We start from the raw sequence: 61,303 nt of genomic DNA, 5'->3' as shown, positions 1-61,303 counted from the left end.
GGTGCATCAATTACAGCAAATTAAACAGTAGAATGATAAAGGATTCCTTCCCCTATCTCTTACAGGAGATTGTTTTAGATACTTTACAGGGGACCAGGTTCTTTTAAACTTTAGATTTAGCCCCTGACTATTAGCAAATTCCGATCGCCGAGTAGGATCGCAGAAAACTCCTGCATTTATTACTTACTATAGTCTTGTGGGGCACACCAGAATAGCAAATGTCCCGGCAAATTTTCGGGGAGTCATGCAACTAGTTCTTCAAGGGATTACTTGGAATTGTGGGAGAAAATCGTGTTGAATGGACAACCCAACTGTTCACTTTGACTATTTAATTTGAACTGCTTACTTGTTGTGATGACGTCACAATGCATAAGTAAATGTGACGTCATATTACGGGAAACGATATAGCACATTTAAGATAATTATTATACAGTTATGAAATATTGATGTAGAACAATATGAAGAATTTAAGAAATAGTATTTTACACAGTTAATGAATATTACAGTCTTGAATTCACAACATCCTGGGGGCGCTGAATAGAATTCACAACATCCTGGGGGCGCCGAAAAGTTAATTTCTCAGACGATCGCTTCTTCGTAATTTTAATACTTCATCAGTTTTATTTTCTAATGACACCTCCAGTGGAAATAACTTAGTTATAGGACGATTTATTAGTCCCGTATCAGTCTTTAGAATTGCTGCTCTGGTATATTTGTCTCTTCCGTATATCAACTCTTTGATTAGGCCAAGTTTCCATAATAGTCTGTTTCCTTCATTGTGGACGAGAACAACATCACCGACTTTAATATCCTGTACAGTTCTTCCGGCCGTACGATGAAACTCACGAAGTGATGTCAAATACTCATTTCTCCATCTGTTCCAGAAGTGATCAAGAATATCTCTTTGTCGAATAACTCTTTTGCACACATCGATACGTTTCATGTTGATTGGTTGTAGAGATTCTTCCGGTGGCTTGAAGTAAGGTAATACATCCAGATTCCGTCCGTATAGAAGATGGGAGGGTGTAAGTGGCTGTGGGTCCTCAAGATCTGTGAATTTATACGTAATGGGTCTGTTGTTCAACATGCATTCCACTTCTGTTAATAAGGTATTAAGTTCCGATGATGTGACTTGAGCTTTTCCTAATACCTTTTTGATTGTAGATTTTATCATGCAAATAATGCGTTCCCACCATCCACCATACCAGGGAGCTCTAGATGGAATGAATTTCCAAACTGTACCTAAAGATGAAAACTTATTCTGAACTTTAGTGGAGTGAAGAATATTGTCTATATCTGATGCTGCTGCCTTGAACGTAGATGCATTATCGGAAATAACAATTTCTGGCAATGATCTGCGACCAACAAATCTCCGAAATGCTCTAATGAATGTCTCCTCTGACATATCCTCCACTAACACAATGTGAACGGCTCTTGTAACGGCACACGTAAATAGGCAAATGTATACCTTTCTTGGAGACTTGTTAACTTCCTTTACGAAGAGAGGTCCTGCGAAATCAATTCCTGTCACAGTAAACGGAGATTCTTCTCGAAGTCTGTCTTTAGGTAACGGCGGAGGATCTGGCGCTGGAAAAGATTTTCCAATAATCTTTTTGCAGTTCATGCATTTTCTCAAAATTCCTTTTACACATTGGCGAATATGTGGAATCCAGTATTTCTGCTGTATTTTGACAATCGTGGAATTCACTCCTGCTTGTAGAACACTTTCATGGGAATTTAGGATGATCAACCTCGTCACTAGGTGTTTCTTTGGTAGAAGGACGGGAAATTTCGTTTCCGTGTCAAGCGATGAATTATGAATACGTCCTCTACATTGGAGAAGCCCTTCGTTGTCCAGATACAGTCCTAATTGCTTTGTGATAGCAGTTCTCTTTGAATTTTGGTTTGACAGATTGTTGATTTCCTGCTTGAATACATCGCGTTGTGTTTCTTTTAAAATTATCACATTAGCGTTATAAAGCTCTTTTGCTGTAAGTACGCTTGTTTTCCTCTGTGTCTTTGAAGTTTTACAATTTTCAATAAATCTAAGTACGTAGGCCGTTGCACGGAGTAATCTGCTATATGAAGAAAATCTCGAAGCGTCAACTGTAGTGTTTTCCGTTGTTTTCACTGATTCTGTACAGGTGTCTGTGGTACTTAATTCACAATCCACCTTCAGTACAGCTGATGAACTTGTATCTGTAGATCGGTTCCAAATTAGCCAAGCACTTTCATCGTGTATCCACTTGGGGCCATTCATCCATAATTTGTTACTCAAGAATTTTTCCGCTGTTTCTCCACGTGTGAGACAATCCGCGGGGTTTGACTTTGTAGGACAGTATTTCCAAACACTACCTTCTGTTAAATCCGTGATTTCCTTTACACGCTTTCTGACAAATGGTTTCAAATCCTTTAATGATGTTAACCAAGACAGAACGATCTGACTGTCACACCAAAATGTTACAGTTTAATACTGTTTTCAGATGGTTGGCTATATTTGCGCCGATTACTACACCCATTAATTCAAGACGTGGCAATGTTTGAGATTTTATAGGTGCTACCCTGTTCTTAGCCATAACAAGACAAGATGTGTCCTTGGTGACGAGATAAGCACAAGCTCCATAAGCGCGCTGACTTGCATCAGTAAATACGTGGAGTGCCGGAGTTTCCTTTGAGTCAGTGTGAAGGTATCGCTGAATCTCAATATTTGTACATTCTTGTGGGTCGAGTGCAAGTAATTTCCAATTTTCTTGGAATTCGTGTGGTAAACATTGATCCCAGCTACATTCCAGTTTCCAAATACCCTGCATAAATATCTTCGCTCTTACTGTAACCGGCCTGAGCAGTCCGAGTGGGTCAAATATCTTGGACGACTCCCGTAGAACTTCTCTCTTAGTAATTTCTCCTTTTTCTCCTTCTGGATACGTTTTAAGTTTAAGTTGTGGAAACTTCAGGTAATCTGTCTCGCAATCCCATCGCATTCCAAGAATTTTGATCTCTTTATCAGTGTCAAGGACATTTTCTTCTTTTGCTAACTCACGCAGAGTATGGTTGTTGGAGTTCCAAGATCGTAGATTAAATCCACCATTTTGTAATAAGACTCTAGAATCTTTGTAAAACTTCAACAAAGTAGATTGGTCTGGAAAGCTTGTAAGTACATTATCGACATAAAGTGACTCTAACAGTTCCGTCGATGTTTCACACGGGTTTCTGTCAAAATGTTTAAGTAACGTTGCTCCAAGTATGAAGGGAGAACACGTAGCACCAAAAAGAACTACTTTAAATATGTATACAATGAGCGCACTGGTAGGGTCTTGTGGATTACTTAGCCAGAAAAATCTGGTGACATTGCGGTCGGACTTGTCCAGATTTATTTGTAAGAAAGCCTTTTCAATGTCGGTCGTAACGGCGTACTGTTTTGCTCTGAAGCGCAATAGAATTCCTCTCAAGTTGTTTAGATCTGGTGCGGTGCTGTCGAGACAATCATTTAAACTGGGGCTTTTCCCGTTCATGCGACAACTACAATCATATACGATGCGTATTGGAGTAGTCGACGAATCTTTGGCTACTGGGTGATGAGGAATATAGTGTTTCCTGGTTGAATTGGTATCTTCGCTAATGTCGACTTTCTCGATGGAACCGCGGGGTTCTTGTTCCTGTATTATTTTGCTGTAAATGTCCAACATATCACCATCACTTGCTAATCTTTTGATGACGTTTTTGGTCCGTCGTCTAACGATTACTTCGTTTGTCGGGAATTCTGCGCAGCTGTCTTTCCAGGAAAGTTTAGCTGAATAACGTCCGTTTTCAAATGAAATGGAATGTTGTCCGTAGGTTTCCGCCTTTTTGTGTAATAGACCATCTTTCTCTCCAATATCCTCGATTTCCCAAAATCTCGCGATATTAACTTCCTCGTTTTTGTGAAAGGTAAGCACATTGTGCATTGAAGTCTGGACTTTCGATGTTGAATTAGAAATGCGTGTAGGTCCCGAAATCAAATATCCTAGCTTTGAGCTCACAGCAGTAGGACCATTTCCACGAATGATTTCATCCCCAACAAAACTCCAATAGAAATCTGCCCCTATAAGTAATGAAACACTGAATGACGTGTCACTGTTTTCGGGGTGTGCTAATTTCAAGTTTTTCAAATGTGGCAATGAATTTACTGACACACGATTTGTATGAATTGGAGCGGCAATATTAGGCACAATTAAAACTTCTACGGGAACCTTTTCACCGGAATCTGTTTCAACGTATACTGTAGTTTTGTTCAAATGTCTGACTGACTTTGCGGTTTTATCTCCGAACGCTGCGATATTCAAACTTTCATTTCCTGATACTTTGGCCTGAAGATTGTTTGCTAATTCTTCCGTTATGAAAGACCTCTGGGCTCCCTCATCAAACAAAATATTCGCACATGTAAACGAATTCGCGCTTGGTGAAGATGAAACTGTGGCGACGGCGGTCTTTAATAAAGTAACGGATGTAGAAGCACTGTGAAGTACTGACTCGTCATCTACATTCTGAGATTGGGCGATTTCCTGTATGATACTACTATCAACAGAAATGTCGGTAGATTTCTGAGACTGATGTTCTGTATTTGTTACAATGTCTGAATTGCTGTTTTTTCTACACAACGAAGTATGATTTTTTTTTTTTAGTGACAATTACGACAGGTACCCTTTGATTGACATTTTGAAACCTGATGATGTCCCAAGCAGTTAAAACAAAGTCTATGCTCCTTTACAATTGCAAGTCTCTTGTTATAATCTAGCGGACAATCTCCTGGAAAATGATTTTCCTTGCAATACACACATTTCTTGGGGCTGCGCTGGAATGGCGTAATATTGCGATTGGATTTCTCTTTTGATGATCGAGCACTGGTATGAAAATTTGCAGTTGGCAAAACATTATTCAATGATGAATTGGAGCTTCCTGCCTCTAGAATTGTGATTTCATGCAATATGCAACGGCGTAAGGATTCTAGTGTCCAGTGGTCACTTCCGTTATGACGGGTAATATTAATTTTCACATCTGACGGCAACTTGTCCATTAGAATGGGAATTAACATTGTACCAAATGTTTCTTCTTCTTGTCCAAGTGATTCAAGACCACGAATGTACGACTCAGCAATGTCATAAAATTCCCACAGACTAAACAAGTTGGATTGCGGGGGTGATAAATTCAACAAAGATTTCATGTACGCATTTATAATTCTGTGTTTCTGACCATATCTTTCTCTTAACAATGCGATAGCCTTTTCATAATTACTGTTTGTGAGAGCGAGACCAGCAATAACATTTGATGCACCGTATTCCAACAGCGATTTGAGATAGGAAAATTTCTGAACATCCGTAAGTGTATGATTCAAATGAATAGTCGTCTCAAAAGAATCCCAAAAAGTTTGCCAATCTAGAATGTTTCCATTAAACATTGGGAGTGATAGTTTTGGAAGTTTGTGGTTTTGTGATCCAAATGAGGAGCTGCTTTGTAACGGGGCCGGTAACGGCATGTGGAATTCCGTGGCACTGGGGTTTAATTCAGAAGAAATTGACTGAAATATCCTTAAACTCAACTTGAAGCGGGTCTCTATCTGTGTAAGTTCTTTGTCTAAGAAAGAGTAATACTCACCTGAATTTACAATCTCTGATTCCGCGTCCTCTGCGGAAATAGCCTCGAGAATTTCCTCATCAAGCTTCTCCAAAACTTTCCTCTTCTTGAGTATTCCTTCATACATTTTCTGTATGTTGACGGGGTCCATATCTTCTTTTAGCAATGCATTTATAGAACGCGTAATAGCTGCTTTATTCCCTGCTCGGATTGCCTTTAGTTTCTCCATGGTCACGGCACCAACAATGTGGGAGAGAATCGTGTTGAATGGACAACCCAACTGTTCACTTTGACTATTTAATTTGAACTACTTACTTGTGATGACGTCACAATGCATAAGTAAATGTGACGTCATATTACGGGAAACGATATATCACTTTTAAGATAATTATTATACAGTTATGAAATATTGATGTAGAACAATATGAAGAATTTAAGAAATAGTATTTAACACAGTTAATGAATATTACAGTCTTGAATTCACAACAGGAATAAAGTATTGGTTTATTTAATTGACATTACTGTCCGGACCCAGTTGCACGATGGTTAGTTAACTTTAACAGACAGTTAACTTCCCATTAACTCTTACATTTACATAGTGTTAATTAGACGTTAACTGCCAGTCAAATTTAATTCATCTTCGTGCAACTGGGCCCTTAAAAGATATTTTACTGATGGACTGGCACAACTATGGAATTTATTGCAAAGGCTTCGTGAGTACTCCCTTAAGCTAAAGCCAAAGAAATGTGATCTCGTCCGTATGGAGAGGGGAGTTTTAGGGAAGGACTCACTGTTGCTCCATTCAAAATTGAAGTTGTGAAATCCTGACCTAGATCAAGATCTCAAATTAAGGATTTGACCTTCCTAGCTTACTTAATCTATCACCAGATCACCTGAAAGAATTATCCTGAAGGCAGGCAATTCGTGGTTCGCACTGTTCATAAGAGTCTTATGTGGATCAGGGACATTAAAGGAAAACTTACTCGCCGGCTGAAAGAGTTGGCACAATTTGACATGGAAATTTTGCATAGACCTTGAAAAAAGCAAACTAATGCAAATGCACTAAGTGGACTCACCAATGTGAAACGAAGATGTGATTAGTATATAACCGGTGGCTTCCCATATGCTGTTTGCAGCTACTGCATAAAACCCATAACCAGTTATCACGATTATTCTTTCCTTTATTTAGCAATGGCAGTACATTATTGAACGTTTTGTTTTTATATATTAATAGTACTATCATAACTGGTATAAGCAACATTCTTCTTCATAAAAGGGTTCAGTCGAGCATTCCAACTTATTTCAAGTTCAAGTCTACACCTTGTATATCCTACAGCTATATTTCTGCTATTGCATCCAAATTTTTGAATTATAAACAAACTTTGCAGTGCCCAGATATAGACCATCTTATACGCAATCCAACAACGTGTTCTTGTTCTTCGTCTTCTTTCAACTATAGTCCAGCTGTCTTTACTGGTGATGTTGATATAGTTGAAAATGAGGACCTCAGATCAGTTATTCTAAAAGGTCCTAAATACAGAGAACAGCGATCTTTCAATTGACGGTATAACTTCATCTCTATTATTAACTCTGTCGAAGGTTATGACAGACGATGGGCTAAACATGAAAAAAGAAGAACTTGATACATTGTCAGAATAGGTTAAAAGCATAAGAGGAATATTAAAACCCTGCATTAAACATATGAAAACAAAAGTACGTACCATATATCCTTCTGTATTTAGTAAACCAGAAGTGATAGAAGAATTAGATAGGTTACATCGGGAATATGTGTTGGTTCCAGTTGACAAAGCTAGTAACAACATTGTCTTTGTTTGTAAGGTTCATTATCACAACAGTATTTTAAACGAACTTGACATTAATTCCACTTTTGGTAATCGTACTTATACTCCAACTGCTATTTCAAAAGATGCAATTCTTCCAAAGCATGCTTTAGTTTTAGACACATTTAATATCCCAGCCAATGGGTCGAATGGATATGAGTTATCGTACCTATACTGGATTGCTAAACTACATAAAAGTCCTTAGAAACAAAGATACATTGCAGGATGCAGTAAGTGCTCTACCAGGCCCTTATCTTTGGTCCTTACGAAAACATTAACAGCTGTGAAGGAGAATCTTCAAACTTACTGTGCGACTATATATGCCAGAAGTGGTGTTAATCAAATGTGGATTCTAAAAAATTCTAAAGAAGTCTTAGTAAACTTGAAATCGCAAAACTTTTCCCAAATCAATGACATCAAAACCTTTGACTTTTCAACACTATACACGACCATTACTCACGATGGATTAAAGACTAGACTTCTTGATATCATAGACAGTTGCTTCTTCGACAAAAATGGAAAACGAAAATATTCATATCTAGTGATTAGTCATTCAAAAACTTACTTTGTTAAACACCACTCTGATTCCACGCACAAGTACTCTGAAGTTGAAATAAGAGTGCTTATAAAATCATACAAGAAAATGTGAATCTTATCAGAACTCCAGTAATAATATAAAATTAAGTTTATATTTCTCAACGTCTCTGGAATGACCGTGAAGGTTGTACTTCAGTAATATCGCATGGGGTAAATGAAAGCGGCGGGAACGTTTCTTATAAAAGTGAGGTTAGTATCAATACTAATTACACGATTCTCATTAAGTTGAAAGGTCGACATATAACACGTGACTAAACAAAACTTATAATCATTCATTCATACTATATTCTTCCCATTTAATTCTGCTATCAAATTTAAAAAATACGAGGGAGCACTTGATATGCCTATTGCATATGAAAATGCAATTAATATTTATTGTTGAACAGGACACAATCATTACCCCTAAGTCTACATGCACGTGCCTAGCTAGCATAAAACAAGGCAATTATAATCTGAATTCAAAAGAAAGTTCTTATTAAGGTATTCCATGTATAATGAAAGGATAATGAACAATTTTGAAGGATTTAGATCAACATAAAAGTTTATTGTTAAATAATGATGAAAGTGAAGCAGATGAAATTCACATGACTGGTAAATGATTAGAAGCTGACCTTTTTGCACTTAAGACTTTTTGGAAGAGTTGTCTGTCCTTTGTAAAAATAAAAAAAATCAAATTTTCTAAAAATGTGTGTGGTCAATGATTAATTTTATTTCATATTTTCATAAAAAGAAAGTGTATGTAACTTTCTACTAATACATTATTATGAGAATATAATTTGTTTTTAAAATATTGTAATAAAACATGCTTTTCCCATATACTTCAATGTTAAATTCTAGGTGAAATAAATCAAGCAGTAAACAAAATTTTGAAAATTCCTATGGTGGATTATTTTTATTTGATGAACCATTCAAAATGATATCATGATTACAAATATTCCACCATCCATTTATTAGATATGAAATATGGTCATTATACATTGAATACCTTAATGTATTGGTCTTACAACCCCCGGTTTCCCACGCCCTAACAATCGGTATGAAGGACACCAGACAGCATTTGACCCAATGATAGGTTGTATTGACGAACTAGATCGTTATAACCACCATAGAATTAGGCAAATGCTGATTTCAATGGAGACTTTTGAAACCCCTGTACCATCAAATTCTTTGTCAATAGCTTGTCTCGATTTAAAAACTGACCATAGGCAGAGCAAACGTTTGTGTATTACTGTCATGAGACAGTGCTTTATTAATGTGACCAATAGTAACAATAGTAAAGCTTGTGGTTCCTTCCTCCGCTAAACGGTCCGTATGGATGACTTCCGTGTACACTATTGATATTGTCGTCGTTCTCATCATCTGTATACACGTATTCCTCTCTCACAGACATTCCGATGACAGATGGGCAGAAGTGGCTGTCTTTGTGTTTCAACAGATAAAAAGGTTTCGATGTTGGAAGTTGTATACCTGTATAGAAGGGGCTGTCACTTCTACAATACAGAGTAGGTTGCTCATGAACAAAATGTTTAATCATTTGTTAGGCCGTATACGCCTGCTTCTTATAAAGGTTAATGGGACATAATATTATAGAATTGTACACATCCATCACTATTTTGGCGTATTACCATAGTTCTTTCTGTTGTGATTGATGGGAGCCAGGTATTGGAGCTCCAAAAGATAATATTAATGGAATTTAGATTGACTGGTTGGTTGTATGTTGTTAAACGCCCGCTTGAGAATTTTTCACTCATATGAAGACGTGATAATTACCGGTGAAAGGCTGCACAAGTTTGGTCTACCCTTTAATCGCCTTTTACGAAAACCGGGAGGCACTGACAATTTATTCAAGCCCGGATAAATCATAGAACCATGAAGTGTAGCAAAATATCGATGAATATTTGTATTGGAGCTAAAAAAAAAAAACAAAAACAAAAAAACCAAAGTACGGAAAATCAAGATTCTGAACATAAAAAACTCCTGTCGAAATCATGCTTACAGTCCCTGAAACGTTCTACTTCACGATTTTCCCCTTCGCTCACCGTGCGCTCTCTGTTTACAGTTTTGTGTTCACTGTTCAGAAATCGTTCACCGTGCGTTCATCGTTCATTGTCATTCGGATAATCAAAGTAATATGAACGATCTTCATAGCAAGGAATATGTGCATAAGAGTGAAAATACACTTTCATTATATCGGAAATTTGATTTATAAAGTACAAATTTCAGGATTATCAAATGTGAACATGTGAAAATTCAAGGAAAGCTCCAGATCATTCACCAATATCAAAGAATGTAATAAATGACTTTGATCATTACAAAACATAATTATTCTTTGGTTAAAAAGTGAGGGAATAGTTCATAATAAGAGAAAAACTTAAGAACCTGCAGTTATCAATTCAACCCTTATACATGTACAGGTAGCGAGGAACGAGTCCTGGTATATGTACAAAAGACGAGGTAGTTTCTGTTCATAAATATATGTACTCAACACCCCACCCCCACCCCCAAAATTTCATTTAGGAAAAGTTTGAAGTTTGGGCAAAAGCAGAATTTATTATCATTATTTTGTCTCACTTTATAAGACTTTTAGACAGGTCAGTTTCACCCCTCCTAATTTACAAAGAACTTGATGTTTCCGTATATTTAAGTGCACATTCGTGCCCGAAGGTCACACTGATTTGAAAAATATTTCTGATTATTTTACGCCCATATTTACATGCATGAAAGACATTGTCAATAAATGCATTTACTCATTTTTGTCTCAAATATAAAAAAGGATTTTTTCTCGTACATTTCTGCCCCACATATAATATACGTGTAGTGCAGTACAATAAACAGATTTATCCGCATAAAAAATATACAAATACATTGTATTTTAAAATCTAGATGTACATGTAATTGATGGTCACTCTATTTATTTTGTAAGTACATTAATTCTGGGATTATCTCCTGATGTCGATTTACTCTACATTTAGTTGTAATAATGTGAATTACGTAAATTATACGTGAGAATGGACCTTTTGTTGTATTTAGAAGCGTTCAGTTTTCAACACAAGGTACCTATACCACCCGTGTTTTTTTTGTAATTTTTTTTTGTTTAATACATTTATCTTGACTCCATTCGGGGATGATTTCATTGCTAATATCTCCTAATATTGTTAAATCTCGCGATCGCTGCATTCAGCGAACCTGTCCAGTCCGTAATTTCGTTGTAGACGGATGCTGACATTTACATTGCAATCTAAAGGATTCCTCGTATTGCCGCAAATGTTATGTGGCGTCATTTGTCAAACTTTCACTCGATGTTGACTGATGTCCAACATCAAATAAAAAGGACCGGCCAATATTTTAGTGTGAAAATATTTCAATTATTGAACTTTTATTTTCATAAAGGTATAACGTTCTATTTTTTCTTTTTTGCATAGGTTTTGAAATGTACCTGCAACAGTAATCAATCCTTGTATTCCAGTCAAAACTTCCACTTGGTAATTCTCCTCCTTTACTGTTTTCATTGTTCGAGTCCTCGTCATCCCAAATAACATATCCACTCTGGAAAGCTTGAATTAAAGATCGAATGTTGTGTAGATTTATAACGTATATTCATATCATTATTAGAACATGTGTAGGGGCTCTCTTCAATAATAACAAATGAACATTCCGGACTTGACATCAGACAAGAAATTGATAAGGAAAACAGTTACCTTTATCAGTAAGAAGAAATGTGAATTGCCTCACTATCCCTTGACACTATTTGAATTTACCGAAGAGGTGCGATTTTTTTTAAATAGTAAGGGATATGACATATTCAATTACCTCCATCAGGGCATGTACTCCCATGCTTTAGAATGCAGTAGCTCCCCTTTGGCCAGTTGCCTTCTTCATTAACATCATTTGGATCCTTGGTGCAGTAAGATATATTGATATTCTTTGGATGGGTTCCATCGATGCCTGGACAAGCGAATTATGATTTTTGATTTTATTGATATCTATTAGATACGCTTAGTATATATATTCTCATATAAGCAAGCGGTAAGATATACATTTTAGATGTGGAAAAATATACATATAACCATTCATAAAGGTTCCTGCATAATTCCTAAATGAGTGCATTATATTGAGTTACATCTTAAGTAAGATATAATCAAACTTATCAAACATAGAATGTACTTGTTAATCTCTTTATGCAAGGTGAAGACAACGAACAGTGATCATTCTCATAACTCCTATAAGCAATACAAAATAGATAGTTGGGCAAACACGGACCCCTGGACACACCAGAGGTGGGATCAGGTGCCTAGGAGGAGTAAGCATCCCCTGTTGACCGGTCACACCCGCCGTGAGCCCCATATCCTGATCAGGTAAACGGAGTTATCCGCAGTCAAAATCAGTGTACAAGAACGGCTTAACAATCAGTATGAAACACGTCAGACAGCATTTGACCCAATGCGAGGTTGTATTGACGAACTAGATCGTTATAACGACCATAGCATTTCCGAAATGCTGACTTCGATCGAGACTGTTGAAATCCCTGTTCCATCAACTTGTTTGTCAGTAGCTTACCTCGATTTAAAAACTGACTATACGCAAAACAAGCTCTTGCATATCGAATCAGTTGAGATATATAAACATGCCTTGCAGACGTCTAAATCCTCCGTGTGCACGTGATTAACATTGATAAAGAATGGTGTTTTTCATGATGGAAATATGAAAGTAATGAACAACTATTAATCCATAACTTCTTTAACGAGTACAAATTAAATAGTTCGGCAAACATAGATCTCTGAGCATAACACATGTGGTATTCGGTACCTAAGAAGTGTCGATCGTAAATTGATCAGCATATAAAACCCCCAGTAGCAAAATATAATGTAGCATATATGTATTTACACGAAACGCATGGTTGGGAATACACAACCCCTGTCGACCCCCGCCGTGGGCCTCATATCTTGATCAAGTATAAACGGAGTAATTCGTCGTCAGAACCAGTGTGCCAAGAACGGCCTAACACATCAGACAGCATTTAACCCAATGACATATTGTATTGGCAAACCAGACCGTTAAAACGATCAAAGAATTTGCGAAATCCTGATTTTAAAGAAGACCGTTGAAACTCTCGTAACACGAACTTGTCTGTCAGTAGTTTGCCTCGATTTGAAAACTGATTATACGCACAAGCTCATGTGTATCAAATCGGTTGAGATATATAAACACCATATGTAGGTGATAATGGAATATTGCTACACAAACATAGAACGTTGACAATGCAGAAGCTGCAATCATCCTGTTTGTGAGAGAGTTGAGTTGTTAGATTGGCGTTAATATATGTAGTGTCTTTCATTTCGAGTTCAGCATATGCTAACTAAGTTTAAATCGAAATATTTCAAGTGACGAAACATTAAAAGTTTAATTTTGACATTAATCATACACGATTATTTTCATTTAGTGATTAGACTAATGAAGTAAATGATGAAAACTAAAGGCGGTAGTAATTTATAAAGCACAATCTTTCAACAGAGAGAGACGCACTCATTATCGCTACAAGAGACACGTCCTGCAATATACCTGTGATGTCATGTATATGGAAACATGTCAGTTGTTTTTGTCACGGTATTTACCAAAAATTCTTATATCCAACCAAATATACATGATAACTACAACTGAAAGTATCTAAGGTCGTATTCAGAGACTATGTTACTGTTTACCAAAGAAGTGATGTTGGTAATTGTCAGCGTTGTATGTTACACTGTTTCGGTTAACATAATCTTCATTGTCCTGGTTTCTCCATCCTTCCAGCCACCCTGAGGGACATCCGCTCTTTGGCTTGACCAATGTATACGTTCCCTTTGGCCACTTCACTGAATAAATATATATAATCAAAGATTTGTCGTTCATATATTTCAAATCATTTCAGAGAAAAAGTGATAATTTGATATCACATGATTATATAGTCTAACATATTTAAAACATACTAAAATCCCTTGCACATGATTAAAACAGACATACGGGAGGTTTATTTTTAATGTACAATGCTGTATATACTGTGATAGGGATATCGAAGTGTAAAATCGTGTCTCATTTCTCATAAGATACCGTGTCCTTCTCTTCATGTTACCTCTGACAGTCCCAGTCATTATATAAAAATGGGAACAGTTTTTAAATCACTGCTTACATCATTTCTCTACATAATACAGTAGATCAAACACGGAGACCTAAAACATAAGAGATGGGATAAGGTGCATAGGAGGAGTAAGCATCCTCTCTTGACCTGTTAAACCATCCGGGAACCATATATCTTGCTCAGGTAAATGACGTTATTGTCAGATTAAAAATACAAAGAGCAGCCCAACAATCCAAGCGTAGTACGAAACACAGAGACAGCATTTAACCTAACGACAGGTTGTATGCAAATAAAATCAGTATATTGACAATAAACTTAGCGGGACAATTATCTGATGAACTTTAACGCAATTACATGAGCTGGCACAAACGCTTCTTTAACATTGCCGAAAAGCCAAACAGTACGTTAAGAGGTCATTTAAATAATTCATATCTTCAATAGCATATTGTCAAAGAGAAACGAGTAAAATGTGACGATAACGAACGTGATAAATGTCATAACTATTATAGAGAATACAAAATTAATAATAATATAATAAATACATTTCTAACGATTTCATAATGCATCATTTGATAAGTTGTCATTATTTGATTTTGATAATAACACCATACCTGCTGAAATGACAGAAACAAAGCAGAGTACGAAAACTGCATTTCTAACCATGAAACCGTCCATCTTCTGATAATGACCAACCTTGAAAATCCTAGAATTTTAAGTTTGTATTTCTTTAAGTCAACAAAATCATTATTTATGCATGAAAATATATAATACGTAAATGCTGATAACATTTTACATATAAAGCTGTTGTATACAATTACATAGCTGTAACAATAGTGTTTTTGTTACATTTTAGAGAAAATAAGGGACAAAATTTATTTTTACAAGAATTTCAAATTCACCGTATCTTTACTGTTTTGAACATTTTATCTTCTTTTACCATTTTACTTTTTGACGATGAAAATAAGAATAGTGATCAATATCTTAACTTTTATAAAGAATAAAAAAGTAGAGTAGGGCAAACACACAATACTGAACATACCAAATATAATGATTCAGGTTAGAAAAAATATAAATATTACTTAGCTTTCAAGCTTACATTCTTCTCATTTACCACTATGAAAATTAATGATGCTTCGTCTACCGACAGCGGAAAATTAATACCATAACATCATTTTCCCCACCTGCACATTAATACCATCGAATTGCATGTATGTAAACAGCCCCAGTGCAGAAAATGTAACTGAACTTCAACAGTAGTTTTATAAAACTTATTGAAGAACTTTCACGTGAAATTCGTGTGAATAGTTTAGTGTGAAATTCACGTGAATCACTTTTCACATTATTTCCTTGTGCAAATTTTTATGTGAATTTTACCTAAAATGTGAATTTCACGTGAATTGTTGTTCACGTGAAATTCATGTGAATATTTTAACGTAGATATTTTAAAGTGAATTTCATATGAAAAGTGATTTACATGTACGTGAAATTCATATGGATATATTCTGCAATCAAATATTGAATTATATAACACATGCCATCATTTGTACATAAAGATGGAGTTTTTCATATCTACCTGGTGAATAAGAGTACTTAAAATGATTTAAAAACAAATTGGCATTAAACCATCATTTAGATATGAAATAATTTTATTTACGTCATGATTTATAACTAGCGTATTTCCATTTTGGTTTATCCATCTGGTGAATATACCATCATCTTTGAAACCAACAAAAAAGCAGCGCAACAGACTGCATATTTATAAGTTACAAATAAAATACTAAATAAACTGAAAACCTACGGCAAAAATCAGTGATAATACGAACGAACATAAGGCTGCTTTCAAAGTGTTCAAATTGTTTTAAAAGCTTACCGTGTTCCAGGTGAATTAAAAATCATCTGTCATGTCATCTTTTATACATATATTTCTTATAATAATCAATATGCAAATCGTCTACGGATCAATATGCAAATTAATCACTGTGGAGTGCCATGCGCACACTATATGTTTTGGTACTGTGGGTTACACAATTCCAATCTAGAACCTCAGAGAACCAATAATAATTCATGAAAGACAAGACCTTTCCAAGGGGCGTATTTAGGAGTATGATCGTACTCTCAAGCATCCGCATCCATAGGCAAAATAAAGAAATTGGAAATATAATACAAGAATTGAAATAAAAACTAAAGATGAATTTTCCAATCAGTTAGATGAATTCAATACATATTATGTTTCGAGAAAAGAACGGCAGTTGTCAATTCTCTTCTGATTGTCAGTGTTCTCAGAAGCTAAAAAAATGAATGCATTTTATTCAGGTTTTCAATTTAATTATGATTGTTTACTGGTATGAAAATGTATGCAGAATAACTGACCAGAATATGAATTCCATGTTCCCTGGATGCCACTAAACTCGATATCAAGATGCCACGAATCCACGAAAACATACGTTGGATTCATAACAAAATAATTATTGTTTAATTAGTAAATTCCCCTCCGCTATATGAAGGGTTCCTTCTGCCCATTACATAGAATAACCTATAAAAGCAATTTAAAGATCATCAAAATCCTTAAGTCCCCACATTCCAGCATAATGTGCCCCTTTGTTAACAAGCTCTGGGTCCGCCACTGTAGTCATGATTTTCATCACTGTTGAATCAACAGATAGAATTTAAAACATTTCTAATGAATGTTTTAAATTTGCAGTTTTACTTGTTTACACAGAAAAAATGGAAATTGAATTGGTAGGTAACGAGAACAACACTACTACCCTCTAACCCAAAGATGATAAAAATTGATTGCCTATATACAGCTATTGCTCCTTGTCTTCCCAGAGTGTGATGAGGAAAACCTACAAAAATAGCTGGTTTATCTTTGTTGTGTAACTTTGCTCTATACATTTAAAGGCAGTGCATTATTATCATTGAAGTTGTTGGATTAATTTTGTACCACTTAATGATGTTTTCCTTCCACGTTGTTATCACGGTTGGTTTTCTACCTCACAATTGACTCTGTCAACATCTAGATAATCTTATTTCAATGTTGATGAAATTTTAATGGTGGTAATAAATGAAACGTGTTCGTGCTTAATTGCAAGGTGTCAAACTTTTCATATACTATTCTGTTATAAAGTCAGTATTAGTGCATGGTGATTGGTCATATCTCTTTTAAGAACAACTTTGTAAAAACGCTTGAAATTGCTAGGGGAAATGCTGCAAAAGGAATTCTCGTGAATCTGATACATTTTTAAAACCCTGTTTTTAGAATGATTTGAAGAATAATATTCTGCATTTTAGAGTGTAATTGGATGTTTTGATACTTGATACAATTATAATTGGATTACCTGATTAGGATACAGGGCTCACGGTGGGTTTGGCCGATCGGCAGGGGATGCTTACATCTCTGATGTGTCCAGTGGTCCATGTTTGCCCAACTATCTACTTTGTATTGCTTATAGGAGTTATGAGATTGATCGCTGTTCCTTATTTTCATATTTCATTGATGCTTTTAGACTTTTGAATTGGCATAATATGATCTTACACTTACCTTATACAGTTGTTTTAAAATGCAAGGTGAAGATAACGAACAGTGATCAATCTCATAACTCCTACAAGCAATACAAAATAGATAGTTGGGCAAACACGGACCCCTGGACACATCAGAGATGGGATCAGGTGCCTAGGAGGAGTAAGCATCCCCTGTTGACCGGTCACACCCGCCGTGAGCCCCATATCCTGATAGGTAAACGGAGTTATCCGCAGTCAAAATCAGTGTACCAAGAACGGCTTAACAATCGGTATGAAACACGTCAGACAGCATTTGACCCAATGCGAGGTTGTATTGACGGACTAGATCGTTATGACGACCATAGAATTTCCGAAATACTGACTTCAATCAAGACTGTTGAAATCCCTGTACCATCAACTTGTTTGTCAGTAGCTTACCTCGATTTAAAAACTGACTATACCCAGAACAAGCTCTTGCATATCGAATCAGTTGAGATATATAAACACCACATGCAGGTGATAATGGAATATTGCTACATAAATGTGGGAAGTTGACGATGGAGAAGCTGAAATCATCCCGTTTGTCATACAGTTGAATTGTTAGTTTGCCGTTAATGTCTACTTTCAATAAAATATCTAAGTATGAAGCAGAAGTGGACGTCTCTGAGGTGTCCTTTATTTCCAGCTCACAGGGATATATCAAATTGACATATGAATGAAAGCTATCATTGTTAATAGACAAAAGGTCATCAATATATCTAAAAGTCGAATTGAAGGTCACAGCGAGAGATTTTTTCTTCTCACGTAGAAGTTTTTGAATAAATTCTGCTTCATATGAATATAAAAACAGGTTAGCTAACAATGTAAATAGTTAAATATTGTCGGCATGTTCACCACAAAGAAAATAATAGGTCTATCATGAATGTTTAATATTTTAATGTGCAAATACTGCACAAAAAATATGGAAAATATTGTTCTGGTAACATTTTTTCAAGTTCATTGTTTTACAATGTGTAACTACTGCATATTGTATTGAATTTAGATATATATTCTAGTAACTGCCTGTACTGTGGGATTTACGGTCCTTTGAAAATGATTAGAATTAGATACAAATTTATGACTATGCTATTTCATTCTTTTTGTTCCATTCCATAATGTACCAATTCATCATAAAAATAAGTTTTGTAAATTTCTTAAGTATAATCTTAAGGTATTCAATATATAATGACCATATTTTATATCTAATAAATGGATGGTGGAATTTTTGTAATCATGGTATCATTTTGAAGGGTTTATCAAATAAAAATAATCCACCATAGGAATTTTCAAAATTCTGTTTACTGCTTGATTTATTTCACCTTAAATTTAACATTGAAGTATATGGGAAAAGCATATTTTATTACAATATTTTAAAAAGAAATTATATTTTCATACAGGTCTCTTGGTAGAAAGTTACATACACTTTCTCTTAATGAAAATATAAAATAAAATTAACCATTGACCACACACATTTTTAGAAAATTAGATTTTTCTTATTTTTACAAAGGGCAGACAACTCTTCCAAAAAATCTTAAGTGCAAAAAGGTCATTCACCATTCATGTGAATTTCATCTGCTTCACTTTCATCATTATTTAACAATAAACATTTATGTTGATCTAAATCATTCAAAATTGTTCATTATCCTTTCATTACACATGGAATACCTTAAAATGGATATATGTACCTCAATACAACATACGATATGGTGTCTGGTTCACAATCTGTTTTACTAGTCCTGGGTCCTATATCTTGATCAAGTAAACGGCTGATTCAACAGGGGGAAAAATTTATCCAGCAATCTAGTCTGATTTTATGGAAGCACTTGAAATGCAATAAAAATGCAGTGTGTTGTACAGAGATTGTAAAACAAGATTTTACTTTTACATATGGGATTAACTACATCTGGTGGGTTTATTCTCGACAGTCATTGTATGTCAATTTATCATCTACATAAAATGTCAAAATTCAATTTAAGATATGTAATAAAACAAGATGTTGAATCGTCCTCTTCGCATGTGTTATCTGAACATGAAAGGGTGGCGATTTGATGACGAAATTAGTGTGTGTTTTAGGGGAATATTCTGTTAGAGATAAATACCGTGAAACTGGAACTATACGAACTCTAGTATTTGACAGAATGTGTGTTTGGTACTTTACACTTAAAATATGAAAAGAAAATAAATAACTTCAGATTTTACAAGCCTTTTGTCTTGTGTTTAATGTTTTATGCTTATATTATACGAAAGGAAAATAAATAATGTCAACTATTATAAACCTTGACAATACTATTTCTGTCCACCAAAATGTCTAAATATAAATCGTATTGTAATAAAGGTTGATGAATTATTCACATTTTTAAAAATCCCTCCAAATATCCCTTAAAATGTTGCAATATTCCAATATCTTTGCACATCTTTCCCCCCAAAAAAGAAATGGGATAAATTCAGTCGGAGAAAAGAGACACGGTGAGACCGACACTGCATAGGTTTACAGATTTTTCGAAATTAAGAAGGTATGTATAACAAAAAATGATCAATTCTACAAATCGTATAAAGAATACAAACTCCAGAACATGGCTTAGATGGAGATTTCTGAACATCTCACCCACACGGCAACTCGCTCCAAAACCAAGACGTCTCGTCCTCTTGTTAAAAACTACTCTCCCAGCTTATTTCATATTCTTATTTGACGGCTTTAAGTTGAATGTAATAGCAAAAATACAATGTTGTCCGAGGAAAATTCAAACATTGCTGGTAACCTTTATGATTTATTAATTAGTAACCGTATAAGGTTTACATTAAGACAGCTCGCTAGGACACCAATACCTAATGTATACATGGATGATCGGTTCCGCAGCTGATCTAAGTCAGCAAATCTGTTGACCAGTATATTTCCAGTTTTTTAGGCTATGATTCCACAATCTTTGAAGACAAGGCGGAAGGAACATCTCGACAAGGTAAAGAACACCTATAGCTAGAAGTATCAATTCTCGCTTTCAGTTTGGGGTTGTAGGGGTACCACCTGGTGCCTCCTGGGTGTCGAGACAAATTTGGAGTTAATATTTCTATTATATGAGGAAAGGGAGGAACAATTACTTCACTGGTTGTAGTAGGCTATCTTTTTCCGTTTTCAGTTTTGCACTGTAATGATACCACCCGGTGACGTCTTGGAGTCGATTCATATTTAGAATTTCTATTTCTACAACTAGTATACAAAGAGAAGAAATGAGAAAGTATATACTGGTTGGAGAAGGAAGTCCTAATGAATACTCAATGTCATGCAGACATATAATAAGAATCAGCACTTTGGCTTTAGAAACTTATAGAGTTATAAATGGCCTTGCTCTGTCATGTTTTAATGATTTAGTTAAGATCAAAGAGAATAAATATAATATTCGTTACACTAATATTTTACAGACTACATCAGTCTCAACATCAGAGTATGGTAAGGAATCTCACAGGTACTGGTATCCTGTAGCAGTACTATGAAATAGCTTCCCAAAACATTTTTGGGACGAAATTAATCTTAATCATTTTAAACCTTCACTATCCCATTGGAATGGAAATGGCTGTAATTTCAGTTCCTGTAGATAAATACTTTCATATCCACACTTCTACATCAGATCCTGATATGTATTTATTACTTCTTGCTTTATGCCTTAACAGTGTGTGTATATGATGTCTGCTATTGATGTTAAGTGTTGTAATGAAAGGTGAAGATAACGAACAGTGATCAATCTTATAATTCCTATAAGCAATACAAAATATATAGTTGGACAAACACGGATCCCTGTACACACCAGAGGTGCGATCAGGTACCTAGGAGGAGTAATCATCCCTTGTCGACTAGTCACATCTGCCGTGAGTCCTATATCCTGATCAGTTAACGGAGTTACCGTAATCAGAATTAGTGTGTCAAGAACGGCATAACAATCGTTATAAAACACGACAGACAGCATTTGACCCAATGATAGGTTGTATTGATGAAATAGATCATCATAACCACCGTGGAATTTGTAAAATGCTGACTTCAATTGAGACTGTTGAAACCTCTGTACCATCTACTTGCTTGTCAGTAGTTTGCCTCAATTTAGAAACTGACTATACGCAGAACAAGTTCTTGCGCATTGAATCAGTTAAGAGCGATAAACACCATATGCAGATGATAATGCAATACCGGTACACAAATATGGGACGTTGACGATGGAGAAGCTGCAATCATCCGTTTGTCATACAATTGAGTTGTCAGTTTGCCGTTAATGTCTACATTCAATAAAATGTCTAAGTATGAAGCAGATGTGGGTGCTTCGGTGGTATCTTTTATTCCAGGCTCACGGGCATATATCGAATCGACATATGAATGAAAGTTATTATTGTTAATAGACGAAACGTCGTCGATATATCTAAATGTCCAATTGAAGGTCACAACAAGAATTGTTTTTTCTTCTCACGAAGATGCTTTTGAATATAGGCTGCTTCATAGGAATATAAAAACAGATCAGCTAACAAAAGAACACAATTCCTGCCCATGGGAATTCCAACAAACTGTCGGAAGACCTGATCACCAAAGACCACGAAGGTAATTTCAATAAGGAACTCCAGCATATTTTTAATTTCAAGCTCAAAGTACTTGTGCGTGGAATCAGAGTGGTGTTTAACAAAGTAAGTTTTTGGATGAGTGATCACTAGATATGATTATATTCTTTTTTCATTTTTGTTGAAGAAGCAACTTTCTATGATATCAAAAAGACTAGTCTTTAATTTATCGTAAGGAATGGTCGTGTATAGCGTTCAGAAGTCATAGGTTTTGGTGTTATTGATTTGGGAAAAGTTTTGCGATTTCAAGTTTGCTTAAAGTTCTTTAGAAGTTTTTAGAACCCACGTTTGTTTAACACCACTTCTGGCATATGTAGTCGCACAGTAAGTTTGAAGATTCTCCTTCACAGCTGTTAATATTTTCGTGGGGAACAAAGATAGGTGCTTGATGGAGCACTTACTGGATCCAGCAATGTATCTTTGTTTGTAAGGGTTTTTATGTAGTTTTTGAATCCAGTATAGGTACGGTAACTCATATTCATTCGATCCATTGACTGGGATATTAAATGTGTCTAAAACTGAAGCATGGTTTTGACAGGACAGCTGGAATATAAGTACGATTACCAAAAGTGGAATTAATGCCAAGTTAATTTGAAATACAGTTGTAATGGTGAGCCTTACAATCAAAGACGATGTTGTTACAAGCTCTGCCAGCTGAAACCAAAACATATTCCTCATGTAACCTATTTAATTCTTTTATCACTTCTTGTTTACTAAACACAGAAGCATAGCTGGTACGTACGTTTGTTTTAATATGTCTAATGCGGGATTTTAATAGTCCTCTTATAAATGCGGTTAACCCATTCTGACAATGTATCAAGTTCTTCTTTTTCATAAATAGATGAAGTTCTATCCCCAATTAAAAGACCGAGATTCCCTGTATTTAGGACCTTTTAGAATAAGTGATTTGAGGTTCTCATTTTCAACTATATCAACATCACCAGTAATGACATGTACAGCTGGACTATAGTTGAAAGAAGAACAAGAACACGTTGGTGGATTACGTAGAAGATGATATATATTTAGGCAATACAAAGTTTCTTTATAATCAAAATGCCTGTATGCAATAGTAGAAATATAGCTGTAGGAATTACAGGGTGTAGACCTAAACTTGATTAAGTTGGAATACACGACTGAACCCTTTTATGACGAAGGATATTGTTTTTATGTTGACGGAATCTAATATGTGTCTGTCTGTTCTTTCTTGTTGTTGTTTACGCAGCATGTTTTGTTTCTTTGTTTCTAAGTTTTGAGTTTAATTTAGCCGATCCGTGATGTGTTATCATGCATTAATCTTTGGTGTATTGTCTGTGTTATTTTCTGTTGTATGTCCATCAACCCTGCGTTCGTACAGAGACCTATGGAGATCAAAGGTTTGATGTAACAGCTGCCACACTATGGAACAGTTTACCGATAGACATCCGTTCGTGTGGCACTGTCAATAGTTTTAAGACAAACCTCAAAACATATCTTTTTAGGAAATCTTATAACCATATTTTGTAATATATTTTTTTTTAAGTAAAGGCTGGTTTGTCGCATGAACTCGTGAAGTTTAAATTGTTTTATTTTATTTGGATGTTATATTTTATGCTCTGATTAATCTTATCATGTGTTACATTTTACATTGTTAAAGCGTTTAGAGAGTAGTTACAAATTATACAATGCGCTATATGAATGCCGTACATTATTATGATTATTAATTTATAGCATTGTTCTTATCTATTTTTAATATTGCTTGATAGTAACTTACAATTTCTAATTTAGATAGATAGTTTTTATTCAAAGATTTCTTTTATTGACTTTACTTTTAGCTCAATTTAGCCATTTGTGATGTTTCCATGCATTAGTTTAACGAAGTCAATATGTAATGCATTGTATGCGTTGTTTTTTGGTGTCGTTCCAATTTTCCTCGATGTGTAAAATTGTTCAACCTCAAATTTTAATATCAATATATAATATTAACTTGCAATATTTTAAACATCTAAGAATTTTCAATTCAAATCATTTTTAAGCATGATTCTCTTAATGTGAATTGACTTTACTCTCGTATGCAAATGAAACCTTTAAACATGATAGACTTATGCTTGTAGTATCCCATTAGTTACTTGTTACAGATGTACGTTGTACATTGTTATATCTCGGTCTAAAAGCTCCATGTTTCGTTGTTGTATTGACATGCCGATTTAAAATAAAGTTTATCTTATCTTATCTTAGGTCTGCAATATCTGGATGTGTTGTTCAGCTTGCCTGAAGTTTGGTATATTCTGTATCGCGTAGGCAATAAATTGCTTCAATGACTCTATAGCTGTAATCTCTGAAGACAAGGCGCAAGATACATAGGCGAAGGGTAAAGGAGCCCTAGGACTACCATTTCCCGTTTTCAGTATGGGTCTGTAATTGTACCACCTTATGACCCCTATTTCTTTCTAATATACTACTTTGTATTGCTTATAAGAGTTATGAGGTTGATCACTGTTCGTTATCGTCACCTTTATAGGAGTTATGAGATTGATCACTGTTCGTTATTTTCGCCTTTATAGGAGTTATGAGATTGATCACTATTCGTTATCTTTGCCTTTATAGGAGTTATGAGATTGATCACTGTTCGTTATCTTCACCTCTATAGGAGTTATGAGATTGATCACTGTTCGTTATCTTCGCCTTTCATCGAGGAGGAGGAAGGCACAAACTGCCCATTGGTTGGAGTAGAGAATCGTAAAGGGCTGTCAATGTCATGTAAACAAGAGGTCTGTGATTCCTGAAGGCGTTATTTAGGTTGACTGAGAGACAATTTACAGAACACGTAAGAAGTAAACGTTATATATAAATGACTGTCTCTACAATGTCCTCAACCTTTGGTTTTTCTTGAAAATATCCCCTTAGAAGATGGATGGATATTCATTGAAAATACTTAACTTCCCTTTATCCAAGAATGATTTGTACCAAGTTTGACTGAAATTGACCTCAAGGCTCTGGAGAACATGAAAATGTAAAACATTAATGACGACAACGATCACACCGATTACAGCGACACGCCAGATAAATTTCAATCAGAAAAGGTCGCTTGGCCCTTTGTCTCAGGTGACCTGAACAGTACTTGTACTTAGCCAATCAGAAATATGGAGGTTGGCGTTGACTTGTCAATTATCCGCAGGTTCGACAAACAACAATGCTCGTAATTGTAAAACATACACACACACACACACACACACACACACACACACACATACGTGTAACGCGTGTCAAATGAACACCTTAACTTCCCACCTGCAACTGAACACTTCTACAGTTATTGGTATTTTAGTACGAAAATTTACTATTTGGTACTAAAAACAACATAGAAGACATTGCTGCGGTCGAAATTTGTGAAATATCGTTTTAATCACTCCTTGAATTTTTGCTTATCAAGTGAACACTTTCCTTTACACACGGTCAATTGAACACTTTCCTTTACACACAGGCAATTGAACACTTTCCTTTACACACGGGCAATTGAACACTTTCCTTTACACACGGGCAATTGAACACTTTCCTTTACACACGGGCAATTGAACACTTTCCTTTACACACGGGCAATTGAACACTTTCCTTTACACACGGGCAATTGAACACTTTCCTTTACACACAGGCAATTGAACACTTTCCTTTACACACAGGTAATTGAACACTTTCCTTTACACACAGGCAATTGAACACTTTCCTTTACACACGGGCAATTGAACACTTTCCTTTACACACAGGTAATTGAACACTTTCCTTTACACACAGTCAATTGAACACTTTCCTTTACACACAGGCAATTGAACACTCTGGCACATACGGGCAAATGAACACTCTGACACACACGTGTAATTGAACACTCTGACGCACATGGCCAATTAAATACTCTGATACACGCAGCCAGTTAAACACTCTGATACACACGGGCAATCAAACACTCTGAAACATCCAAACAATCATTCTCACCACGCTAAATAAATAAGGTCAAATCTCTAAAGCTTACAAAAAAGCGTGAAACGATGACATAAATCGAAATTGGGATGGGATAGACAGGGAATCCACACATTTCGTTGAAATACACGCCGCAAGAAAATAAAAAAAAGGGGGGGGGGGTAGTATTGATTGGATGATTGATTATATATTTTACGTCCCGTCGAGAATATTTTATTCATATTGAGACGTAACCAGCCTTAAGCGGAGTACCACGAATTTAGACCTATCCAATGTATCCATAGGGTTCAGGGTCGTAGCAGTGAGGGTTCTTTGAAATATCGTGCCAACACCTACTACATGTACGACAAGGGATATACGTTTATAAGGTCACATCCAAAAGATCCGTGATTCTCACTTCTAAATGTCGAGCGTTTGGCGAAGGAGCAATTAACACTACCAATTTTAACGTCTTAGGTTTGAGGCATGAACGATGCTTGAACTCACGACCTCCCGGTTACGAAGCGAACGCTCTACCATTGAGCTACCGCGACCGGTCGTGGGGAGGGGTAGTAGTGTCCATAATGATGACTTTTAATGTAATAATAACTTATGATAATCATCATTATTATATATATATATATATATATATATATATATATATATATATATATATATATTGGGATAAATCTCCGATATAATCTTCTAGAGTGCTCGACGTGGCCTCACGGAGCTACATAAATTGACGATCAGACGTCAATTTATATATATATATATATATATATATATATATATATATATATATACTTCTATGATTATAGACTCCCTCGTTTGCCAATGCATGCTGTACGGGCCAGACTCTGTAGTAATTCGACCAAAAAGTATGATAAATAAAATCAAAATTCTGTAATACAGTGCCTAAAGGATCTAAAACAAGTATTCATAATTATATACATTTTTTGTATCACTTTAAGGTTTTTGTTGACTTTTGACATGAATAAAAATTAGATATCTTTGTAAAGAAATGTTACGCGATATCTTAATTCCACTCTAAAAGGGAACATTTTCATGAACATTCTGTTTATATATGTAACTACATAGATGTGGCCTTACAGAAAACTTTAATCAAACGTTGCAAAAACCATAAATTCTTTGAAAATCCGGTTTATAACACCAGTTTATATAACATAACTTCAGAATCAGGATTTGTTCCCGGTTCCTTTACATACTGTTACAAAAATATCTACATGTTTATGATATGTACATGCACATTATGTCAATTTTGACTATCATCTCACCTTGAAATATGAGGACAAAATTGTAATAGAGAACCCCCAAAAATCACGATTTTGCTTCATCTTAGATATTTTTCTTTAGAGATTTCGTGCCTTTGGCACTCATTACGCCCTTCCCTAAACGTGTTACGTGTTGGACCCCCCCCCCCCCCCCCCCCCCCCCACCCCATTAACCACGTCTGGAACACACCAACAATTCAACCTGGTACATTGTGCATAAATTGAACTATTATAACGAAAGGTAAAATTCAAGTTACATATTTGTAAGTTTTATTGATGAACTTAGTTCAGTCTCGAAAGACAAGTAGAGATTTAAAACATTCCCTGAACATTGGCAATTCGCGCCTTCGAATGAGAAATAATCTCCCTCATAAAAGTGATTTGGACCCCCACTCCTTTCCCTGCCGATCTGAGGACAGAGATGACCAATTGCAAATTCAAGGGAATATATTACCTTCTGTTTTTGTTCAAAAAATAGACGTGTCCTCTCATGACCTTTATAATACAAATTCACCAGGTTGATTTTTAAAATCTTATTAATGTTTTACATAAGTTCAAATTGAAGTCCAATAATATACGCGAATCAAATCAATTATCGCTCTCATTAATTCAATTGATGCGCACATCCATGTGGTGGAAATATTGCTCGCAAAAATTAATTTAGAGTTCTGTATGAATGACTTAATTATCTCTTTTAATTCAATGGAGGATCTTTTTAATTATATATACAAGGCTATTTCATAAGCAATTAATGCGCGCATCATTTTTTTTTTAAAGAGCAACAATTCAATTAAAGAAATCATTCAATTGTGGATATCTTGAATTGAAGATTATATCTCAATTAGATAATCTCTCTAAAATAATTATTCCACGCATCAATTTAATTAATGATATCATTAATTCAATAGAAGAGAGCAATAATTCAATTATTGTGCACATTAAGTGATGTTAGCATTAATGAATTATTGCTCTCTTCAATTGAATTGTAGCATGCATTAATTCTATTGTTGGTATCATTAAATTATAATTCATTTGAGGAGAGCAACAATTAAATTATTGCGTGCATCAATTCAGCAGAATAAATAATGATATCAATAATTCAATTCATGCTCGCAATATATATATAATGCAGAATTGAAGATATTAATTATTTGAAGAGATCTTTGATTGCAATGTTGCGTGCATGAAATGAATTGATAATATCTTCAAATAATTAAAGATATCTTCAAATATTTGAGTTTGTTAATTTGGCGCTCCATAGATCTAAAACTATTCCTAGTGGATTCTGGTGCTTTCTGACTCGAGACATCATAACAGCTCTTGCCACAAATGAATCTCGCCATACAAGTGATAAAAACACACTTGAATATGTTGCAGAAAAATAAAGATCAGGTGGGTCACATATACCTATAGCCACCTCTCTTTTAATTTCTTCATAGGATTCATATACTTAAAGGGATTTTTCTCCTTGAAAAGGTGATATTTAAAAATCTGTCACTTTTTAAGGAATTTTATAATCCCCCAATAGTATGTACCGGAGTAATTTCTAAACTGTTTGGTGAAAATGTTGACAATTAAGAATCAGTCACTGGTTATCCATGTGGAATTTAGCTATCTCATATGAATAAACTCTTGATTATTTTACTACAATGTACCATATTAACCAATTTCGGAAATAATTCCTTATTTGTCTTAAATTTTGATTTGATATAAAGAGCAAACTGAAATGATAAACCAAAGTTCACATTGAACACCAGTGAGGCAATTGTATACAAATATCAAATTCATATATTACAGAATTCATTAAGATATTTGAATTATTCTAATCTTTTAATGTTCCATGGTAGCAATGAAAACAGCAGGTCTTTTATTCTCAGTCATATATTTTATTATATTACAGGAGATGTTATATGTACAATTAGTATATATAATATATATACATTATATATGTAATTGCATGTGCCAAAAAAATGTATACATACATGAGTAATTCAACCACAGACATATCAATAAATTTGCATTTAATACATTGAATGTAGTCCTTTGATTAAATAATCAACACAAATGGATTCATATGATAATACATGTATTTGTAAAAGAAAAAAAAGAGTTCCATTTCTCATACAAATGATATCTGTACAAATATCAAAATCAACAAGAGGCCCAGGGGCCATATCGCTCACCTGAGTCACCTTGGCCCTGCTGTTTTGATTTTTAAATGCTATTTTATCAATCATTATTCTCATGAATGTGACCCAAACCTACCTCTAAAGAACACAACATTACTAAAATGAAATCATATAACACAAAGATATGACAAGCATGATATTGCTGTTCTGGATAAGACCAAGGTATGAAGTCATAGGTCTTGGTATGATATGAAAGACCTTGCCATAAGTAATCTATATACAATACATGAAAGCCCTATCTAAAATAGTCCTGGATATACTTAATAAGTTATACTTTCTTAAAAGTAGGTCAAACTCAGAGTTCAGGGTCACAAGGTCAAAGAACATAATATGATTGATTGTTTTAGCTGTTTTCCACCACACTCAACAATTTTTCAGTTATATGGTGGTGCCCAGTTTTTATTGGTGGAAGAGAGAACCCAGATACAATGTACCTGGGAAGAGACCACTGACCTTCCGAGAGTAAACTGGGAAACTTTCTCACTTACCGGTGCAAGCAGGATTCGAACCCACGCCAACCACTGAAGAGACATTATTTTTCGAAATGCGCATCTGGTGCATCAAAATTGGTACCGTATAAGTTTTACCTTAAACACAATGTAGTTCAGGACACACTGAATAGAACAGATTTGTTTTGCCATAAAAATTGTATATACAAGATATGAAAGCTCTAGCTTCAATAGTTCAAGAGATATCTTTAAAGATTTTTCCTTTAAATATATCAGCATATAAAACTTTGATCCCCTATTGTTACCACACCATACCTCCCGGGAAATGATTTTAACAAACTTGAATATGCACTATGTCAGGAAGGTTTAATGTAAATTTGTGTGCTTCATACTAAATTTGAAAAGAATTCTGTTATTCGAATCGTAGATTGATCGCTGTTCGTTATCTTCACCTTTCAGTTATAGAATTTAGTTAAAAATATTCAATTGTTAACATCGACGAACTACAACGGACCCAGACCAATAGCAATATGTCATCTGAGTTTACTCAAGTGACCTAAAATTGTATAATTTTCTAAAGCTTTTGAAAATTGATAATGCTATTAAAGCCTAGTCTGATCCCTTACACTCCATTTCAATAGTTAAGCGTAAAAACAGACTAGAGTGGATGGGGACCAAACTTAAGAAAGCTGTGAGATTAGTTCAATATTCAAACCTACAGTTTTTGAATAATAAGTATTTAACCCAACTGGGATGATTTCATCCAAAATATTTCACTAAAAATATTTGTGGGGATATTAGTTCACACAGACATTATGTTTCAAAATGAGTACGATTATGGAAATGAACTGGGGTTCAAATTGACTGGCTACGTATACCTAACACGGCTACATCAACAAAGAAAATCACTTGAAGCTGTGAGTTTTTAGGTTATATGTGGGTTTAAGGAATATTTGAAAGTATGCTTGGAAACAAGTATAGTGGGAAAATATGTTAGGAATTATTTAATATTAAATTCACGAGACAGCGATGCAGGAATGCAGTGATAGAGGGACTTAACCATGCACTTTTTTTCTGTGCCGTAAATTGAAGATTTTTAATAAGGGGCTCATCTGAAGCTCTAGCGCTCTGACTTGCCCCAATATCTTCTCAAAGAGCTACGATTTTGGGTTTAGTTCTGCATCTAGTTTTTTAGGAGAAGATTTTCAAAGATTTTCCTTGTATATATTTCACATATAAAACTTAGATCCCCTATTGTGACCCCACTCTACCCCTGTGAGCCATGACCTTTAACAAACTTGAATCTGTACTATATATGAATGTAAAACTTTGATCCTCGATTGTGACCTCACCCTACCCCCGGATACCATGATTTGCACAAAACAGGAACCTTTTATGTGAATTCAACTTTCCTGGTCCAGTGGTTCTTGAAAAGGTTTTTAAATGACCCCACCCTATCTTTGCATACCCTTTATCTATTGATGATGCATACCAAGTTTGATTGAAACTGGCCCAGTGGTTCACTCTGGAGAAGAAAATGAAAATGTGAAAAGTTTACAGAGACACAGACGACAGGCAAAGGTGATCAGAAAAGCTCATTTGAGCCTTTGGCTCAGGTGAGCTAAAAAAGTATATAAACATGTTCAATGTTAAACCTGTTTGTTGTATTGCTTAACAGCTCCATTGCCAGCATCTACCCTTACTGAGCTTACAGTGTCAGACCTTGATATCATCATCATCACTCATTTTGACTATCCAGGCCAAATTAATATTTTTTCAAGGGTGAGGCCTGGCTGTCCTGTCGAGGTTGAAGTTTGTACTTCCACACTTGGCGACCCAGTGGATTGATCCTATCCAATCCTGTAAACTCTAGGTCTTGTTCTAGGATCTCATCCCATGTCAGCTTTGGTCTACCTGTGAAGTTCTTTTCTGTTGATCATGATGCATAACATTCTGACAAATCTGCAAAAATATTTAGAGAAGTGATTAGTAAAAGGTCTTCGTAAAAGGTAGCAAGAAATGTACAATTAGATAAAAATCATAATTTCTATTTCTACAAAGTAAGTGTTTATCAAATGATCAGCTGTAAATATTAATTCACATATCAATTATCATTTTTAAAGATTCAAAGTGATACAGATATCATAAACATTTTATGACAAATATATCATAACTTCAGATTGTTTTTATGAAAAACAAATGTATCCCCAGCTTCCCAAATTGGAAGTGCTCCAAATGAAACCTCCAACCCCTTTATGTACTGCATTGTATGGAAGATAAAGCATGAGCAGGAAGATAGACATTATGAACTCCAATAATTAAGCCATATAGGAGAAGGGTTCACAAACTATTTTACACCCTCCACCCCTACAATCCACTATATTAGGGACAACATTTGGATCTTTGATCTGTCCCTGCAATATGCATATCGCAAATGGCATTGAAGTATTCTACAAAATTTTAAGTCTATCGGATAAGCCGTATAGGAGAAGTATTCACAAGCTATTTTAACATCCTCCACACCTCTTAGATCTACTATTAACTTTTAGAAAAATAATTGGACCCTCCTGTCCCGACAATATGCACATCTACAAATGGCAATGAAGCATTGTACAAAGTTTCAAATCTATCCAATAAGCCATATAGGAGGAGAAGTGTTGACAAGGTATTTTACATCCTCCACCCCTCTTAGATCTACTATTAACTTTTAGGAAAATAATTGGATCCTTCCGTCCCACCAATATACACATCTACAAATGGCAATGAAGCATTGTACAAAGTTTCAAGTCTATCTGATAAGCCATATAGGAGAAGTGTTCACAAGATTTTTTGGCAGTCGGACAGAAAGTACAAAAACAATATGTCTCCCCTGAAAGAGGGGAGACATAATTACAGTACTGCAGCAATATTTTCACTGTATTTCAGTTGGAGGCTGTCAAAATACAAATTATCAATATACTCTTAAGGTGCAAATCAAAACTTGTATATATATACCTTTTCTCAATACATTTTAATGAGTTTTATTTCATCTCTAGTGGACTCTCTTTAGGACTGGCTCATTTTGCTGGGAATATGGGCATCTAGCTATCCTGGTGCCATGCTCTTTTTAATGAATATTGTATTTTCTAGGTTATGTCAAAGCCACTTTTTCTCTTTGATGCAAAATTATGTTTGACTGAAATTAAAGCGAAGGTTATTTAACAAGAAATCTAGTAGACACATTCAAGCAATACCTGTTCCCTACCACTACTAACTATATATTTATTCAACATATGTTCAAATTCAATGGAACCACTGGACTTCATATACTATTTTGTCAAAATGCACAGTATTAATGAAGAGGGTGTTACAACTTACATATACCAGATAAGACGTATCATCAATGTTCTACCTAATATATTAATATCTGCTCTAGAACCTGATTTTCATGCACCCATGTTATGATGGACTGTATTATGGTATTTATCAAGCTCTTTCATCTGTCTGTTAGCTTTTTTAAAAATTCAAAATCTTAGTTTATCAATCCTTATACCCACTCAGGTGATCTAATCAGTAATTCAAAAAACTGATTAATCTTTTTGAACATCATATCTAGCAAAGATACTTATTAAGTACATATGTAACTTTAAAATGATACTTATGCCTTGTTCAAACAGCGGTTTTAATGCATATTTTGAATTAAAATTTTCAAACTTTAATGCGCATCAAATATACTTCGTAGAATAAATATAGGCCCCTGCATAATGACAAATTTGGGTCACATGCAGCATACCCCTGGTTAGCTATAGATTTATATTTATGCTAATTTTGATTGAAAAACTAATTTTAAAAAACTTAATTGATCGCTAAAAATAGTGAACATTAAGTAATTAGAAAATGCCAGATGTAGATCTGTGCTCTGCAGAGACATACTGGGTCATATATGCATAAAGAAGAAAAAAAACTATAAAACAATTCTCTTTGATCCACTGTAAATTGTAGGAAAATATTCGATCCCTGGGTCAGAAGAACGTGAACAACATTAAATGATAATGAAGTATTGTACACAATGGCCTTCATTTTTGCAGTTACTGCCATTACACCGGAAGTAGGGGGCGTGCTTACTGATGGGGTCCCCCCCCAATTGTGGCCCCATCCTACCCCCGGGGGCCATGATTTGAACAAACTTGAATCTGCACTATGTCAGAAACTTTTCATGTAAAAATCAGTTTTTCTGGCTCAGTGGTTCTTGAGAAGAAGATGTTTAAAGATTTTTCATATATATTTGTATGTAAAACTTTGATCCCCTATTGTGGCCCCATCCAACCCCCGGGGACCATGATTTGAACAAACTTGAATCTGCATTATGTCAGGAAGCTTTCATGTAAATCTCAGGCCATGATTAAAAATATTTTTGTTTGATGTACTCTGACTCACATTTTTCAAGGTGGGTCGGTAGGTAGGGTTTTTTTGGGGTTTTTTTTTTAACGTCATGAAAATTTGTAATATTTTCTTTTAGAATAAGGAGAATTTTCTATTTTTCAAGGGACCCCCCCCCCCCAAAGTTTTAAATTGCTGGAAAAAATGGTCGGGTAGGAGCAAATTTGATTGGTCGGTCGGAGTACATCAAACAAATCAATTTTTATTTTTGGCCTCAGCTTTTCTGGCTTAGTGGTTCTTGAGAAGAAGATTTTAAAAGTTTTTCCATATATATTTGTATGTAAAACTTTGATCCCCCCTTGTGGCCTCATCCTACCCCCAGGGGCCATGATTTGAACAAACTTGAATCTGCAATATGTCAGGAAGCTTTCAGGTAAATTTCAGCTCTTCTGGCCCAGTGGTTCTTGAGAAGAAGATTTTTAAATGACCCCACCCTATTTTTGTGATTATCTCCCCTTTGAAAGGGACATGGCCCTTCATTGGAACAAACTTGAAAGCCCTTCACCCAAGGATGCTTTTGGCCAAGTTTGGTTGAAATTGGCCCAGTGGTTCTGGAGAAGAAGTCGAAAATGTGAAAAGTTTACAGACGGACAGACAGACAGACGACAGACAAAATGTGATCAGAAAAGCTCACTTGAACCTTTGGTTCAGGTGAGCTAAAAATCAATTAAAATATGCAAATTCTTTTTTGGGTTGAATGTATTAATTGTTACAAAAATTTACCACATCTATATGTATCTATAGTTTACAAATCATTACATTTTGCTAAATTATATAATTATTCTACATATATCATCTAAGATTTTAATTATACAAAATAAGATCATATAAAATCTGTAAATAAATTATGGATCAACAAAATTGTTAAATACTAAGATCTGCTTTCATATTTACTGTACTTAAGGCCACATAGAATTTCATATTTACAGATTATCATCCACGCCCACCCCTCTCAAAATTATCCACCCCATTGTTTTTTATTCTACCTTTTTTTTTTTTAAAAAGAAGTTGAGAACAAATATTTGGCTTGTATATCAAACATTTAGAGCATTTCAATGACTGACCCTAACATTTTGGCATGTTGTGGTTATATTTGACATGTTTCTATTATAAGGGTACCCAAAGATGTGGTAGTTGTGAAGGACTGTTGCAGTGTGATATGCATTTGGTCAAGTGACTGCACATGTATGCCTTGTTAAAATTGATTAATGGAGATGCTATTGAATGTGAAAGTATGCGATACCATGCCATTTCCCAATTCTGTGTCTGGAACTTTCATTATTGAGTGTGCGTGTCTTAGACTAGAAGAAGATGATGGTAAACTGAATTGAATAATGTTAAGCAAAAGAACTACAGTACAGTGACTGTTGCTTTGTGGTACAATGATGGTAATTATGACTCATTAATTAGCGGATACGGCAATGGCATATCCTGATCCTGCATAAACTGCATATTCAAACAAGAGGTCCATGGGCCACATCGCTCACCTGATTCACCTTGGCCCATATTTAAAGATTTGTTCTACATATTCGCTTCTAAAACTTTGATCCCTATTTAAGTATTGTGGCCCAACCTACTCACGGGGCCATGATTTCTCCTACCTAAAATCTAACTCCAAAAAACCCCACACAAACATAGCTTGTAAAGGGGATAGGAGGACGTGCCTGGTGTTTAATAATTCAATGTGTACAGGCATTAGAAAAATGTGTATATGCAAAAACATACTTTAAATTGTATGCAAAATGATACCCATGTCTAGTCCTATTATAACATTGGAAGGAAAATTTGATCTGGCCACCATTGCTACACAACATTTTAAGTTACGAAAAATAAAAAATTTACATATGAACACCTAGGCTGTGTCAAGCTGAGTGAGCAAGTTTGTGCAGAACGAACAAAAATTACACCAAACACAGCGACACCTTTTCGAAATTCTATTTTTACAAACTTGAATCTGCACTACAGAGCTGTATGTCAGGAAGCTTTCATGTAAATTATGTAAACTGCTCTGGCCTAATGGTTCTTGAGAAGAAGATTTGTATGGTCCCATTCTACCCCAGGGGGTCATGATTTTAACAAACCTGAATCTGCACTATGTCAGGAAGTTTTTATGTAAATTTGTACTTTCCTAGCCCAGTGTTTCTTGAGAAGATGATTTTTACAGATTTTCCCTTTATATTTGTATGTAAAATATTTGATCCCCTATTGTGGCCCCATCCTACCTATGGGGGTCATGATTTGCACAAACTTCAATCTACACTATGTCAGGAAGCTTTCATGTAAATTTCAGCTCTTCTGGCCCAGTGGTTCTTTAGGAGAAAATTTTTAAATGACCCAACCCCATTTTTGCAATTTTGTAATTATATCTTCCCTTTGAAAGGGGGTGTGGCCCTTTATTTGAACAAACTTGAAAGCCCTTCACAAAGGATGCTTTTTGTCAAGTTTGGTTGAAATTGGCACAGTGGTTCTTGAGAAGAAGTCAGAAATGTGAAAGTTTACAGACAGACGGACAACAGGGGATTGGAAAAGCTCATTTAAACTTTCAGCTCAGGTGAGCTAAAAATTACTATTATTCAAAAAAGCGCAAAAGAATGTTCAACTTCAGTGTTACATGAAAATGTACTTCAAAATCACTTAAAAACAATTATGATATTGCTGTATGAAAATTTTCTGTCCAAAGAAAACAATGTAAAAAAATATATGAAGTAATCTACACTCTACAGCAACATGCGAGTATAATGAACGGGAAATATATATTCTGAAAAATAAAAAATACACCACCTGCCCCATTTTTTTCCAAGCAAGGATGGAAATCTAAAAAATAATTTTATGACTATGTGGCCTAAAATATTTTGTATACTTACTAATTTCAAAACTCGAAAAGGAAATGTTATCCATGTGAAGCACTCTGTTCATCCTCTGGGGAAGACAATCTTTGATTTGCAGTTTGTGTCATGACTACACCATGATATCTTCTAATCTCGTCATACTATCAGAAAGTAGTTTTGGCAGTTGGCAAGTGTATCAATGGTATAACTTCTTCATGATCAGATCTTCTATACTGTGTCATATTCAGCATAAAGTAACAAGGGCTATCATCTAGTTCTGAGGTACCGAGGAAGGGCTGTTTTTCTCAACACAGCCTTTCTTCTGGTATTCTTAGGGATACTTTATTCATCTTTTAATTACATTTCCTTCTTGGAGATTAAAAGTTGAAGACCACTGAAAGAAAAAGAAGTGATTTAATGAGTTCCATGTACAACTGTAGTTTATTGAATGTGCTGACCAGAATATTATCTAACTGTAGCCCCCCTCCCCGATCAAGCATGCAATGTCATACATGTATCTGAAATCAATACTTATAAAAATTAATTAAAATTAAAATGTTCAAATCTACAATCTTGTTACACATCTCCTATATTTTTTACTTATCATAACTTTGAATTTTTAATAAGTGTGTCCTTTTGTTCACAAACTTTAACAACCCCTCATAAACAATTTACAAATATGATATCAGAAATAATAATCTAAAAACATTATCCTGTTGTTCATAGATGCCATCAACACTAAGAGTATAACAAATAACAAAAGCTCTCCAGACATTGTCCCATTCTGAAAGAAATGATGTGCTTATATCCCCAAAGGCAGGGGGTTACCCAGAATTGTGTCTAGAAAGAGGAATAATATTTATGGAATTAACCAAAAAATTAGTTATAAATTTTTAAAATTTTTAGCTATGAATTCATGTTAAAAAATTGGTAGCTCAGTGGTAACAGAGCATTTGCTTCATGATGAAGAAATCATGGTTTCGAGCCATGCTAATGTACTTTATTTAGGGTGTAAATGTAGGTAGTGAGGTGAATGCTTCATCGTCATATTTAGCATTCAAAAGAGAAAGTTGCTGGTCTTTCAGATGAGACCTTCAAACACCACATGCATGCGTCTAAATGTGTCGCACTTCATATTACTGAAATATTCTCTACAGGTATTATACTAAAATCAAACAAACACATATAATCATATACATGTTAAAAATCTTAATTTTAGAAATTTCTTCTTCTGACAAAATGATGCGTAAGCATATAAATGGAAGCTATGCCACTATATGTCATGACACTGTACAGCTTGATCAGTTTATACATCACATAAACAATCACATATGTAAACAATCAAGAAAAACTCAGTACACAACATCATCCCTTAATTTTGTATTGTAGCTGAAGATCATTCTTCCAAGATCAAAATGCAGTTTGGAAATGATTAGCGAGGGTTGAATTATTCTTAAAAAGTAGATTGAAAGCAAAAGGTAACTGCCAAAGTTACCAGGAGACAATAATCCATACATCGTTCGAATTTCCTCCACTGCCACCTAAAGTGCACGTGTAAACCACGCGTGTGACACCACAGCCCGACAGGCTACATTGTAAACAAGTAAAATGCATTCAGAGTAATAGTTTTACATATCATATTCTGTTTGGTTTATAGTCTTAGTAGTTACATACCTATGCGGTACGCCTGTACCATGTACGTACTGCAAGCAGTGCGGCGTAATGTACATTTGCATCCTCAGGGATTTCAACCCGGACAAAGTGGAACATGCCAGTCCGAATACATATACATCTTTCTTTTTTATTTTTGCATTTTTATTTATTTATCTATTTATTATTTATGTCATGGCGTTGGAAAAAAACTTCAAAGTAGGGAGACAGATGTAAAGGGGTATACGTTCCAATCATCCAAAAAATGTGCCGTGTGGGGCGTGGGGTAGGGGGGTTGATTCCTAAGGACCTGGCGTAAATCTTTTTGTGAAATTCTATCCAAAATCAATATGAATTCTTAGTATACAGAGTACATTAACTGCAAAGATTATATTTCAAAAAGAAAAAAAAAACCAAACAGTTCACGCAGATTTATCACTTTTATCATCGAAATTTTCAGTAACTCGGGTACTCTGTCGCTTGTACAGAACACGATCGGTATGAGACACCATTTAATCAGTCTATGTAATAAAAAACCCATTGATAATATGCAAAAAATTTCTTTCAACTGTGTTTACTTACCTCAGATGGGCCAACTTCTTTCCCTGGAAAACTCCATTATGATGATATCACAAATGACGTCATTTAAAACAGAGCATGCGCACTTCGAAAGTGTGTAAGCCATGCTCGCAAGGAAAAAAGATGGACGAGTGCTAAATCTTTACACACCTGTTACACACATCTCATAAATCCTGTTAAGTAAACACTTCAGGATTTTGATGGTAGATGACCTATTTAATGATTTTATGCTGATTTTTATAAAAATCCAACTGAACACCACCATTTCCGTGTTCCTTTGGCCGACCCCGTGTTGATTTACACGTGTGCCTTCTTATTCACTGGTTCAATTGACAGGGCTTACAAACACACACACACACACACACACACACACACACACACATACATGCACCACCTACCATCCGAGGACTATGACACCACACCTTCCTCCGAGGACCATGCTTTCTAATGGAGATATTTCTTCAAGATTTGGTTTATTTAGAAGACATAATGGTAGTTACACGATGGGGGGTTAAATTGTGTCGTATTTTGAAAATTAAAGCATTGTATTTTCACTATGCTTCCGAGGACGGTGTGTTAACTTGAGAGGACGGTGTGTTAACTTGAGAGGACGGTGTGTTAAACGTGAGAGGACGGTGTGTTAACTTGAGAGGACGGTGTGTTAACCGTGAGAGGACGGTGTGTTAACCGTGAGAGGACGGTGTGTTAACCGTGAGAGGACGGTGTGTTAAACGTGAGAGGACGGTGTGTCAACCGTTATTCTCTCTCTCTCTCTCTCTCTCTCTCTCTCTCTCTCTCTCTCATATACACCTATATATATACATGTATATATATATATATATATATATATATATATATATATATATATAAATTTTGTATATATATATATATATATATATATATATATATATATATATATATACAAAATTGAAATAGAGTCTCAGTAATCGGATAATGATATTAAAAATATATTTTAAAAAGCTTCTGAAGATGTAATGAAAGCGCTTAAGCTTTACGGAGGATTTCTGTGTTTTCTTTCATATTTTTTAAATATATATATATATATATATATATATATATATATATATATATATCGACTAGTTTCTTTAATTCTTTAGGAGTAAATGAAATTTGGTATATCGGTGTCTTCTGACGAATGTTAGTGGGATTTTAACCCCTTCAAACCCTGTTCCTCTTTTATTGCAAGAGCTCTATCTAGAACCGTATTTGATATCTACATGACTGATGCAGTTTGGGAAAGAAATAGGGACGGTCCCTAAAGAAATTATAAAACATTCTTGCCCGGTTTCAGGGTGGTTGCAGTGAATCTGAAATGCGCATTGACAGCTTTGTTCGAACCTGAGCAGTTTTCAAAAATATTTATTTCGAAAGACCTCCTTTGCTATAGTTGTCCTACAAATGAAAGCAGAAAGAGCATTTTTTGAACGGTATGTTAACATAACGTGGCACATAACGTGTTTGATTAAAATTTATAGGCAGGGGTTGGCTGTTCGTTTCTTACCTGGGCACTTGTAGTGATACTTAATTTTGAGGTTTCGTACTTTATGATTATTTGCGAATTGCATACAAATAGAACATTTATATTTGAAATGGAAAATACATTAAAAAATAGACCCCAACATTGTTCTAACAGCAAAAGCTACCCCTCCCTAGAAAACTGGCTTTATGGTACTAATTTTCTTCCACAGAAATATGATGAAATACAATATATACCTACTCGTACTTCCAATCCAAAGCAAATTTTCCTTGAGGATCCTTGTGGTGGCTGTTTTGTGTTATTTTTTTTCTTTTTTGTCTTTCTATCGTAATTTCAAGATGACGAAATTAAAAGACGATAAAACGAAAATTAGCGACTTTTTGCCACCGAAATAACGAAAAGACAAAGGACGACAAAACGGAAGGTCGAAAAGACTACAAAATACATGCGAAAAGACGACAAACAAAATCCGCAAATTAACAAACAATTTTCTTGTGTGTTCGCTTAGCGTTTTGTCGTTATTTTGTGGTGAAAAGACAACAAACGAAAAGACGACAGAACGATAATTAGCGATTTTTTGCCCCAAAATATTGAAAAGATGACAACCCGCCTTGCGTAAAGCAGATAAATTGACAAAACACTTGCGAAAAGACGACAAATTAACAGAAACAGCGTATTCCTTGAAGCTGACACGATTTTTTTTTTTCATCGGCCATATTTCTTTAACCCTTTCTCTACCGACACAATTTAGAGGTTTTTAAAGACTAAATGACAATATTTTTACATCGAATAAAATCTGCATGTATCACGATTTGGGATAGGGATGTGACATATAATTTTGTTAGGAATTGGACAGGGAATAATTTCTTATGAAGTTTGTCAAGGTATCCCATGACCTCAAAGAGATCTACGGGGTCAATGTCATATATGTGCACATTTTTGCAATTTTTTTGGTCTGAATTATATATATTACGACCCTTCTCACTAGATTAGAGTCAAAAATAGGAAATTCTAAATGTATGAGCTGATGTGCCTTTAAAAATACTACAAACACATCACAATCAAATTAATCAATTTTATTGACAAACAAATATTTTTGGTTGCTAAGTAACAACACTCGTAGTACAATTTTGACCATAATTTGCCTTTCTACATACATTTGACACAATTACATTGAATGATGATTAGTAAATGTCACATTATTTTAAAAATATAATCTTTAAATAAATTTTTATCATTTTAAAAGGTTTTTAACAAAAAATATGATGAAGAGAATTAAGGTCAAAGGTCATAAAATGGAAACTTTGTACTTTATATACATTGTACATATCCATCATTTTCTAATGATATGACATTTTGCCATTATGTTCCACTAAATAGAATAAATATTGCAACATTAAAACAAAGATCTTTATTGTTAATCTAAAATAATTTAATTTTTTGCATTCAAATATATTTGGTTGCTAAGCAACAGCAGTTACAGCACCTTATCAAATGTTATCAAAAGTACTACCCGTTTTTCCTCTGTAAGTTCAACGCATACGAATGTTCAAGTACTTACTTTCAATCACTAGATTTAAATGTATTTGCATCATATTTAACAAAAATGTTCTTATATTCAACCTCTTAAAACTTATTTCTAGACATCATTCCTGATACACTGTACTGGGTTGTTCCGAAAGGGGCATGCATTGACCAATATCTGTCTATCGACTGGAACTTCACAGCAAACATGTATAAGATAATGCACGAAAATCTGGACCAATACCTGTCTATCGACTGGAACTTCACAGCAAACATGTATAAGATAATGCACGAAAATCTGGGGAAAAAGAATTTCTTAATACTTTGCCATATATACTAATGTATTGTCAGAGCTTTTGAATGCTCAATTGGCTCTGTAAATGTTTTCTATAGCCAAGGCCCTCATTCTCTCACCAGAGGGCGCATTACGCAAGCTGTCAACGCTTGGAATCACGTGACAATATAATCACATGATATAAACAATTATTTTCGGTTTCCTTTCCCTTTAAAAGTTCAGGCAACAGGTGATACATCAGGCTTTTTTCATAGCCAACTGACATTTTAATAAGTGCATATTTACCATTTAGCTGTTTGTCTTTTATTTCACAAATTTTATTGTATTTTTACAGCCTTTCTTACTTTTGATTCCATGTTTACATTTAAATCTCCACCACGTGTATATCCTACATTCATACGCCTATTATGAAGTTGTTCCAAATTTATGATCAGAAAACGACGATTTTAAACAATTTACAGTAAGCATCAATTTGATTGCACCAAAAACATATCATAATATGACTAAATATTTAGTCCAAAACATAAATGTTGGATCAAAGAAACTTTTACAAGATTTCTGTAAAAAGCCGTTGACAGAGGTATAGTGCGAGGAGCGCACGGAACTCTGGGTAGAGAATGCCAAGGCCCTCTGAAAATCACTAGTATGCATGCATTAATTACTTATGAAATTTTATCAGAGGTAATTGTAGTACACATCTAGTAAATGTGTTAGACGCACAGCAAGATTAATTTTGGTAAAGATAATCTTTTTATTATGCATTTTATTATTCGTTTTAAACTGAAAATCACCGTCACAATATCGGTACTTTAAAACTAGTAATACCTGTACAATTCCTCTTCAGTGAGAGGATACGAACTTCCCTGGGAAGTATAATGACAATCTTTCCCCCAAGATATGACCATCTCAGCATAATGGTTGGTGGCAATACAGATGGAAAAAACCAAATCTTCTGTCAAAAACAGCTTCCTAAAATCTGCAGTTTTCTGAATAATCAGGTCCAATATCTGAAAGGAAATTGCAAATAAAATGAGTATTGGCCACCATACCTTTTTTGTCAGCATTTAGAAAACTTGCCATACCTTATAATTAGAAACAGAATAATAATTTTCCATTTTTTGTCTCTTTTTGTATGTATGTGATACTTAGTAATGCAGTAAAAAAAAAACAAAAAAACAGTAAAACACGCATTTCAGTGTACCATGATGCCGTGATTCCATTTGTGAATGTATTATCTGGATTTATTTATTATTATTTATTGTTAACCAAATGTATACAGATTTAACCCTGTATTCAACCTCAAAGAGTCATACCAACTGAATGTCAGGTTGTCATTCTGAATGAAATGCCACAGTTCTTGGATCAGGTGTCCCTGTGTCCTTCACATCAGCATCCTTCCATCGCATGCCTGGATTTCCCAGCAGACTGTCACTAGCGGACTATACCTGGGAACTTCCAACTAAATATTGGGATGGCAATATCCTTTTTAAAGATGAAAAGAAATTACAATTAAGAATTGTTGGTTTATGTTTTAAAGCAAAATATAAGTTTCATGGTAGCAAGGGACAGTTTCGCACTTAAGTACAGCTCAAATTTATTTAAAGATAGAAATGTCCTGTATTTGAAGTGACATTTGGTAGGGGATTGCGTACGTACATTTGTTAGAAATGAATGGAATAATTTATTATACATTGCAAGTGTAGCAGAGTGCGTAATGAAAAAAAAGATATGCATGATGTAGGTGTCAGCATTATGCCTAGCATATACATTGGGGGGGGGGGGGGGGGGGGGGGTATAGGTAAAACGCCGATATGTTTAAACATTGAGAAATAAAATCGTAAGAAAACGTACATGTGCAAACAATTGCTATTTTCTTATAACTTTGCCAGGCATTAAAAATAATTTTTTATATCTTCTGAAAGCAGGGAATATATGCTTTTCAAAAATATAAAAAATATTGAATTTATAAGGAAAATAAAAAAAAATCATATCGAGGGGGAAAATGACCTTGCGAAAAAGCGTTGCGTCATATATAGATGAAGCCATCCTTCACTTTAAATGCTTTTTTTAATTTAATGGCTTTACTTACTTTATTAATTTTTACATAGTCAAAAAATAGAGGAAATTTCCAAAAATATGATATATAGATCAGATATCTTATGACCGTAGTTTCAAAGATTTAGAGGCACTCCTTTTGCGTTGCCCTGTTTTTACGCGCCACCGGTCAAATTGACCGGTACGGTAGAGAAGGGGTTAAGATAGCCGATTAATTGCTATACAAGATTTTCTAGCTGGACTCGACCTGTGCACATCTCTGATAAGAATGTACAGGGAATGAAAAACAATGAAATCACGTTTTGAAATATCATGCATTGCTCAAAATTACAAATAACATATTGTATACATGTATATCAGTGAAATATTCTGAAAGTTTACATAATTTAGACTAAAATGCGAAACAGGTTTTCTTGCATACTTATATGTGCATGAAAGACTTTGCAGTTATGGCAATGACATGAGAAAAACGCGGAGAAATAATTTGCTGATAGAAGAGAGAGAGAGAGAGAGAGAGAGAGAGAGGAGAGAGAGAGAGAGAGAGAAAGAGAGAGAGAGAGAGCATATTCAATTCTTGCAAAATGCAAGCACATATGCATAAGTATTGTACATGACATTAAAAAAATGCAGACAGCTTTTTACCCGAACTCGAGATGTACGCTTCCCGAAAATGTTAGATTCTCTTACGGAAGCCATAAATAAATATTGATTCTATACCCTGGCACCTATCGGCTTCCGTATTATAGAGATTGCGACACACTTCACAGGTGTCAACCACGGTATCTTAAATAATCAGAGGAGATAACAGAGTCGAATATTTTTTCTGTATTGAATACTCGACTCGTCAGGGTTTTTGCAGTTAGAAATCATCAATCTGACAATGCATGTACATATACACTGTACACTTGTATTGAGATATTCTGTGCACAATTCGAAATTAAAGATGATTACTATACATGTATCTGAATAGAAATACGGGCATTGTATATGCAATCCAAACAGATTACACAAAAACATGTATGAAAAGGAATATACATGTATAGTCAAAAATATTGTAAAACTTTCAAGATTCATTGTCTCTTCGGGAATCAGATAATTATTTACGACGTTTTGCATGTACATATTCAATGATTGAACTGGTGAGAGAGAGAGAGAGAGAGAGAGAGAGAGCGAAACTGTCCTACTTCGATGTGCAGTGTCATTTCACATATAGAAAGAAAAAGAATCACTAATATAAGTGCTTTCAAGCATTTAGTTACTGTATTTTAAAGTTTTGGATTGGCGGAAACATACACATGTACAAGACACAGGTGCTTGGGTTCAGGACCCCCCCCCCCCCCCCCCCCCCCCGAATAAGCTACATGAGTTGATTTAATTTTTTTTTTGGTTGAAAATATTTCTAATACATGTCAACAACGTCGTGAATACCCCTCAAGTCCAAAATAATTCAAAATAAGCCCTTTTAGAAAAATACCCCCACTGGTTATTATAACAGAACATATCCAGTGGGGGTATTTTTCTATATGTACTTATTTGCATTTCATTCCATCTTAATGGAGTTCCAATTTATGTAATTCCCTTTCAAATCGTCCCAGAAAATTAGAAAAACGATTACGGTCAGAGCAGAAATAAATTAATTTTGAAGTACATTTAGATTAAATGCAAGAGCAGGGTTCTTTTCTTGAATTTCCTTAGACACGTTAGAAAAAGGAGAAGCATTCAGCTTTGTTATTATTGATATCTAAATCAGTATATGATTCTGGGATTTCCCACTTATGCATTATAATTACATTGCATCATAAAAGAATGATAACACCTCATCATGGATTTTTACTGATTTGTGAATACTATTATCTTATCGAATACATCGATTTGAAATTTCAATATACAGCTATAAGTCTATTTTCAGTTTATATTCATTGTGTCAGAAGGCAAAACGAAAAAGTTTATGAATTAATTAATATTTTTCTAAATTTTACCCAATCCTGAAAAGTAATCATTATGACATGCTACAGAAACGTTATTCGAGCTCTGTATGGTGTTCTAAAAGTGATTTCATTTGTTTCTTATACGTGTAGCTATTTTTAAACCTCCCTTAAAATGCAAGTTCAACTATGGCCATGTTTAGATGCAGCGTTTTACCACTGAGAATCGAAACTGGTAGATGTAAATGTGAACCAATGAAGAACAGAATATGTGTTCCGTGTGACCAAAACGAAATAGAAGAAAAGTTTTTTTTCAGGGAGCGGATCCATGAATTGAAGTTATGAAGGGGGCGCAATTTAATGATGCAGGGTGTCTGGATTTTAGCGATTTTTTAGGACTTAAAATACGTTTCCTAAGTAGTCATTTTTACAATTTTCTATCATTTTTAATGAGGTGAAATGAATAAAAATGACAAATTTTAAGGGTTTGGGGAATAAAATTAAAAAAATCCCAATACGAGTAACAATAAATATAAGATCTTGTCATTTATTACTCTCAGAGTGGAAAAAATGATTGCTACTTTTATCCTACTTTTATCCTTTTTAGCTCACCTGAGCTAGAAGCTCAAGTGAGCTTTTCTGATCACCCGTATTCCGGCGTCTGTCCGTCTGTAAACTTTTAACATTTTTGACTTCTTCTCAAAAACCACTTGGGCCAATTTCAACCAAAGTTGGCTCAAAGCATCCTTAGGTAAAGGGAATTCTAAATTGTTAAAATAAAGGGCCAGGCCACCTTCCAAGGGGAGATAATCAAGAAAAGGTAAAAATAGAGTAGGGTCATTAAAAAATCTTCTTCTCACAAAGAACCACTAGGCCAGAAAAGATGAAATTTATAGATAAGCTTTATTAGGTAGTGCAGATTCTAAATTGTTAAAATCCTGGCCCCCGGGGGTCGGATGGGGCCACAATAGGGGATCAAAGTTTTACATACAAATATATAGGAAAAATCTTTTAAAATCTTCTTCTCAAGAACCACTGAGCCAGAAAAGCTGATATTTATATGAAAGCTTCCTGATATAGTGCAGATTCTAAATTGTTAAAATCCTGGCCCCCGGGGGTCGGATGGAGCCACAATAGGGGATCAAAGTTTTACATACAAATATACATGTATAGGAAAAATCTTTAAAAATCTTCTTCTCAAGAACCGCTGAGCCAGAAAAGCTGAGATTTACATGAAAGCTTTCTGACATAGTGCAGATTCAAGTTTGTTCAAATCATGGCCCCCGGGGGTCGGATGGGGCCACAAGAGGGATCAAAGTTTTACATACAAATATATAGGGAAAATCTTTAAAAATCTTCTTCTCAAGAACCACTGAGCCAGAAAAGCTGATATTTACATGAAAGCTTTCTGACATAGTGCAGATTCAAGTTTGTTCAAATCATGGCCCCTGGGGGTAGGATGGGGCCACAAGGGGGATCAAAGTTTTACATACAAATATATAGGAAAAATCTTTAAAAATCTTCTTCTCAAGAACCATTGGACCAGAGAAGTTCACATTTACATGAAAGCTTTCTGACATAGTGTAGATTCAAGTTTGCAAAAACCATGGCCTCCAGGGGTTGGTTGGGGCCATAATAGGGACTACGGTTTTACATGCAAATATATATGGAAAGTCTTCTGATATGGACCAAGGTGACTCAGGTGAGCGATGTGGCCCATGGGCCTTTTGTTTTTCTAATCAAGAGACCATGATGTAACTTATAATTGGATTGGGAGGGGGGGTGCGCCCCTTTAAATCCGCCACATTTTTTACTACCCTATTCTTTATATAATATTAGAAAATTTCTTCAGTAGAATATACTAGTATCTGAGCACAATGATATAATTCTTTGTAAATGTAATTATTGACTATCCACGACAGACAACAAAATTAATAATCCATTCCTACAAAATATGACAGGAAAAATAAAGGAGAAATATATCATCATTTCCTTTCTCATATAGAGACATTGTTATACTACATATATAGATTCAAAGTGATATAGGTCCATTTGGGTTGGACGTTAATCTATTTACGTGAAATTCGATGAATTTCTATAAAACACGAGTCATTATATAACAAATTACTTACATATACCCTATACACATTACTATCGGAGATGTATATGTTACCTATCGAGGTTATCCGCTCAGATAAATCGGAAATACTGATGTGAAGTGAAGGGTATACCAAATCCGTCCCCTTATATACCATGCAAACCCTGATAAATATAACAATAGGATATTCATCTAATGTGGCGGATAAGCAGAGAAATATGGCAAACACAGAGAATTCTACTATATTTGAGAAAACATGTCACTGGGGTCAGTGTGATGTCCGTTATCACAGTTATCCTAAGCTGAAAATTATTATCATTGGTCTTGTAATTCTCTCGTTTTTTATAATTCCATTAATTGTTACATGTATTAGATATAGAAAGGAAATACACAGCAGCCTGTTCATAACTTAATCCCTAAATGAAAAAATCCATCGTATCAACAAAAACAAAAAAACAACAACAAAACAAAAACAAAATACAAAACAACAACAACAACAACAAAAACCCAATAAATAAATAAATTAAAAAAAACCAAACAACCAACAACCAAAAAGAGTACATGTAACTGTAAAAAATGATGTCCGTAAATGATGAGAAAACCTAGATAAAGGATGTCCGTTACTGTTGACTTTTAAAATGTGTTATATTTGTGACTTTTACTATTGTCAATATGTAACACAATGATTAGATATCAAAATATTTCGGAATTCGTATATATGGTAAATAAATGTAGATTCAAATTTTCTACATGTGAAGATCATCCCTCTCCAATTTGGTAACGATATGTTGAGATCCATTAAAGGCTTAGAATCAATCAAGCTCACCGTAACCATTTAATGTTAATTAGCATGCAGTTACATATTTCTAAAGACGTGAGTACTATCAAAACTATCATTGGGCCCTAAGCTAAAACAAGGACAGAATACTAAAAAGATAACATAGATCTTATTTTTTTCTGTGGGATCAATCATCCTCGTAATCAGAACCCGGTAACTAAAGGACCCAACTCATTCTTATCGATAAGATGGACTACCATCCTAACTAGTGTAGTAATAACCCACAAAATATACTGCAACATTGACTGGACCCCTCCCTCCGATATTTTTTTAAAATATAGATCTACCCCTCTTAGGCTTTCACCTTAAGGTATTCCATGTATAATGAAAGGATAATGAACAATTTTGAAGATCCGGATTTAGATCAACATAAATGTTTATTGTTAAATAATGATGAAAGTGAAGCAGATGAAATTCACATGACTGGTAAATGATTAGAAGCTGACCTTTTTGCACTTAAGACTTTTTGGAAGAGTTGTCTGCCCTTTGTTAAAATAAGACAAATCTAATTTACTAAAAATGTGTGTGGTCAATGATTAATTTTATTTCATATTTTCACTAAGAGAAAATGTTTGTAACTTTCTACCAAGATATTTGTATGAAAATATAATTTCTTTTTAAAATATTGTAATAAAACATGCTTTTCCCATATACTTCAATGTTAAATTCTAGGTGAAATAAATCAAGCAGTAAACAAAATTTTGAAAATTCCTATGGTGGATTATTTTTATTTGATGAACCCTTCAAAATGATACCATGATTACAAAAATCCCACCATCCATATATTAGATATGAAATATGGTCATTATACATTGAATACCTTAACTACTGACCATGGTGGAGTGGAACAATTTAGGCAATATTCCTGTTTTGTTTCTGATAATTTACTTATTTTTAGGTGATTTAAAATTCGTGTTCCAGATCCTTCGATTATAACAACGTCCCAAGATCTATCTTAAGATTTCTTGAAGTTAAGATAGTTTTGTGACACGGTACTGTCGTATCTTATGGTTGTCATAAGTCAGATCTTAAGGCATTCTTGTGATCTATCTTATGACATATCAAGATAGTTTTGTGAAACTCGGCCCTGTTGTACTCCGTAAATAGATCATCTTCGCTAGCCAAGCGTGGCGCTCAACACCGTGGAGCGCCACCCTTGGTTAACGAAGATGTACAAGCATGGATGAGAATACTATATTCTCTTTAGAGAGGTGGACAGGCATAGTCTACATCCATGCCTGTCCACTTTTCTAAAGAGAATAGAGAATACCACTAAATGTGCATTCTATCTGTCTACATTGACCACAAATTGTACATCCCTCCTTAGTCAAGCGCAAAGGCATTTTGGTGTACATCACTAGTCTGGTCCCCGCCCCCGCCACTCCTTGATCACTTGTTTTGGGTGATAAAACGATGATAAAACAAGTGATCAAGGAGTGGCGGGGGCGGGGACCAGACTAGTACATCACCTGCACCGTGTATGTGGGGCAGGTGTTCGTAAATGCAACGAAAAATTCACTATGGCTGAAAAATGGCGAGGCGAAACATTTGCAGATTTTACTCTCCGTATTTTGTAAACTTTAAAGTACAATTACTGTATGTATTCATTTATATGAGTTTTTATATATTTGAAAAAATATGAATAAAAACGATTGTTATATTTCCTCCAAGCATTAAAAACAAGTTTAGAGCCAAAATATCAGCAAATAGTTTGGAATATAACTTGATATTTTTCAGACGCATATGTAAGTATCAGTAAATGCACATCAAAATACATATCTTGTTTTAAAATCTTTAATTCTAGACAAAGGAAGCTATATACTAATAATTTTTCTCACTTTATTTGCATTAAAATCGTTAACTCTTTCAATATTTAGACTAGAGTTCGGGGTTAATTTTAAAGAAGTGACTGGTTTTTTTAACTTTTTAGAAATAGAAAAATCACGTTACATTTATCTCATTTGTCAAAGTTGATTTTTCCATTTAAAAAAAAAATCGAGGAAAAAGAATAGTTAAAGTGAAATAAGTAAATAGTTAAAGTAAAATAAAAAGAATGATTCGATATTAAGTAAATCAAGGAATTTGAATGTATAAAACTTTCAATGTCCATATATTGTACGACACCAAAGTGCACATGATTCGACCACATCGGATGAACATCGATGTACACAGATTCATGAATCTAACTTAATCAGATTTTAAGTATTCTTAACAGACTGTTTTGTGTATTCGATGTTCGTACATGTAGTTTTACAACGATTTTGTAATTTTGAATACGGGACGGATAAAAAAAATTGTACATGTAATTATTATCTCTCTCTCTCTCTCTCTCTCTCTCTCTCTCTCTCTGAGAGGCATTGCTTTCATCTGGACACGGCTCTAAAAATAAAAAGCTCAAATTGTCGAGACCATCGAAAATGTAAGCCCCCATATTTTAAAAAAGTATTTCCCCAATCACCAGTACGATCACAGGCACTTGTTTCATACATGAGTCCCCCTCCTTAATAATTATTAAGGAGGGTGACTCATGTATGAAACAAGTGCCTGTGAGTACGATATTAAAATGATAATACACATGTATTGTCTATTACACATACCTCGTTTAAAATAAAGCTGACATGAATTAATAAATACGTACACCTTTCTCATCTTTTCCGCCATATTTCTTTCAGGTAGCCTACTTGACTCTACCCGTATATACCCCAAATGTGATTGTCACACCTGAGTGATTTTTCTAGGTGGACTCGACCAGTGCACATCTCCGATAGTAATATATAGGGAATGAGAAACAAATAAAATAACATTTTAAAACATTATGCTTTGCTCAAAATTACAAAATATTGATTGTATACTAATGCAACACTCTGGAAGTTTAGATAAGTTAAACAAAAATGCAAAAAAAGAAAAAAAACCAAACCAAAAATTTCTTGCACACTTGTAAGTGCATGCACGTATTTGCATTTTCTAATAAAATAAATGCGGATAAATCATTTGCCAATTACATACTGATAGAATGGAATAGGCAAAGAGCATAAAATATATTATTTATATCAATTCTTGCAAAATAAAGGTGCATGCCATATGCATAATATGCAATGCACAAGGTATAATCGCCAAAAAAAGTATCAAATACGGGCATCTATTCAACAGGTATCGGAGATGTGCACTTACCGGAAATATTAGATTCTCTTTATTCTGATAAATCCACGAAACAAAATGATAAACTCCATTTGTATCTCGTTAGAACTTTACAACACTTTCTCATCCCATTATACAGACTGCGACACACTTCACCCGTGCCAAACAGTGTGTCTTCAATCAGGGAAGATGTCAGAGTCGAAATTTTTTCCTGTATTGAATGCTTGTCTGGTCGAGGTTTTGCAGTTTATAGAAATGGGGAATCTAATATCTGGTTGGATATATTGCGTGCACAATTCAAAATTTCTCGATGATCATATACAAACTTGGATATACAAATAAGGGAATAATGATCGAAAATATACATCTGTGTGCAAATGCGTGTATTACATTTGCAATCCATAATAAACAGTTCATTACACAAAGACACATATGAAAGGAAATTTATAAACGAAAATATAGTTTTGTTGTCTCTTTTGGAACCACATACTTATTTACGGTCTCTGTATGTCCATATTCATTGAGAGAGAGAGAGAGAGAGCGTCCTACTTCGATTTTTAATATATCATTTCACAGAAGGAAAGAAAATTGATCACTTATATAAATGTAAGCTTTCAAGCATTAAAAATTTCCAGCTATTTAAAAATTTGCGATTGACAATATATTGGAAACTTACAGGAGTTGATGCTTATACATGTAATTGAATTCATTACAAATTTTAAAAAAAAAATATTAGTTTGAACTGTGCATGTAGAAAATACTGACTTTGTATGTTAGAATAACGGGAAAAAAGGAAATTGTCAAAAAAAGTGGGGAAAGCAGACCAGCCTTCCTGCCCACCCCAACCCCCTGTTTTTGTGCCTGAAACAACATATCAATTCGTGTCGAAAGAAAGGTGCATATCTACATTTCATTAAATTCCAAAGGAGCTCGAATTTATGTGTTCCCCTATTAATTATCTTGTATGCAAGATTCGTTCCCGAATTTAGAATCATGCTTTCAGTCAGAGCAGAAATGAATTCATTTTGAAGTACATCTTGTTTGAATGCAAATGTTGGGTTTCTTCTTTTAATTTCATCAGACTCATTAGAAACCCCTCTCCCAAACTATGCAGCTTTGTTTTTATTGAGATCTAAATCGGTATAAATGAATCCGGATATAAATTATATAATGTTTTTTCGTGATCATAAAGATATTGATACTGATAATGAAAAAAGAAAATGTTTATACTCTTGCCTTCTGCATATCCTACTAATGCATTACAGTATATTGACATTGTATCATATCAAATAAAAGCTCAACACGAATTTTACTGATTTATGCATACTAACATCTTATCGAATACATTTGAATTTGAAATTTCTACGTACAGCGGTATGGCCATTGCGCCAGATCTACGAAATGAAAATATTTATGAATAAATTACACTCAAGCCTCAAAGTAATCATTATGGCATGTTACAGAAACGTTAAAACACACAAATGCTATAGTCCTGCAATGCATGCATGCGATTTTTTTTTAATACATGTATTTATGTATTCATGAATGAAGTTCCTACGCTTGAAAATATCTTGGTCTTTATGCATTTTGTTTTGTGATTTTGGTTTACCATTCCTTACACTGTGTAAATGAAGGAAAACTTGGTAAAGGGTGCAATTCTACATGCACCATACAATTAGTATACATGCATGTGTTGCAAAACAAAATGTACATGTAATAACCAGACATGTATTGTCATTTTTCATGGGGGGGGGGGGGGGGGGGTACAACAGGGAGAAAAATGGAAAATTGGATTCTTTAAAATTTCTTGCCATTCAAAATAATAATTAAAAAAGATGAACGAAAACAGCAACAAAATAAAACAAAACACCCAAACAAACCAAGATGTTTTGTCCGATGTTCAAAGTCCTAATGTGGGGTGAAGGGTTAAAGAGTCTTTTACTTTGACTACCTCAATAATTTCCCCCTTTTCTTCAATCGTTGGGGGTCGGATGGGGTGGTTAGAGTCCTCTACTATGAGTGCCTCATATCTTCATTTTTTTAATTGGTGGTGGTGTGTGTCTTCTACTATTATATCAGAACTTTCAAGCTGGGGTAAGTGGGGGAGGGGTTGTCACTCAATGTATCTTTTATTTGCATTACAAAGTAACAAAAAATGTATATTGTTATTAAAGGTGGGTGACAGACACTCTTGTCCTCTCCCCTTGATGTTTGATAACGACGCATAATATGATAAACTCGATTATTACATTTTGCATTAGTACAATTTGCGTCGAGTTAGACGCAGAATGTAATAACGAAAAATGGCATAGATATATAAGATCTATTGAGCGCCAAACTAGCATAAAATGAAGTAATTGAAAATAACATTATTTAAAAATATGTTTAATTTTTAAGTAATGCGTGCTTTAAATGAATCAAATAAATCTGTATTATCAATTGATGAGAGCAATATTGCGTTACTAGTACTGTTCTCTTTTTATTGAATTAACAATATCATTTGTCTTAATAAGAGCACGATTATTACAAGATCATCGGTTCTCTCTCTCTCTCTCGTCGTTATCTCTCTCGTTGTTCTCTCTCTCTCTCTCTCTCTCTCTCTCTCTCTCTCTCTCATCCCATACACTCGTACAGTGTTGTATATGCAAATTTATGTACCTAAACGTTTTCCTGATTTATAAATCTGCAATACTCTGACCAGTAAATCATATGGTATAAGGATTCATGCACAATACAGGGTAAATATTATACTCTGATACTTCCCCTGATTGAATATAGCTGATCGGCACGGGCTAAGTGTGTCGCAGTCTGTAGAATGGACAATGTTGTTTACTGTTGGAATGCAAATGGAGTTTATCGTTTTGTTTCATGGATTATGCAAATAAAGGGAGTTTTACTACTACTTAGAGTATTTTCGACAAGTGTACACGTACATCTGCGGTCCTTTACAGATATTACGAGTAGGCCCAGGTAAATAGTCGTCCGCATTCGATGCGTTTTCATGGCGAGCATACATGCCATTTTTATAAGTACGGTAGTATTTATGTCTTTGCCTTTTACTTGAAGTAATTGTGAATGGTTTAGATTGTATACTCTTTGCTTATTCCATTTTATCAATAGATAAAAGATGAAATATTTTTCCGCATTTTTGTATAGTTTTGACATATTTACTGCAAATGTACGCACGTTCACGTAAAGAAAAGGCATTCTATATATATTTATCCAAATATATATATTTAGAATGATTTACTACTGTACGATATGTTTATTATAATTTTGAGCACTGCGTGGTGTTCCAAAACGTGATTTCATTTCTTCTTGATGTCCTATAAATTAGTATCGGAGATGTACGTGTTACCTGTCGAAGCTACCCGCACAGGTAAATCGAAGACACTGATATGAAGTGAAGCATAGCAAAGCTCGTCCCCTTATATACCATGCGAACCCCGATACATATAACAATAGAAATTCCAACTAATATGGCGGATTAGCAGAGAAATATGGCGGACATATAGAGTTATACTATATTTATTAATTCATGTCAGCTTTAAAGTCAGCATTTCGCAAATTCTATAGTCGTTATAACGATCTAGTTCGTCAATACAACCTATCATTAGGTCAAATGCTGTCTGACTTGTTTCATACCGATTGTTAGGCCGTTCTTGGCACACTGATTTTGACTACGGATATTTCCGTTTGTCTGATCAAGATATATGACTCACAGCGAGTTTAGCCGGTGGACAGGCGATGTTTACTCCTCCTAGACACCTCTGATCTCACCTCTGGTATATCCAGGGGTCCGTGTTTGCCCAACTCTCTATTTTGTATTGCTTATTGGAGTTATGAGATTGATAACTGTTTGTTATGTTCAACTCTCAATTTGTTTACATTTCTCAAATTCCCATTAACATTGAGATATTAACATTTTGTAAGCAGTATATAAACACCCAGAAAAAATAACAAGTCTTGATTTTATGGAACGCATACATTACTTGATATATGAATAAGTGAATTGATACAGGTATGTACAAATTCTATGATTATACGAAAGAAAATTTAAATATTGTTCCTTTTTCTCCATCTCTTTTTCTTGTGACTTTGTAATGTGAACATACTTTACAATTTTCGTCTACAATTATCAATAATACTTACCTAAATTTTGAATTTTTCAACATATAAAATTAACGGCATCTCTTTCATATCATTTGGTGAAGTCCCATATAACACCACGTGGCATCGTTTTTCAATGTAAGGAAGGAGAGCAGCCGGAGAAGATGACTTATTAAAACATTTTTGTTGCGCAATCCTTTGTCTTTTTAGGCTTTTATATATAAGAAAGTCCACTTGTAATGAAAAGGTTACCTGTAGGTGTCCAATAACCTGACAATTGCTGTCCATTATTTTTAAGAATGGACAGATGCTGTCCGTTCTTAAAAATAATGGACAGTGATTGTCAACTTATTGGACAGGCCAGGTAACCCCAATAACTTATTAGATAGACTGAAAATAAGAGAAAGACAATACATTTGTCAAAAAGATACAAATTTGATTTTCAATTCCCTACAAGTAAGAATCAACACAAATATCGGAAAAATCACTGAAACACTTAAAACTATATCCCCCCTTAGTAGAATTATCTGCTCCAACTTTAAGATTAACATTTTTTAAAATTCCATTGGTCGTTATTATATCGCATCAAAACTTAAATTTGAAAGACGTGTTTCCATGCTGTATTTGGATTTCGCTGGATCCAGAGGCACATTCCGAAAATTCTTCACAATGCTTTTTTTTATGTTTTCTTTTAGCATATTCTTAATTCTGAATTATTATTTTCGCTTTCATGAATAATTTCTTTTCACGAGATGGGTGTATTAGGTTCTTTTGGCTGCCGTTAATTATTTTCTCATCCAAATATTTGAAAACACAATGCTTTTCAGATAAAAAATTTGGCTCCATAACTTTTTCACCCTCCATATCCAGAATATAACACTCATTAAGATGATATTCGTAGTACTTTCATAAAAATCCTTAAATTTTGATTGTGCAGTGAAAATGCTCTCCCCATCAGAGGACGACATGTTGATATGTTCCAGTACTATATAGTGAGTGAATACAAAACCTGCAGTAGAAGACTACTTACCTGACACTGTCCAATAAGTGAACAAAAGAAACATACTTCTACACAAGACTGGTTATATTGTCAGACTATTAAAAAATAGCTTTATTCATAATTATCATTGGCAATGGGTTACCTGAGCCTGTCCATTCTTAGAACAAAAGATGTTACGTTTTAAGTAGGATATAAACCTCAAACTGTCCATTCTGTGAGAGAAAGAACTTATCTTGGCTCTACGGGCCTCGATCAGTTCTTTCTCTCACAGAATGGACAGTTTTTGGCTTATATCCTTTACGTAAAATTACGTAAAATTGCATAAAATTATTGACAAGCAAATCAAAACATGAAATTAATTAAAAAATAATACAAATTCGAACATGATTTTGGTCGACAAAAATCATAATTATGAGGGGGGGGGGGTAATATGCAACTCATTAAACCTCCAAAACATATTTTCCTTCGTATTGATGGGGGTGGAGGAGTAGCGTACTATTTATTGTGCGAGTCATGAATCGAACATGTATTGAAGAACAATCTCTCAGCTACCCTTCCCTTTTTAAAAATCATTTTAGAGAATTGCGAAGTCATCTTCTCCGCGGACTCCCCCCACCCCCTCCCCCCTCCCCGCCCCGTAAAACGATACCAAGTGCCTGTTCCTGATATGTTTCCCCCTATGGTATTTTTGATAATGGGAAGGGATTAATTTTGATCGCGAGAGTCGTCGATTGGCACACTCCTCATTGACCAGTTTCAACTATCTCTGAAGACACGAATTTCAAAGCTATATGATCTTTCTTGTCTAATGGTAGCATCAGTTACGTACATCAATTTTTCAAGTTACCAACATCAACTATGATTTAGTTTTTACAGTTACCCACAATACCCATTTTTTTTTTTTTTTTTTTTTTTTGTATTTCTTTTAGGGAAAAAAACTATGACACAGTGTCTCTGTATTTTATTTCTATGTCTAGTAGTACAGCAATTAAAACACGAAACACGGAAAAACAATCCTTTTATATTATTACGAAATCAAAAATAATGATGTTCAGCTGCGTCAGAGTCATCCATCGTGGGATGTCCGTCAATCTGATTAAAATCAGCTCCTTTATTTCTTTTGATTTGTCGCCCCTCGAGTAGCGACAAATCAAAAGAAATAAAGGAGCGGATCGAGGAGCTGATTTTAATCAGATTTGATGTCCGTTACAGTGACCCCATGCAGTGTATTATCTTTGTTTTTGTTATCATTTCGTTTGTACGGCGGCGTAGAAAGGCCATGTAAAAAAAAATATTATTCGTTCGGACGAATTAGCAGTTCGTTCGGACGAATTAGCTATTCGTTCGGACAAATTATTAATTCGTTCGGACGAATTAGCAATTTGTTCGGACGAAATAGAAATTCGTTCGGACAAATTAGCAATTCGTTCGGACGAATTAGCTATTTCTTTGGACAAATTAGTAATTCGTTCGGACGAATTAGCAATTTGTTCGGACGAAGTAGAAATTCGTTCGAACGAATAAGTAAATTTGTTCTGGCAAAGTAGTAATTTGTATGGACGAGTTAGGAATTTGTTATTAGCTAATGCCGTAGTGAAACATCGTAAAGTGGTGGTTGGGAAGCACAAAACTTAAATTGGGGCACATGCTAAAATGGGATTCAATTCCAAAATTTTCCATATAAACATCATGAAGATGGCGACGGTAAATACAGTAAACTACATAATCACCCCTCCTCCCAACCCCTGAAATAACAAGCTAAAAATGGTGGGATACCCTACACCTTGCTCAGTCTTAAAAGTTTGAGGTAGGCCTCAAGCCCCCCCCCCCCCCCCCCCCCCCCCCCAATCAGAGCCTATCAAAGTTTTGTCAACGCAAATCTGGATATCCAAATTTTATGATATACTAGTAGGCCTACCTTTCTTTATAGCAAATAACAATTTTTGAACAGAAATTTCTAATTCTAAAATCAAGGGGGGATGTTATCAAACAACATTTATTATAAAGATGAGGATCTCGTTTGGGATCCCAGAAGTGTAAGGAGGGGGCACAAACATACTCTTGTCCCCACCTCCTACTTTTGAAAGTGTTAAGGGGACACGAGCAGGCGCGTAGCATCGTTTTTGAAAGGGGGAAGCTGGGGGCCAGCCAAAAAGGAGTGGGGGGGGGGGGGGTGTCAGTCGGACCAAAAAGAATTTTAACATGTAAAAAAAGGGGGGGGGGATACTTTTTTTAAAAAGTGGGAAGGGGACCAGGCTCTTCCTGTCCCACTCCCTCCCTGTTGCTACGTCACTGACGATCCGTTGCCAACCCTCCCTACAAGCTTATAGATCTCTGTATACATGTATGTATGTATACCTACATGTACATGTATCTACAGAGCTCTCTATAAAGACACGATGAAAACGTCCCTTAAATTCAGCATATATCATTTTGTCCTATCGAAAAACTTTTTTGTCCGAACAAATAAGTTTTTTGTTCGGGCAAAAAAAAAATCGTTCGAGCAAAAACAAAAAACGTTTTCGTTCGGACGAATTGCTATTTATAACTTTGTTATACGGGTGTTTGATCAATGCGCCGAACAATGGCGGAGATGGTAGTAGCATAGAATTGTCACGGATTTTTAAACTGAAAGAGGATACAGCCAAGAATATATATGAAAGAGGTTGAGGTGTGGAAGCCGCCTTAAGGTTCCCATTATATTCAGGGCAAAACCCTAGTGGGGGCCCAGGAAGTGAAGGCCCCGGAAGCTCTTGAGTTCTGATGCGTATAGAAAGAAGTCTAGTCATATAATAAAAGTAAACTTGGGGAATTTTAAGGGGGAGGCTTGTCAAAGAATTAATAATCTACAAAAAACTGCTTTTATGAGGATGTTACAAAATTTATTGATTTCTACAATAATTAAAGGACAGTTATTATAAACTTAGCAAAGGTTTCCAAATGCGTAAAAAGATACAGGAAATGCTAACTACTTTTTTTTAAAAGTAAAAAATAGAGAGTAAAAAATAAAAGGCGAGGGTTGAAAGTGCGAGGTCCCTCGCATTCTCGACGCTCGCCTATTATTTTTACTCTCTGTTTTTTTTTTTATTATAAATTTTTGATTTAAATCTTACAATCTTGCGATTCGTGTTTTAAACGCTTGATGTACAATGCAATATTGTCGCAGTCACACTATCATCCGGAG

General features: G+C 34.8%; 2 protein-coding genes and 1 long non-coding RNA gene across 4 annotated transcripts; all 3 read right to left on the bottom strand.

Annotated features, from left to right (window-relative positions):
• Window positions 1-571: 571 nt before the first annotated feature.
• Window positions 572-2,260, bottom strand: LOC130048774 (uncharacterized). Its single transcript, XM_056145825.1, has one exon. It carries the CDS (start codon window positions 2,258-2,260, stop codon window positions 572-574), a length of 1,689 nt encoding a protein of 562 aa, XP_056001800.1.
• A 7,037-nt stretch (window positions 2,261-9,297) lies between these two features.
• On the bottom strand, window positions 9,298-14,176 carry LOC130048773 (uncharacterized). The gene is made up of 5 exons (XM_056145824.1): window positions 14,158-14,176; window positions 13,748-13,900; window positions 11,859-11,993; window positions 11,485-11,602; window positions 9,298-9,538 (listed from the first exon to the last, which is right to left on the bottom strand). Exons 1-5 carry the CDS (start codon window positions 14,174-14,176, stop codon window positions 9,298-9,300), a joined length of 666 nt encoding a protein of 221 aa, XP_056001799.1.
• A 15,214-nt stretch (window positions 14,177-29,390) lies between these two features.
• LOC125667210 (uncharacterized) lies at window positions 29,391-40,014 on the bottom strand. Of its 2 annotated transcripts, XR_008797297.1 has the most exons (4): window positions 39,084-40,014; window positions 37,446-37,803; window positions 33,157-33,337; window positions 29,391-32,124 (listed from the first exon to the last, which is right to left on the bottom strand). It is a non-coding gene; the product is annotated as an uncharacterized LOC125667210 (long non-coding RNA). The 2 variants fall into 2 exon arrangements; XR_008797298.1 differs by having other exon boundaries at window positions 37,446-40,014.
• Window positions 40,015-61,303: the final 21,289 nt, after the last annotated feature.

This window comes from Ostrea edulis, chromosome 7 (genome assembly GCF_947568905.1).
Source record: "Ostrea edulis chromosome 7, xbOstEdul1.1, whole genome shotgun sequence".
In the NCBI taxonomy this organism is placed as follows: Eukaryota; Metazoa; Mollusca; class Bivalvia; order Ostreida; family Ostreidae; genus Ostrea; species Ostrea edulis.
The sequence above is the reverse complement of the archived record's forward strand: the minus strand, read 5'-3'. Positions and strand labels throughout refer to the sequence as shown.

Coding starts and splice junctions, on each gene's coding strand:
- LOC130048774 (XM_056145825.1), bottom strand. CDS start 2,260: ATGAATGGCCCCAAGTGGATACACGATGAAAGTGCTTGGCTAATTTGG.
- LOC130048773 (XM_056145824.1), bottom strand. Junction 11,994..13,747: donor TTACCAACATCACTTCTTTG/GTAAACAGTAAC, acceptor TCGCTTGTCCAG/GCATCGATGGAACCCATCCA. Junction 9,539..11,484: donor AGGATTGATTACTGTTGCAG/GTACATTTCAAA, acceptor TCTGTATTGTAG/AAGTGACAGCCCCTTCTATA.